This window comes from Gossypium raimondii, chromosome 4 (assembly GCF_025698545.1).
Source record: "Gossypium raimondii isolate GPD5lz chromosome 4, ASM2569854v1, whole genome shotgun sequence".
Lineage (NCBI taxonomy): Eukaryota > Viridiplantae > Streptophyta > Magnoliopsida > Malvales > Malvaceae > Gossypium > Gossypium raimondii.
Genome location: NC_068568.1, coordinates 37,881,400 through 37,953,488, shown reverse-complemented (window position 1 = coordinate 37,953,488; position 72,089 = coordinate 37,881,400). Strand labels below are relative to the sequence as shown.

Genomic DNA, 72,089 nt, shown 5'->3' with positions numbered 1-72,089 from the left:
GCGTGATTGAAATGGTATGTCTATGTAAGTGTTTTTTACCATTTTCTATGCGTTATGAAAGTTGTTTGACGTTTGGTTAATTGGATGTGAATAAAATAGATGTATAGATATGTTTGATTGGTTTATAAGGTAAGAACATGTATATAATAAATGTGAACTGAGATTAGTGTTGATTTGCAGTGCCAATGTGAGCATATTGGTTAGGCATATCGGTTGTATGTCTTTGGTATGTTTTTGGCATGTTTAGATGTATTTTGAATAGGTGAAAAGGGTTGGATATGGTTTGGTTGGTACTTAAGAGATGGTGTATGAAATTGCTTGTTTTGGAAGTCATTTTGGGTGCACATGGCCTGGGATATGGGTTGTCACACGGTCATGCCACACGACCATGTGGCCTATTAAATTTTGGTACAAGTTTGTTCCACACGGTCACAGGTTATTACATAGCTTGGAGACACAGCCGTGTGACCCTATTTCGAATCACACATAGTTTGGCACATAGTTTGGCACACAGTTTGATGACACAACAGTGTGACCATATTTTTGAATTGTGCACGGTTTGGCCACACAGCCATGTCTCTGAGCCACACGGTCATGTGTCCCCTTTTCTTAGTTTTTTTATATTTTTCTATTTTATTTCAGATTAGCCCTTAGTTGTTTACAAACTAATTTTAGGGTCTCGTAAACTCAATTTAAGACTCGTTTTTGTATGAATGTCATGAATAATGATTGGTTATGTATAGTTTATATTTAAATTAATATTTGATCAGTTTTGTGATGTTATGAGATTTATTATTTGTCGTAATACTCTGTAACCCTAATTCGACAACGGAGACAGATTAGGGTGTTACAAGCTTCATGATTAAATGAGTTTATAATTTATAGGAGAAAAGTTGGAACCTAATTAGAAATTATTTGAGCCTCAATCGCATATGTTCAATCGGTCCCTCCGCTAGCTCGTTGAAACCAGAAATGAATTGCATGTTGAAGCAAATGAACAAAATTGAATAGAAATGGTGAAACCGAAGAAATGAGAAATGTAACATCCCAAAATAGGGACTAAGAACTTTAGGGGTAATTTAAGAATTTTAGCCTTAGAGTGTTCGAAATTTCGCGACATGGTTTATTGGCAATGTTTTTTACTATTTTTTTAGAAAATTAAATCAATTTCTAAAACTGAGTTTTAAATACCTTTAATTTTTAAAATATGACTGATTGTATAAGAGTCAAAATTTAAAGTTTTTATGAAGCAATTTAACAAGATTTTAAAATCCAAGCTAAATAACCTCTCTTTACCAAGTTATTTCACGTAAAAACTACCCAAAATTTGTGTTTATCATCCCATGATTCTCTCTTGCTATTCGAATCAATTTTTACTTCTAATTCCTAATCTTCTTTGATTTCTATCACCCTTGAACCTTAAAATCTCTATTTAAACCAAGAAATTCACCCAAAAACTTCATAAACTACATCATATTCTCCAAAACATGGGTTTTCGATATTTGTGTCAAAGCTTTTTTTTCTTCCATTGAAGGTAACCATTCGACTTTCTATGAGTTTTAAATGATATCTAGTCCCTTAAATGGAATTTTTAGCCATTGAAATGCATGTTTTAAATAAAAGTCAAAAAGCAAGTCGTTAATGGTGAAATTCGAGATTTTGAGTAAAAACGCGGTTTCAAAGTGTTTTTCAATTAGTTTTGATATGATTAAGAGGTTTCTAAACTTACTTTGAAGTTTCATTAAAGATTTCTTGAGTTTTAATAAATTTTTGAAAAATAGCCATAAAACATATCGAAAAAGTCAATACCATGAATTGAGTAATTTAGCATAGTTTAAGGGTTGGGAATTAGTCATAGATGAATAATTAGATGAATGAAACTCATTTTAGGTGAAATTATATAGTGTAGATCAAGATATTTGGATTTCAAGTTGGTTATGTTAAAGGTTTCGGTTACGTTAAAGGTTTCAGTTACATGAGAACTTAGTTTATGCTTATGTTTTGTATGCATGTAATGAGTCATTGATTGATTTTTGGATGTATTTTTGTGTGGATTTGTTGTATTTTAGTTCTGGATTCGATAAGACCTACTACGAGTAGAGATAAAGGCAAGGAAAAGCTAGTTTGAACTTTCGGCTTTTCGACGAAAGTGTAATTGGTAAGTGTTTGTAATAATTACTTGTGGACATGATTCACTGCATTATTTGGGGATTTAGTAGTAGCCTAAAACCCTACTCTAAATTTCGAGTGTAAGCTTTCTCATACCTATTCTATCTTGTGAACAATGTGCTTATGTGTTTGTGAATATGTGAATTGAGATGAGATGTTATAACATGTAATATGTGGTTTTGTTAACCGTTGTGAAAGTGAAAATGTGTACATGTTATGTATATGTTAAATGTTAGTAACAATGTTTTGCTAAAGATGCAAATATGTAGTGAAAGTACACGGACAGTCGGTAGGTGATATGTGTTTGATTACAGATATTTTGGCCTTGTGATCTTGAAACTGTTGGATATAGTTGGCATGCCATAGGATTGTGAGTACTCACCTATACATACAGTGATTTTTGGCATTGAGGCCCTGAAAGATGTTGGAGGGATAAGGGAATGTGAGCTAAGCTCCATTTAACTGGACATGTGAAGGGAAATAAGGAGAGTGTTAGCTTTACGCTTCACTTTTGGGACATATTTGACTTTATGAGCCTATGGTTGAGTGCAATGTTATAGCTGAATGTATATCTAACTCTTGGTACATAACATGCTCACCTATAAGCAAGGTAAGTTTTGTAATTTCTATTTCAACTTACTAAGCATTGAATGCTTACCTATGATTATTTTCCTTACATGTAGATCCTTAGAGTGTAAAACTCTCGAAGACAGATCAATTTAGATATCACACTATCATCAAGATGATAGAAACATGTTCATTTTGGTATCTAATGTTGTGGCATGTATATAGGGTCTTTAATACGTAAATGGTCATCCTTAATTATAAATGCCAAGGTTGTATATATGGTTATGGTTATGTTTGTATGTTAAGTTGGCATTATATGATGATTTGATGAATTGGGATGAACTTTTACTATGTGATGTTTGTCGTTATAGGTCCTAAAGTTACCATAGTATGTAAATGATAGGTTGAAACATAAAGGATATGAACTTGTAGTGTTTTGCCCACAAAGACGCGACACCAGCTCTCCACATCACAACATTAACTCACTGTCTTCGATGTCGCAACATTGCACCCCTGATGTCGCGCGTCAACTCGATAAATTTGGAAACTTTATATTTTAGTCCTCTAATGGTCTCAGGTTATCATAAAAGCTTCCGTAAGCTCATATAAACCCTGGACTAGATTATATATGATATTGTAATGATGTAATGATCATGTCAGTGGATATAAAGTGTTTAATAGATGTAAAATATGTTGTAATTCATTGTAATATCTCCAGCAAAGAATACGGCATATTGTAGATTTAACCCAAAGATCACGTTGGGCCAGGGTGTTACATTATGAGCCTTTTTAATGCTTTTTATCGACTCTTATATTTTAGTGCTAATAATTTATTACACTTTACCTCTTTTGAAACCAAATTGATGAAACTATTCCATTAGAGTCTAATAATTGATTTGAGCTTGTATAAGGAGATGAATAAGGCCAAACATCAAGAAGGACCTCAACTTTTGTGGGGGTCGAGACATTGGTGCATGTGTGTTACGAAATTGACGCTCCATCAGTTCAAGTAAGTGAGATTCAATTGAAATCCAACTTGGAGCAACCTGTCATTAAAGTCACGGCACTATGTGTGTGGTGTCACAACACCAAGCCTCAAAATCACAACTACAATTTTTTCTAGGTCGCGACACTAAGCCAATTGTTGAAGTGAAGAAACCCAATGGCCACTTTCGTCAAGGTCACGACACCAGCAAGGCTACGTTGCAACACCAAGTGCCCCTAAGCCAAGCTAGTGCCCCCTGCCATGGGTGTCACGACACCATAGCCTGCATGTCGTGACACCAAAGTCTAACGAGTGAAGAAAACTACAATGGGCAATTTTGTGTCCAAACAAGCTTAAGTCAGTTTTCATTTAAGGGCATAATTGCTATGTTAGGTTTAATGTTAGTAGACTATAAATATTACTTTATAAGCTTTGGGGAGTGGATTTTGGAGGCTGAACATTTTCTTTACTTTCCATGTTTTTAGATTAGGTTTCTTTTCTTTTCCTTTTCTTTTCTTTTTTTCTTATTTTTAGATTAGGTTTTCCTTTTCTTTTTAGACTAGATTTTATTTTTTGTTGTTTTATTTCTTCTTTCTTGTTAAAGACTTTTGTAAATAGAGATGGATCAAACTTTTTGGTACCATTGATTTCGCATCTAAATAAGCATTTCTTACCTTTACCTTAAGTTGTGCATATCAACTGTTCAATGAAATGTCTATTTAGGTGTTAAGCTTTATTATGTATTGATATTGCTTGTTCGTTAATTGATGAATTGATTGTTAGATTAAGTTAATGTCTATGCTTGATTGTTTGGTTGATCTTTTATATTGAAATGCTTCACACGCTAGAACTGACGCCTTTAGTGGAAAAACTAGGTAAATAAGATCAAAAAAAGAGTTTATCATTAAATAGTTCTATATAACTATGCCAAATAGTGAAACTGAGAGGAGATCTATATGCCTAGTTGAAACCAAAAAGAGAGCCTAGGTGGTTGATAAGTCATCATCATAAGATTATTTTGGGCTATATCTTACTTACATTTTCTTGGTTTCTTGAGTATTTTTATATATTTTAGATTCATTTTAGTTGATTTGACTTTTTTTTTATTTGCATTGTAAATATTGTGTTAGTGTTTTTCACGCATTTAGTTTCAATAAAATATTTCATGTGGAAGTTGTAGGTAAAATAGATTTGGGAAGAAGATGTCAATACATGAAACTATGATATTAAATGCACTAAGCCTAAAGTTTATCTAAGATGATAAGTGACAATCCAATTCTCAAAGATTCAAAACTTCCAATCGAAACAATTTTTAGTGTTTTGATCATTTCTCGAGCTCCAGGACTCCATTTTGGGTGTACTTTATATCCTTAGAAAGGGAAGTTGAAGATATGTTTAAATATTGGAACACCAAAAATAAAGAGAAAGTTTAAAGTTTAAAATTTAAAATTTAAAATTTAAAATTTATGGATAATTTGGACACATTTTTGTGTTTGGATCATATCTCCCAACATACTTGGAGTTTGGAGCTGAAATTTCTACAGTGAATGTACAAGATGCAAACCTTCAATAAACTTTCTTCGACTTTTCCCATTGGGAGACGTTAAATTGGAAAAAATAAGTCATCAATCAAAATGTGAAAAATGACTCCAAAAGATGACAAAGAAGTGGGCCTAGCAAGTTATTACTAGCAAGTCTTTTGCATTGTCATTTTTCTCTTTACAAACCTCTCTAAATAGCCTTTGTTTCAAAATAGGAGGCATCTTGAAGTTTTGATTAAAATCATTTTCTTGTTAGTGTTTGTCTGCTTTCTTTATCCTTGTAAAATATCAAGTTTCTTATATCTAATATGTCTTTTTCAAATAATTTTGAGTTGTTTAATTTTGTTATGTTATTCTAAGTTTTCAATGCTAAGGGTGAAACTCTTGGAAAATATTAAGGTAAATTTCAGTACTCATCGTTTAAACTAAAATTAATTATCAATCACTTGTCGAATCATACTTGTAAAGTAAGATCTTTTATTTGTTATAGACAATAAATGGAACAAAGAATGCTTGTATAAATAAACCTTGATTTATTACAAACATATATAAAATTTGCATAATAAATTTTTGAAATCTTTTTTAAGTTTTGAAGTTATTAAGTGATTATAATACCATATGTTATATTTTTGGATTGAACTTAAACAATTGAACATTCATATTGCACCATCCTTTGCTTATGGATTCATATGCTAAACTCTTGGTCTTATTGGACAATCATATTGGACACTCCTTTGACGGGCATACGTTTGCTCATGGATGCATATGCTTAATTTTTGGACGTGCATTGCTAGATTATCCAATTGGGACCTCCATTATGTATGGATTCTAATTGAGTAATAACATTTAGTATTAAAATTTAATATTAATATGACACCAAGAGTTGATCCTCTAACCTCAGCATATTTTCTTCTAGGTATTTGTTCTTTTAGTATAGGATGAGACTAAGAGGAGATTTTTAGCTAAGAGTGACAAACAATATAATCAGTATAGGTTTATTAGCTTAGTTAGTAATTAACGAATCAATCGACCATCGATTTAATTATTCACATTATCTAAAATAGTATGAACAAAGTTTAGCTTAGTTTGTTCAATCCATAATTTAAATTTAGTTTATAAACATTTATATTTGAATTTGAACTAATAATTTCCAATTTGATTATATTAGTAATTCCTAGCTTATAATTAATTTGACAAACACATTTACCAATTTAATGGTCACAGTCCATGTATAGCATCGTCTTATTCAGAACTTTTGTGTTTTGTTTCCTTTTGTGCTCCCATGTATAATTTGTCATTTTACTCAATCTGTTTCTTAGTGAATTTTTTCTCTTGTGATCATTGGTTTTGGTTATGGTAGTCATGGATAACTATGATTGCTAGTTGTGGGTACTTAGGACTATATACGTGTGTAGTGCATTGTAAAAGTTCGCCTGACGAAGACTATATAGAGTCATTGTTTGGTGTTTAAGTCGTTTATGCTAAGGGTAGAAAATGAGTAAGTTAGTGAAATACCTATTTTGGTTGGGTGGCATATTTTGTGGGTTAGCCATTTGGTGGAGTCTAGGACTTGGCGAACTCTAGGATTTGTCAGATTCTTCTGTTAAGCAATCCGTCAACCCCAGATGTTTTGGGCGAACTCGTTAGTTCTTAGCTTAATAAATTTATTTTCGTGTTTTAACGTGAATAAGATGGCTCAATAAGTAATGTTGGAGTTTAGTTGAGACCTAGTTAGAACTGAACTAGGGTACTGTAGATGAGTATAATGTAAAACATTAAGTGAGTTTATTCACGGGAATCAAGGCCGATAGTGGGATTTTGCTTATCCTTCCACTAAACCTTATATCTGTTGCCTGAGTATATATGGATATCAATTGCTTGCATGTATTACTTTTACATCTTCTTCTCTGAATTATCCTCTCAGTTTCTAAAAAATTTTAAGGTAGAAAGCATCAAACGAATAAGGTTCTCAGTAATTAGTCAACACCATTGTTAGTTCCGGCTTACTGGTAATTTTTGGTGAACCCTTGTGTATTCTAGAGGAGATCTTAATCCTATCGAATATACTGGTTCTGACTTTTAAGCGTGTCGAGATTCAAGGAAACCGATATCAGGTTGTTGTTTTTTACCTAGGCAGCGGGTCTATTGTATGGAGACATGTAAAGCAGAGTTGTACTACTGACTCCACTGTGGAGGCTGAAAATGTGGTTGCTTCTGAAGCTACTAAAGAAGCAATATGGCTTCTAAAGTTAGTTACGGATCTTGAAGTCGTTCCTAGTATGGGAAAAGTTATAACACTATATTATGTCAAAAATATGGCAATAGCTAATACTAAGGAGACGAGAAACCACAAAAGGAAAAAACATATTTATCAAAAGTATCATACCATAAGGGAGACAGTTGCAGATGGAATCATAGATGTGGTCAAAGTCGCATCCAAGGACAACCTGGAAGACCTGTTTACCAAGATTCTACTAGCTAGGAGTTTTAAGAAACACGTGGAAAGCATGGGAATGCGTAATATGACTCATCTACTTCATCAGGGCAAGTGGGAGACTATTGGGTCTGGTGCCTTGAGTGTAGTATATTCATTTGTAAACTTGTAATTTTTTTAACATATAGGTTCATAAAAAAAATTCATTGATTACATTAATATACTTTGTATGATTGTCCTCATATAGTTTTTGTACGCGAAGAAAAATGGAAGCAAATGTTGCTAATTGGTTGTCTAATGTTTAGAATAATACTTAGCGGTATTATGTCGTCAGATTATAATATAGAAAGACAGCGTATATTAGTGGATGAACCTAAACATGTCCTTAGTCTAATAAAAAATAAGCAAATAGATTGAAAGACTAATATGCAATCTATCAAGTCCAATTAGGGAGATGTTTTGTCTTGAGCATCAGAACAGATGACTCCCAAAAGATAGAGACAAAGATGTGATTGACTGGACTGACAATACATCGGCTAGAACCAAGAACATTAGATCCTGAATATGTTTATGAATATATTCACTGGTAACGCCCCAGAATTTTTATTTTTGTTCTTGCGAAGGTGTGACACAATTGTGTATCTACTTCTGTGGTTAAGTGTTCGGGGTGCGTGTGAGGTCCCAAGTTCAAGCTAGGACTTGGGAAAATTTTTGGTATATATCTTTGGTCAGTAGGCTTTTAAGTAAAAGTTAGCAAATAATTAACAGAATGGGCCTGCTGGTCTAGTGGATAAGTGGAGTGTTGGTGTGAAGGAGGTCCTGTCTTCAATTTTTTGTGATGGCATAGAGACAGTATTTTTGCTCCAATTTCGGCTAAAAGTTGTGTTGGGGCAAAATTTTGAGTAGTTATGTTTTAGTAAGTTAATAGGGAGTGATTTTAGGATATAATGGGGGAGAGGTCATTAAAAAATAATCTGATTATATTTTTTTTGCAAAAAAAGTAGAGTTTCGGTTTTCTCTCCAATTACCCAAACCTATTCTGACATTTTCTTCTTCCTTTTTCCCTCATCTATCGATTTTTTCCCCTAGTTTTTGCCAAAACTTCCATTAGTTTTTCCCCTTCTGTTTCTTTCTTTATTTTCCAATTGATTTGGTTGTTCATCGTTGGTTGCGTGTATTAGGTAAGTAACGGTTTTGTCTATTGTTAATCGTTCTTGGTTAATCTCTGAAAGGGGGATTCCTTTTTAGTGTTTAGGAGTTAATCAAGGGGCTGGTGGTTTTGAATCGACGTTGTGAGTGTGCGAAATCGTGGTTACACAAGCGAGGTAAGGGTTTTGTTAGGTTTTTAGTCAAGTTCCTTCCAACATTGGTTGATTAAAAACAAATTAAGTGATTAATCTGGAGATTTGTTGGTCGATTTTCAGGTTCCGGAGGCTTAAGAGTGCTTACGCATCAAAAACGATACCAGGTGTGTACCCGAAACGTAGAAAATGGGATTTGGTGAAAAGTTGAAGTTTTTTACTGTCGAGAAAAAAGAGAAATAAGAGAAAATGATGTGAAAAATTGTAGAGAAATGAAATAAGGGTATTATAAACTTGGAAATCAACATTCTACACTAGAATAGTTTTGGACAGCAGCAGTAGACTAACATTGAAAAATCATCAAAAATAGTGGAAATTTAGTTAGAGGTTGAATAAAATACGAAATTAAGTTTTATTGAGTCTAGCTTTTCATGGAAGAAACAATGTAAGAAATGAAATTGTAAGTTATGAGATATAATGAATTTTTTGAGACAATGTCAGAATGGGTTTGGGTTCCCCTGTTCTGGCTTTAGAAAAATCATCGAAAATTGTAAAAAAAAATTAAGCCTAATTCAGTCAATATTTAATGTAACCCATTTTTACCAGAATGTTTCTAAGGTTGCACGGGTCGCCCAAGTCGACTGTGAACCTACTGTAAGGTCAGTAAGTGCTACTTAGACCCCTAAATGTGTGAAGTTGACTAAATGATATCTACACTGAGCATGTTCATATCTGAACCGAATATATGTACTGAAATTGCAGAATAGCATATCATCCATTGTATGTTGCATTGCATTAGGTTAGGGGTTGTTATTCGGAGGAAGTGTACTGAAAGACTTTAAGCCTAATTTACTGGCAGCTCAGCTGCAAACTACTATTTTGCGCATTCGGTACTACTTAGAGTGTAGGGATGGGTGGGTTGATTATATACTCACATTGAGTGTAGGGTTGGACGGAGATGGTGTGTAGAGGCTGGATGGGTAGGATTTTGCTACTGCATAACTGTTACTGCTACTGATGTTGTGATGGGCTAAGGCCCTACTGCATTTTTGACACTATACTGAGATGAGCTAAGGCTCAAACTATCACTGATTCTGAAAAGGGCTTAGGCCCTAGACTATTCAACTGTGCACTGTGAATACTGATTGTTTGTTTGTTTCTGCGGGATTACACACTGAATTTACGTAAACTCGCCCTTTTTGTTTAATGTGCACAGGTAATCCCCAGACTTAGATGGACCGGTGCGACAGAGGACTCAGCGGTGACCATAGAAATTTTTGGACTTCATGGTTTTTAATTTACGTTTTATGATTTAATTATTATTGATTACTTCAGTTGTAATTTAAGGACCCTCTGGGACTTTGGTCTTAAATTTTGGGTTTTTATTTATTTATTTTACTTTATAGATTTATACCTACTGGTCGAAGGAAATTCAGTTTTCAAAAAGTTAAAGTAGTTTCTAAACGCATGATCACTTAGACTGTTTTATCAAAGCTTCCGCAACAAGGGATGTTTCAAAACAAATGTTTTAAATGAATAAAGATGACTTCCTAAGTTCTAACAAAGGTTTACTAAAGATAATAACATGTAATGTTTTCAACGTAACAAAGAGGTTTCAAAATCACTATCGTGTGACATTGCCATATACGGCCATAACGTCTAGGCTGGGTTTTGGGTGTTACATCACTTGTCAAATTTATAGTGTGGCATATCTAAATCTTAAGTGGATGGCAGGCTATGTATGTGTGACTCGAAAACTTTGATATAAGTAAAAGCCTGAGTTTAAATAGATAAAGAATCGAAAGCTGGTGCATTGGGTGTATGACTTTTGTAGTATGTAGTGTCATTCACAATAGTGGAATTCATATCCTGATACATGGGTAAATGATATCATCTCATTGGCATTACATGGTTGATGAAAAGTAAACGTGGCCACGGGTCATTCAACTTTGTAATGGATGACTTGATCAATATTTGATAGTGGTTGACTTTTCATTAAGTAAGATGTAATGGTTACCATGAGATAAAATAGGATCAGACTGGGAGAACGAATATTATCCCAAAGAGATTAAGGATGTCCTATAAGGTTAACACACTTATGACAAGATTATTAGACGGGCACTAATCGAGTTGTTTTCGTAATGGTATGTCATTGGGCAAAGCTCAGTCACGATACTATAGTGGAATAAAATGACTAAATGAATTTATAATTAATAGGAAAAAAGTTAGAAATTAATTACAAATAATTCAAGCCTCAATTGCATATGTCCACTCAGTCCCTCTGCTAGCTCGTTGAAAGTAGAAATGAATTGCATGTTGAATCAAATGAACAGGAATAGAAATGGTGAACTGGTTAAATAGGAAACATTTGGAAATGATTATGGTTTTCTCAAAAATGAACATGAAAATGGAGAAATGAAATCATTCGGAAATGAATGTGGTTTTCTCCAAAATGAAAATGACTTAAAAAAAGAATTTATGTTTTTCAAGTTAAATAAAGTTTAAAAATGGAAATAAACCATTTTTTCATAATGAGTCGTTGAATGCGAAAATATTAAATATATTTTCTCATAGGTTCTTTTACAGTAAAATCATTATGATTTTAACGAATTTAGAATTGGGTTGAGAAAATTATTTAATTGGAAATGTATTGAAGTTTATTTTTGGGAAATAGAAAAAAATATTTGATTGAATCAAATTATAAAGTATTGGGTTAAAAACTCGAAAAGTACTTGTAATTGGACACGATATGAAAGAGAACCAAAAGTCCCTTATGTAACAAAGGGAGATGGCAAACCCTAGTATCATTAACTAGGGTTTCCGCCCCTTACATCCTAGTTGAACTAGGATTTCATTTTTCTAGTTGAAATAAACTTCTACAATTCAACAAGGGTTTTACCCTCTCTCCCTATAAATAGATGTCATCGGTAGAGCTAGTAATACACAACTTTCAGATATTTTTATTCTACCCGAAAATAGAGAGGCTTTTATTCTCTGAGAATTAAATATATTTTCTAGAATAATGATTCTATTAGTTCCTATTTGAGAAGAGAATTTTCGTTTTCATCCCAAAGGAAAAGAAAATTATTTCTAGTTTTGTGTTTTATTTGAATCGTTCAAGCCCACACTCCAAGCAATTCATGGTACGAGAATAAAGGGGAAGATTTTTTGGTTGAAATTTGAGAATGACAAGGATTCGTCTATCTAAAAACATAGGTACGGTTTCGGTCTAGGGCTTATTACTATCAATATCACAAACCGGGTTGGTTTTCAAATTTTTTATTTTTCACTATGTAAGAAAATCGTTTTCAAACAAGATTTTTTCCAACATAAACATGATGTAAATGATAATTATTTGATGTGACATGATATTTTGTGATTAATTCTTTGACTTATACAAATTTTAAATGATGATATATAAATTTTATTCTTTGTGAGTTTAGGTTACGTAGTTTAATTAGTTACATTGTGTAATACAGTAGAGGCAATCACCATATGCTGAAGTTTTAATTTTAGACGATGTGAAAAATAGGTATGTAAATAGATGTACAGACACATGTATTGGAATTTAACATTATTCGTGGAAATACATTAGAAGCATGTTTTGGTTTTATACTCATTGAGATGTTTAGGTATGAACTAAGGCATTGTTTGAATAGCCAAGAGCCTTAAATGACCAACCCATATGCTATGTATCCTTAGTTCCTTTAACTTGAGCCTCTATTAATACTTTCTTGATGAACTTCTATTATTTGAAAACCTGTGCCTAAACTGGGTATTGTTCTCAAATATTCTCCGTCCTACACTTGATTTGCACCATGAAATACACGTCAAGCCATGGACATTGAGAGTTAGGTAGAAACATTTTAGTGGTCCTAAAAATGAATTCGAGTGAATAATGAAGAGATGGTTTGATATAGTGTGTATAGACTCTTGCTAAAATGTGCTTGAAATGAAAATCTTAAGTGAACAAAAGCAATGTGAGGGCTAAAAGCATGAACAAAGTCAAACGCTTTGTAAGTGAAAAGAGTGAAAATTTTTAGAATATGCTCAAACTAAAAACCATTTCCCGAGCTTAAAATAAATCTTTGATTTCTAGCTGGCTATACTCACTAATATTGAACCATATCTTCTGCATATTTGGAGAGAAAAGGGAGGCAAGAGAATGAGAAATAAGGTGGTGAGTTTAATGATTAAATTTGGGGAGAAACAGGGGACAATGCCATGTGTTATACTATTTTTAGTGCTTGCACCATTTCAAGCTATTCTTTTCTTTGAATTCACAGTGTCCTAAGCCTCAGAACGTTACAAGCTAAGAAATCTTATTTGACCTTAACATCTCTGTTTATAAAGTTATATCTTGTAACACTTGGTTGAAAAATGAATGAGTTAAATTCCTTTTTATGTATATACATCATATTTAAATAGTTTATTTTGATGGAATAACATGAAATATGATATTTTTCCATGATTGCCTCTATGTTTGATTTGTCATAATTTGATATGTCAAATTAGGCTCTCTCTCGAATACATAATGACCTTGTTCTTAAATAGTTTACGAGCCTTTTTAATACTTTTTAGTGATTCTTGGATTTTTTTTGTTAATAATAGTTTTTCTAACGTTTTACTTCTTTTTAGGCCCAAATTGGAAACACTATACCATTGGGAGTCTAATGATTGAGTTGACCTTGTGCAAGGAGATAACTAAGGCCAAACATCAAGATGGACCTCAACTATTGTAGGGGTCATGCTGGTGCATGTGTGTCGCGAAATTAAATCCTCATCACCTCAAAAAAGCAAACTTCAATGAAAAATCAACTTGCAGTAATCTTCCACAAAGGTCGTGACACCGAGCCTTAAAGTCTCAACTATAAGCCTTCAAGGTCATGAGTCTAAGCCAATGGTTGAAGTGAAAGAACCCAGAGCCATTGTCATTAAAGTGTGACACCAACAAGATTGTGTCACGACACCAAGAAACCCAAGCTAAGTTTGTGTCCACTGCCAGGGATGTTGCGACACCAAAGCTTAGGTATCACGACACTACAGTTTGATGGGTGTAAAAAACTGCATGGGCAATTTTGTGTCCAAACTCATCTCAAGTGTATCAGCCCGTTTTTAGTGGTGGTAGAAACAATTATTTTGGGACCACAATTCCCTAAGCGAGTAATTATTTTATTATTTATTTAATGTTTATCAAGTTAGTATAGGGTCTTATTAAATTTTGGTTAAGAAATTTTAATGTAAAACTAGGTTTCTATTAGTTAGATATATTAAATGGTTATAGTAATGTGAATTGTTGGACCTAGTTGGTAATTATACCATATACTTAGGAAGTTGACAATTATGGACAAGGTTTGGTTGAAATTTAAGCTAATGTTATAAGGGTAAAATAGTAAATTATTAAATAAAATAACATAAACAAAAACAAGATGATCTTCTTCATTTTTCACCTTTTTTGACCAAACACCATAGCCATGAGATAGCAAACTTTCGGCCAAGCTAGTTTTCCTTGCATGGTGAGTGATTTTGATCTCGTTTTTAATTTTTTTTTATGTTTTTGAAGTCGTTTTAGCTTAACCTAGCTAACCCGGGGTTAAATTATAAAATTTTTAAAAATTTAGGGACCTACCATAAATGAATTGGGTATGTTTGTGAACTTAGTTGATAGATTAATAAGGTTGTTAGTTAAAAATAAGTATTTTGTTAAGTGATTTTTTATAATTTTGATGTTTAAGGACTCGTTTGTGAACTTAGTAAAATTTCATGTAAATATTGTGAAATGATGAAAAATATGGATTGTTTAGAGGTCCCTAGAAATTTGCCTAGTTTGGTTGGTACCTAAAAATGGTAAATTTGTAAGTTTTGAGTTTAGGGACTGAATTGTATAAAGGTTAAAACATTGAGGTAATTTGTAAAATGATTATGGAAGGACTTAATTGTATAAAACTATTTAGTTAAGTGGTAGAATGATTTAATTGAATAAAATATATTATATAGATCAAGAAACATGCCACTCGGATTTGAATCTAGGAAAAGCAAAAGTATTGAAATAGTTTTCGACTCTGTTTTTGCAACTATTTTAGTCTAGGTGAGTTCGTATAAGGATTAAATTCATTAATTGATGTTTTAAATGTAATTTTAATAAATATTATGATATGTATAGTATAGATTGATAGTTGTTCGATATTTTGGTATTATAGATTAAATTATGATGTTAATTAAATTGAAAGTTATATTTGAAATATGTATATTTCATGGAAGCAGGTTTGAAATGGTATAATGCAATGTAAATAAAAGATTTGGATTTGTACAATGGTCTCGTTTGAACCTTGTGAATACTTAGGATATAAGTAACATGTCATTAGGGGTTATACGGTTTCCGGTGCTAGTCTTAGATGTACTACCCATGGATGAGGTCCTTTATTTATTGTGGATTCTCCACAACTCGTGTGAGTAGCATCGTGTAGTTTAACATCATGACCCACAGCTCGTGTGAGCATTTCCTGAGTATCTGATGATATTCCATTTGGTTCAACGGGTGATTAAGCTTTAATCTGAATATGTATGTATATGAAATGGTCTATTTTATTAAAAGATAAAATGGAAAATGTTGATATATGTACTTGAAATGAAAAGGGTATTATTTGAATACATGATGGATGAAATATATATTGAATGCTTATTGAGATATGTTCCAATGAATTGGTTGGATTTATATGCTCAAATATACACCTCCTAACCTTGTGAAGTGGTGTGTTTAGGAAAGGAAATTTTGCTCATGATTTAATGAAATTATGCTTGGCTTAATCGTATTATGTTCGGTAAGGTTAAGTTTCCTTTATATGAGCTTACTAAGCACTAGTTGCTTATGTAGTTGTTTTATTTTGTTTTGTAGATCATTGGAAAGCTCGATCGATTGGAATCTCGTCGGAGCACAATCACACTATCCATCCATCATTTTGGTAGTTTTTGGCTATTTTGGTTCATGGTTATAAATGGCATGTAATAGGGTTATAATGCTATCTTGGCATCTTGAAATGTCATGAGTTGTGCCAAGCTTACTTGTGTTTAAATGTCCTTAGTTGTTGTTTTGCAAATGTTGGTGTAAATATGTAATGTTGGACATTTATGTCCCTTTTGAAAATAGGCAACTTATGGTAGAATGGTATGCTTTTGAAATCATCATTTAGCATATTTGGTAAATGTTTAAGGTGTGAACTAGTATCATTCAATTTGAATTATTTTGGTATATGGAATGTGGTACCAATAAGGACACATTGGTTAGAAAATTAGGTTGAATGATTTGTTATGTTCTAAGTTGGTTTGAGTCTGTTTTGAAGGTTTGTAAATAAGTGATATTATTGTTTCTTAGTGTTAGGTGAATGTGGAAAGAAATCAACTCTTAAATATGAGATTTTGTAACACCCCTTAGGCAAGACAGTTGTCGGATTCGAGCACGAGGCGTTATCTGACTTAACTTAGTAGTTCGAAGCATAAAAACTTGCTTTTAGAATTAATTTCACTGTTCACAAAAAAATTATCCACCTGCGTGACTTTCACTAATTTAATTATAACTCAAGTTACAAAACTCAAAATTTAAATATGTAAATTTTCCCTAAAACTAGGCTCATATACCTTCTTTCCATAAAGTTTTTAGAATTTTTGACTTAGCCAATTAGTACAGTTTATTCATTAAATTCTCCCCTGTTTCACAGCTCGACAATTCTGACCTCTTGGCAGTAAAAATCAATTATCTCTTTATACAGAATTCATATAATGTTATCGTTTGTTTCTTTTGAAACTAGACTCACTAGGGAATCTAGAAATATAAATTATGACCCATAATTATTTTTTTACAATTTATAATTATTTTCTAAAGTCGGAACGGGGGACTTTAAAAACCATTCTGACCCTGTCTCAATAAAATTCAAATATCTCAAAATATAAAATTCCTTTGCCTACACCATTTCTTTTATGTGAAAATAGACTTGATAATATTTAATTATATATCTCATTCACACTCTAATTATATTTCTATTATTTTTAGTGATTTTTCAAATTCACAGCACTGCTGCTATCCAAAAACTGCTTATTTGTATTAGTTACCATTTAAACATACATAACACCAAAACATATTCTTTACTAACCATTTCAATAGCTAATATTAGCCATATCATTTGAACATACTCAAAATGATTAAGACTCTATACATACCATAACTTTAAAGATTTTGAAAACACATAATACCGAGATGGCTGTGATAGTGTGATACGAGCTCCGACGATCCCCAATTCGAGCAAGCTCAAAACACTATAAAACAAAGGAAAGGAAAAATGGTGTAAGCTACTAATAGCTTAGTAAGTTACATGTAAACTATAAATACTCATTTAACAATTAACATTTCTCTCATATAACTAATTAAACATTTCTTAGCAATTTCAATCACTTACACATACATAATCTTACCAATTCACTTGCACATGCATTTATACACTTAACTTTAATCACATATGCTCATTCTTTCAATTGTACCTGCACATACACTTCATTTCATATTCACTTTAACTCGTTATTAATCCCTTTGAACACTCGGAATATACACGGATACGTAGAGAATTAGCACATAAGTGCCACACTGATATGTAGCCGAAGCTACCACTGATATGTAGCCGTAGCTACCACTGAAATGTAGCCGAAGCGACCACTGATATGTAGCCGTAGCTACCACTGAATTGTAGCCGAAGCTACCACTGATCAATAACACTGAAAATGTCCACGGGCCTGCTCATACTAGCTGTCAGGTGTCTACAACAAATGCTAGATCACCCAGCACCCAGGACTCACGTAACACTGTAACACTGGTCTCTAGTGACATGTCACTTGTATCCACTTCTATTCCTAAGTTCAACCGGGAATTTACACTTAACACTTTATTTTAAACACTTTATCACTTGAATAATTCATGAATAATTTTCCTTCTACATTCAATATTAATTCACATATCAAATATAATTCACAATTTATAAAAATATAACTATTATTTACAAATAACTTACCTCGGATGCAAAACGACTATTTTCGTAAATTAGTCGATAACCTTCTCTTTTCCCCGATCACTTCCACTATTTCTTCTTTCTTAATCTATATTAACATAATTTAATATATTTTATCAAAATTCCATTCAAATACAATTCATACACAACATTTTGACAAATTTACATTTTTTTCCATAACTTTTCAAAAATTCCACTTTTGTCCCAAAGCTCGTAAAAATAAAATTCACTAAATTCTTAAATTTCAAACCTCACTAAATCATATTTCATGCTCATAACAGCCCTCAATTTCACAAAATCACAACTTTATGCATGCTTTACTATCTTTCACAATTTTGTCCTTTTTCAACATTTTTATCGAAATTCATCTAGTAAAACTCGTAATTAGCACTTCAAACATTCATTATCTATCATCACTCATCAAATTACAACTATATCATGAATGGGTAAATTTTTTAAACTTTAATTTTATTTAAAATAAATGGTGGAAACATGAAATTCAAGCTTCAATAAGCATAAAAATACGAAAATAATTAAAAATGGGGCAACAAATCACTTACAATTGAGCTTAGAAAAATCAAGAACCCTAGCTTATGGTAACATGAACTTTTTGGCAGCAAGCATCTCCTTTGAAGAAAATGAACACTTATTTTCATCTTATTTTGTCTTTTTTTTCAATTTTGACAAAAATGTCCTTGACCCATTTACTTAGATATTTTTCTAGAATTACCCTCATGTGTCCATAACACTAATTTATGGTCTATTTGCCACATAAACACTTCCAATTTTGTGCAATAATTCAATTAAGTCATTTAATCACTAATTAAACACACTTTGCATTTTTCTCAATTTAGTCCTAAAAATTCAATTAGGCACGAAATCATTAAAATTTCCTATCTATATTTTCACACAATATTCAATCAATCATTAATTAATAAAAATTTATAAAATTAAAATATTTCACTTCAGATTTGTGGTTACGAAACCACTATTCCGATTAGGCCCTATTTCGGGCTATCACAATTCTCCCCCTTAGGGATTTTCGTCCCCAAAAATCTTACCAGTGAATAAGTTGGGATACTGTTTTCTCATAGCCTCCTCGGTTTCCCATGTTGCCTCTTCCATTCCATGTCATTGCCATAACACTTTCACTAAAGCAATTTCTTTGTTTCTCAACTGTTTTACTTCTCGTGCTAAGATTTGAATTGGCTCTTCTTCGTATGCCATATCCGATCGAATTTTCACTTCAGTCGGTGAAATCACATGTGATGGGTCCAATCGATATCGCCTCAACATAGAAACATGAAACACATTTTGAATTCTTTCCAATTCCGGTGGTAAAGACAATCGATAAGCCATTGGACCAATTCTTTCCATCACTTCATACGGACCAATAAATCTTGGACTTAATTTACCTTTACGGCCAAATCTCAAAATTTTCTTCCATGGAGACACTTTCAAAAATACTTCATCACCCACTTGAAACTCAGTCTCTTTTCTTTTCAAGTTCGCATATGACTTCTGTCGATCTGATGCAGCTTTCAAACAATCACGGATTATCTTCACCTTTTTTTCCATTTCTTTTACCAAATCGACTCCATGTAACTGATTTTCATTAAGTTCAATCCAAAATAAAGGATTCCGACACTTTCGTCCATACAACACTTCATAAAGTGCCATTTTTATGCTCGATTGATAACTATTATTATATACAAAATTCCACCAAAGGTAGATATCTTTCCCAATTACCTTCAAATTCCAATACACAACATCTCAACATGTCTTCGAGTATTTGAATTACTCTTTCAGACTGTCTATCGGTTTGGGGATGGAATGCTGTACTAAAATTCAATTTAGTACCCAATGCCTCTTGTAATTTCTTCCAAAACCTTAAAGTAAACCGTGGATCTCTATCAGATATAATAGACATAGGCATACCATGTAATCGGACTATCTCAGCAATATGCAATTCAGCTAACTTGTCAAGTGAAAAACTCATTCGTACAGATATGAAATGAGCCAACTTAGTCAATCGATCAACTATCACCCAAATTGAGTCTTTCTTTTTCGGTGACATTGGCAATCTGGAAACAAAATCCATAGTAATTCTATCCCACTTCCACTCGAGCACCACAATAGGTTGAAGTAACCCTAAAAGTACTTGCTGTTCAGCTTTTACTCGTTGGCACACTAAACACTTTGTCACATACTCGGAGATATCCCTTTTCATACCCGATCACCAGTATAATTTCTTTAAATCATTGTACATTTTTACACTACCAAGGTGAACTGCCGAACGACTATCATACGCTTCTTGCAAAATTTTCTGAATTAAATCAACATTTTTCGGCACACATATTCTATCACAAAACATTAAACATCCATCTGAATCAATCCGAAAATCAGAATTATCATCCACTGCACACTGAGTCTTTCTTCTTTGCAATTCATTATCCACTTTTTGAGCCTCACAAATTTCTTGAAGAAACAATGGTCTAGCTTTTAACTCTGCAAACAATGATCCATCCTCAGACAATGTTAATCTCATATTCAAAGCTCTCAAAGCAAAGAGAGACTTTCTGCTCAAAGCATTAGCAACTATATTAGCTTTTCCTGGATGATAATCTATTACAAGTTCATAATCTTTCAACAATTCCAACCATCTTCGTTGCCGCAAATTCAGATATTTCAAACTTTTATGATTCGTATAAACACGACATTTCTCACCATATAAATAATGACGCCACATCTTCAAAGCAAAGACAATAGCAGCCAACTCTAAATCATGAGTAGGATAATTTCGTTTATGCGGTTTCAATTGTTGAGAAGCATACGCTATCACTTTTCCTTCTTGCATCAATACACATCCAAGCCCACTTAACGACGCATCACTATAAACAACAAATTCCTTTCCTGACTCGGTTTGCACTAACACTGGTGCCTCAGTTAAACACTTCTTTAATTTCTCAAAACTTTGTTGACACTTCTCGGTCCATTCGAACTTAACATCTTTTTGCAACAATTTTGTTATCGGTGAAGCTATCATCGAAAAACCTTCTACGAATCGATGATAATATCCGGCTAAGCTTAGAAAACTCTTAACTTCAGATACATTTCTTGGAGGCTTCCATTCAACTATTACCGATATCTTATTCGGATCCACTCGGATGCCATCTCCCGAGACAATATGTCCCAAAAATCCAACTTCACTGAGCCAAAATTCACTCTTGCTAAATTTAGCAAACAATTTCTTTTCTCGCAAAGTCTCTAGCACAATTCTTAAATGTTCAGCATGCTCAGCTTCATTTCAGGAATAAATAAGAATATCATCTATAAACACCAAAAAAAATTTATCCGAATAGGGCCGAAAAATTCGATTCATCAAATCCATAAAAATAGCTGGAGTATTAGTCAGACCAAAAGGCATTACAAGAAACTCATAGTGGCCATATCGGGTTCTGAAAGTAGTCTTTGGTACATCTGTCTCTTTAACTCTCAATTGGTAATATCCGGATCTCAAATCAATTTTGGAAAACACTGTGGCATCCTTTAACTGATCAAACAAGTCATCTATTCGGGGCAATGGATACTTATTCTTCACTGTCACTTTGTTAAGTTGACGATAATCAATACACAATCTCAATGTTCCATCCTTTTTCTTCACAAATAGCAGAGGAGCACCCCACAGAGAATAACTTGGTCTTACGAATCTTTTATCCGTCAACTCTTGTAATTGCACTTTTAACTCTTTCAGTTCAGTTGGTGCCATTCAGTAGGGAGCAATCGATATTGGAGCGGTACCTGGCATTACTTCAATACCAAACTCTACTTCTCTAATCGGAGGCAAACCTGGCAACTCTTCTGGGAACACATCTAAATATTCACATACCATTAGCACTGATTCGATCTTTATTTCAGACACTTTTGTATTCAACACATAAGCAAGATATGCTTCACAACCATTTTTCAAACATTTCTTAGTAGACATGGTAGAAATCACAATTGGCATCACATTTGACTTATCTGTTTCAACCCGAAGAACTTTACCACTACTACACTTCAACTCAAGAATTTTATGACTACAATCTATCTTGGCCTTATGTAATGTCAACCAATCCATTCCCAAAATAACATCAAATTCATCAAATGGCAACAACATCAAGTTGGCAGGGAAACACTGACCTTGTATCATCAAAGGAGAATTTTTGCATATTTTATCAACTATCACATGCTTGCTTAAAGGATTCGACACTTTAACCACATACTCAGTCAATTCAACACACAAATTCTTATCAGACACTAAATTTATGCATACATACGAGTGAGTAAAACCAGGATCAATCAATGCAAGAACATTAGTATTGTAAAGAGAAAATATACCAGTGATCACATCAGGGGAAGATGCTTCCTCTTTAGCTCGGATGGCATAAGCTCTCGCTGGAGCGCTCGCTTCGGATCTTACAGTAGTATCTTTTGTTACACCTTTACCACTAGTTCCAATCCCTACATTTCTCGGTGGTCTTCCTCTAGTAGTCACACTGCTCGATCTCACATTCTGAAACTTTTCTATCTTTTCTCTTTCTGGACAATCTTTCACAAAATGATCTTGAGATCCACATTTAAAACATGCTCAGCTGATTAAATAACATTCCCCCAAATGTCGTTTTCCACAATGTTGACATTCCGGTCTAGTAGGTTTAACACTACTTACACTTGCCATAGAGGTCGCTTGAGCTTTAGAACTTGAATATCGTCTTCCTCGATCTCTTTGAAAATTTACACTAGAAGAATTCGATCGAGTATTTATTTCTCTAGACTTCTTTGCTTGAGACTGAAATGACTTGCCCATTGATATTTTTCTTGCATCTCTTACTTCACTTTCCACTTTTCTTTTCTTTTTGCTCAATTCTTCAGCCTTGATAGCTCTTTCAACTAGTACCACTAACTCTTTAATTTCAAGAATTCCCACTAACAATTGGATTTCCTCATTTAATCAATCTTCAAAGCTCTTGTACAATGTAGCTTCATTAGATACATACTCTTGGGCATACTTTCTTAATTTGACAAATTCTCGTTCATATTCGGCTACCGTCATGTGACCTTGTTTCAATTCAAGAAACTCTTTTCTCTTTTGATCAATGAAACGTTGACTTACATACTTCTTCCGAAATTCATCTTAAAAGAAACCTCATGTAACTTTCTCTTTAGGCACCACTGACACTAAAGTTTTCCACCAATTATAAGCCGAATCCCTCAACAATGAGATAGCACATTTGAGACTTTCTTCTGGAGTACAAGATAATTCATCCAACACTCTGATAGTATTTTCAAGCCAGAACTCTGCTCTTTTAGGATCATCATTTACATTAGCTCGGAACTCTTCGGCTCCATACTTTCGAATTTTGTCCACTAGAGGCTTTGACAATCTTAACACTTCAGTTTGTTGAGAAGCTATGGGAACAGCTTGGGGAATAGGAAGGGGCGGAGGAGGTTGAGCATTAGAATTAGTTCTAACAAACTCAGTATACCAATTGCTCATCATATGGAGAAAGGCTTCCCAAGCCTCATCTCTTTAACCCTGAGTCTCAGGTCGACTTTCAATTAGTGCCATCTCTTGCGCGAGAGCAGGCGTATTACTTTGAGCATCATCAGTTGTATCTCGATTAGGATCCATTACTATAAAAAATATTTTAAAATATCAGGAATCGTCACACTATCATTATTTAATTATGGCATGTATAGATAGTCTATTACACCCGCTACGTTAGTTTGAGAATTGACTAAATCGTAGCTCTGATACCACTAAATGTAACACCCCTTACCCAAGACCGTTACCGGAGTCGGTCGCGAGGCGTTATCTAACTTAACTTAGTAGTTCGGACCATAAAAACTTGCTTTTAGAATTAATTTCACTGTTTACAACAAAACTATCCACCTACGCGACTTTCACTAATTTAATTATAACTCGAGTTAAAAAACTCAAAATTTAAATCCATAAATTTTCCCTGAAAGTAGACTCATATACATTTTTTCCATAAAACTTTCATAAATTTTGGCTTAGTCAATTAGTACAGTTTATTCATTAAACTCTCCCCTATTTCACAGCTCGATAGTTCTGACCTCTTGGCACTAAAAATCAATTATCTCATTGTAAAGAATTCATATAATGTTATTGTTTGTTTATTTTAAAAATATACTCACTAAGGAATCTAGACATATAAATTATGACCCATAAATCTTTCTGTACAATTTATAATGATTTTCTAAAGTCGAACAGGGACTTTAAAAACCATTCTGACCCTATCTCACTAAAATTCAAATATCTCAAAATATAAAATTCTTTTTTCTACACTGTTTCTTTTATGTAAAAATAGACTTGATAAGCTTTAATTCTATATCTCATTCACTCTCTAATTCTATTTCTACTATTTTTGGTAATTTTTCAAATTCACATCACTGCTATTGTCCAAAAACTACTTCTTTGTATTAGTTACCATTTAAACATACATAACACCAAAACATATTCTTTACGAACCATTTCAGTAGCTAATCTTAGCCATATCATTTGAATATACTCAAAATGATTAAGACTCTATTCAGGACATCAGTACATATAACCAGTTCAGTATACCAGCATACTATCATCATGCTCAACACATATATAAATCAAACAGTCAGTTCGTACAATTAGGGGGTCTAAGTGACGCTTACAGACCCTACAGTAGGTTCACAATCGATTTGGGTGACCCATGCAACCTTAGAAATCAATTCAGTGAAAATGGGCTCACATGCTCATGTGGTATGCTCGTGTGTGGCCCACTCGGCCCAAATTGGCCTTGGCCGCGTGGTCTATTTTTAATGTAACCCGTGCTAGCTAAATATTCATATATGCTTTCACTATTTACTTATATGTTCCTTCAAAGCTATCTACTTGAGTCACTATTACTAAATTATTTATATCTTAAGCTAAAGAATTTCAAATTAAGGTCTTCTTGATGTCTTTGAAACTATACTCAAATACCTTTCTACCATAAAATTTTCAGAATTTTTGGTTTAGCCAATAAGTACAGTAAAATCTTCAATCTTACCCCTATTCTGTTGTCTAATAGCTTCGACCTTTCTTTGCTAAAAATTAATTATCTCTTAGTACAAAATTTGGATGATGTTACCATTTGTTTCTATTGAAAATAGACTCATTAATAATTTAAACATGTGAATTTTAACTCCTAATTATTTTTCTCCAATTTTTGATGATTTTCCAAAGTCAGAATAGGGGAACCCGAATTCATTCAGACGTTGTCTCGCAAAACTTATTATATCTAACAATTTACTATTCCATTACTTACATTGTTTCTTCTATGAGAAACTAGACACCATAAGCTTTAATTCGATTTTTTTTCATCCTCTAATTTGATTTCCACAATTTATGGTGATTTTTCAAAGTTAGCCTACTGCTGCTGTCCAAACAGCAAGCAATTTTGGCTTTTCACTGAATATCATTTTTTGCGTTTTGGGTACACAGCTGTTTTTTTATGCTAAAATAGTCCTCGAGCACTCCAAAGCCTATAATTGAACAAATAACACTAATTTAATCTCACATAACGTGATCCCAAATCAAACTCGTATCGAGGTTTTAACCCATAAGCGACTAAACATTACCTTCAATCGATGAACAATAATTCCCACACAAACTAAGACTTTGATTGGTGATTACGAGCCCTTGAACCCTCCCCTAATTGGCATAAACAAAACACTTCAGAAGAAAGTTAACAAACAGAGACAAATCACTTATCTAAAACTTACTGAACAATCGCAGACAAACGTGGAGCGACACGAGGCAGAGTGGGAAAAGAAAAATCAAGAAGATGAAGGGTGAAATAGAGCAGAAATTCGGCAACAATGAAGAGAAAAATGGCAAGAGGGTGGAGGGATTTTGGGGAAAGTAAAAAAAAAAGGGAAAAAATGAACAAAATATTTGATGACCACCCCAATCCCTTATTTCTCTCCATCAATCTCCCCACTAAATCCACTACTCAGATTTTTAGTCCTTCTCAAACTCTCCTAGACGCATGAGCAAAAATAATGCCCACGCCAAGATTCGAACATAAGACCTCCTTCACACCAACACTCCACTTATTCACCAAACCAGCAAGCCCATTCTGTTAATTATTTTCCAACTTTTACTTAAAATCCTACTGACCAAAGATAGGGCTTATTCATAAAAATACCAAAATTTGCTCAAGTCCTGGCTTAAACTTGAGACCTCCCAAACACACCCAGAACACATAACCACTAAAGCAGACAAATATTTTGTCACACATTCACAATACCCAAAAATAAAATTTTGGGGTTTTACAAATAGAGGTATAGCCATGATGTTCTTAGCTTTTAACTAAATTTTCCAATGAATTTATAAGTCACATACTAATATTTGATGTCTTTGGAAGACAACACAGGCTAATCTTAGATTATTGGTATTAATTTTATTTTTTCAGTTGTAGTTTATCATGAAAAAGAAAATGCTAAAATTTATATTATGGATAACAACACCAAGATTATAAAATTGCTTATTTTTTAGTGAAGAGAAAATAAACATAAATAACATAAATATATATTAAGAATATCACAAATTCTAAAATTATAATATGTTGAAATTTCTTGAAAAAAATGCTAAAATTTCATTGAGACATTTCAACAAACACGAAATAAACATATTATTCTATTACATTAAAATATAATCATTTAGACTCATGCTAACCCCTGCAAAATTTACATATAAGCACAGTTGCGATCAACGATTTTTCCAAACAAATACTTCAGTAAAAGCCGTTTAACTACAAATTACAATAACAAGAATTTTTTAAACATTGACTTGAATCATGATCTACATATGCAAGTTTTAAAGTAACGAAAAAAAATGGAAACAAAAAAGTTCTTGAAGGGTTTTCTTTAGTATATAGGAAATTCACAATTCAATCCATCCATCCCTTTTTAATTGTAAGTTCATTTAGTGGCTATTTTTAGTGTGCTATTATGTTCTAATTCTAAACTCTTTCATCACTTGATTATTAGAAGATATGGGAGAGTTAGATTTGAGAAAATGATATTTTAGTATTAGAATGTTTTTTCTTCCATTGATTTTTCTGCTACTTTTAGGGTTTAATTTTGTTATAATTTTACTTCTGTTATTTTAATAATCTATGTGTCATTCATCTATCATAGTATTGGATATAAATGGAGAAATGAGTTTTAGATTGGAGCCAAATTCGAATGCGATTGTTAATTTGGATAAGAAAGAATTGAGTATTCTAAGGTCCTTGTTTGAAGGCCCTACTAAACCTAAATGGAAGCATACTCAGGATGGAATATTCTTGGTTAGATCAGCCTATTTTCAAGTTCTTGATAGTATGCAATCAAAAAGCGCTAGCACACGCAGCTCGAATGTCCCAAAGAAAATATGGCAATTTCTATGGTCACTAAAGTTACCATAAATGGTGATCATTTTTCATTGAAAAATTCTTAACAGGCTTTACCTTGCAAATCTGAGATACAAAAGAGAAACAAGAGGTATGATCTGATAATCCTACTAATTATTCTAATTTAAAGATATTTGGGTGTCCTACATATGCTCATGTTGATAACGAAAAATTGGAACCAAGATCCATTAAATGTGTTTTTCTTGGTTATAAAGCTAGTGTAAAAAGGTATAAGTTATCGTGTCCTGAAAATAGAAAAGTTGTGATTAGTAGAGATGTTTTTTTTATGAAACTGTTATACTACCTAACTTATCTCTTAAAGACTCTTCCAGTAAAGAACAGCAAAAGCAGGTGGAGCATCAGATTAATCCAAAACCTACAACAGAGTCGACTCCACAAGCCAGTACAGAAATTCAGAATAGAGTTGTTTCTTCACCACAATACTCTATCACCAAAAATAGAACTAGAAGAGAGATTAAACCTCCAAAGAAGTATGCCAAGGCTGATCTAATTGATTATGCTTTAAATATGTCTGAAGATATAGATGCAAACCAAGAGCCATCAAATTATTTTGAGGCGGATAGCTGTGAAGACTCGGAAAAATGGATGTTTGCTATGCAAGAGGAGATGGATCACTCTACAAAAGTAGAACATGAGATCTTGTGAAACTTCCTAAAGGAAAAAAGGTTGTTTATTGTAAATTGGTGTTTAAAAAGAAATAAGGGACTCTAAGAGTTGAAGAACCCAAATATAAAACAATGCTTGTTGCAAAAGGTTACAGTCAAATTCCAAGAGTGGACTTTCCAGATGTACTCTTCCCAGTTGTGAAGCATAGTTCGATTCGAGCTTGGCTTGGTATTGTGGAAGTGCATGATTTAGAGTTTGAGTAGTTAGATGTAAAAACTGCATTTTTGCATGGAGAACTTGAGGAGGATATTTACATGCAACAACCAAAGGGTTTTACAATCTCAAAAAAAAAAAGGACTATGTTTGCTTGCTGAAAAAGTCCCTTTACAGTTTGAAACAGTCACCAAGACAATGGTACAAAAGGTTTGATTCCTTTATGACTTTTCATGATTTTAACAGAAATAGCTTTGACAGTTGTGTTTACTTTAAGAAAAACAGTGATGGTTCTTTTATGTATCTACTCCTCTATGTTGATGACATGTTGATAGCAACGAAAGATAAATGAGAGATAAGAAAAGTCAAAGCCCAGCTTAGTGAAGAATTTGAGATGAAAGATTTGGGACCAGCAAAGAAAATACTTGGTATGGAGATTCTCAGAGATAGAAAAACAAGTAAATTGTACCTAAGTCAAAAGGGGTACATTGAGAAAGTTCTTTGCAGGTTCAGTATGTAGAGTGCTAAGCCTGTTAGTACTCCTTTAGCAGCCCATTTCAGACTTTCATCAGCTTTGTCTCTACAATCAAATGATGAGATTGAGTACATGTCACATGTTCCATATTCTAGTACAGTGGGATCTCTCATGTATGCTATGGTTTGTTCACGTCCAGATTTATCATATGTAGTTAGTGCAATTAGCAAATACATGGTGAATTCCGGTAAAGAACACTGGAAAGAAGTTCAGTGGATTTTAAGATACTTACGAGGTAATATTGATCTTTGCTTACAGCTTGGAAGAACTACAGATTGAGCCATTAGGTATGTTGATGTTGATTTTGCTGGAGACCTTGATAGAAGATCTCTCACAGTTTATGTCTTTATAATTAGAGGTTGTGCAATCAAATGGAAAGCCACTTTACAAACTACAATCGCTTTGTCTACCACTGAAGCTGAGTACATGGCAATTACTGAGGTTTGTAAAGAAGTCATTTGGTTGAAGGGGTTCTTTAGTGAACTCAATGAAGACTTGAAAATCAATACAGTATTTTGTGATAGTCAAAGTGTCATCTTCCTTACAAAAGATCAAATGTTTAATGAGAGAACAAAGCACATTGATGCTTGGTATCATTTTGTTCGTGATATTATTGCTCGTGGTGATATTGTTGTAAGCAAAATTAGTACTCGTGAAAATCCTGCAGATATGATGACTAAGTCATTTCCCATAACCAAGTTTAAGCAATGCTTAGACTTGGTTGGTGTTCATTGTTGAAAAATACCCCTTAAGGAGTTTCATGGAAGAGGTGGAGAACTTGTTCATTGAAAGTTCATGGTGAAGAACTTATTCATTGAAAATTCGTGTCAAGGTGGAGATTGTTAGATTTGAGTGACCCGAATCCTTTTTAAAATAAAATACTGTGGTAAAATAAAATTAAAATAAAATCCATATAGAACTACACTTATTTTATTTTATTTTAGAATAAGGTTTTTTAACCATATTACATTTCATCTATTTGATATTGATTAGAATAAGGTTTTTTAACCATATTACACTTTACTACACTCTTTCTATTAGAATGTGATTTTACAAGCCTATAAACAGATATAGTCTACTCCTCTTGTAAATATTCGAATTCGTCATAGTGAATTATCTTTTCCTCTACCCGTGGTTTTTTTCCCAAAAGGGTTTCCACGTAAAAATTTTTGTATTCTTTATTTTTCTTTCTCTTTTCTTTACGATATATTATCATTATCGACGTTCTATTTTTTCACAGAACTCTTGTATCCGAATTTCACTTTACAATCTCATTAAATTCAACGTGTTAAACAATTAAATATATTAAGAGAGGTTCTCAAAAGTAACTGGCCTTTTTTTTAATAGGAAGTTTTTGATTCTTGCCTTTTCAAATTGCCTTCTTATTTCCATTGTCTACCATCCACGTCATTGCCAACATCTTTGTATATCTACTTGATGTAATCCAAGTGAATTAAACGCTATACTTTAGAAACAAAACAAAAGATTTCAAGTAGTCCATATTATTGTCACATTGGGCTATATATTATCTTCCTTTTAAGTTGATCAATTCACTATTCAAATGAATATCTCATCACATTTGTTTCAAGTTTAATAATTAAAAGAAAATGTCATTGTAATTCTTAAGATAACCCTTGATAAAAGGCATGGCATGATATATTTCACTAATGTTGATTAATTCTCAATCCCTAATCTTAATGAATATCATAATCATGTCACTTCATAATTTGGATATCGCCTTAAATGATTTTATATGCTTTATATAAAGGGTTTAATATGCAATTGTATACATGAATTTGATTTAGTGTAATTTTACACATAGAGTTTTAATTTGATCCAATTCTCACAAATTATTAACATAACTATGGATATAACATCGCTTTATGTTTATATATTGCATAAGAAATAATTTTATTTATCCAATATAAAAAAATTCATGTATTTATTTCTTTAAATATGTATGATTGAATTAAAATTAAAGCTTCATGCATTTGAACCATAATTAAAGTTTAATGTGTATAATTGCATCAAATTAAAGTTCATGTATACAATTGCACATTAAACTAAAATTCATGTATAATTTTGAGATTTATCTTTATATATTTTAATCATATAAATGCACTATCACAATTTCTAAAAAAATTGTACTTAATAAAATCTCAAAGTAGTTTTAGATACACTAATTCAAATGCAAGTCAACATTACTATCATATACATATATACAATAGTATTTCTTGATCATTCGCATACGGAGGGAAAATAATTATTCTTAAGATAGTTTCCTGGAAATGTTTTGCCTTTACAAAATATCGATTTCAGATTCAACAAAATATTTTTTATACAATAATTAAGAATAGTTATTTCCCCTCTGTGTTGAGAACGATCAAGAAATACTATTCCTAGGATACAATACCTTTACTCAAACAGAACAATTCATACTGCACTCCGAATTATTTTAAATCAAAATGAAATCCAGAGGCACACTCAATAGAAAAAAAGAAAGATTCACCCAAAATTTATGAACTCAATTCCATTTTTAATTCTTATATTTAGCACCTAGAGGCCACTTTGAAAAGGCGCAACCTTTCCTTTAGAAAAGTTTATGAATAGTTATGTCTATTTACACAAAGACACCTCTCTTCAATTACATTTCTTTCTTTCTTTTCCATTACATACATACATATTATATATGTATATATATGATTGTTTTAATATTATAAATAATATAAAACTTTAGTAGTATATATGTTTTATTTTAAAATACTTTTTATATATTATATATTATATACAATATATTGGATATCAAGAGTGGGTTGGCAAGTATCTCAATCAATCAAGTAGATTTTAGCCCAAATATAATTGTTGTCAAAATTTGTCAATTCAAAATACAATTTTTAGAATTATCAATGTTACAAGCAATTGGCATTAGTCCAAGCATCGAATGAAAAATGTCTTAAAAATTTTAAAATTTTAAAATTTTAAATCTTTTTCAATTGAGTTGGTGTCCAATTAACCCATAACACTAATTTATGAAAAACTTTATAAGTTATATAGATAATCATATTTGAAAAAAAAAATGAAATTGGCTCACCTAAAGGCAAACGAAACCATTTTAAGTTTGATTTCCAATATGGAGTCAGACAATTTTTTTTTGCTTCCCGAAAACCAACAGGTTACCTCATCATGGCATCAAATTGATTTTGGTCTTAATGGTTTTCCTTTCCATCCTCCACCACTAATGCCATAGCCAGGAAAGGATTTAATGCAAGGCATTTACATGGTTAGTCTTTAACCACTTACTGCCTAACACAATTAAAGCCATACTAATAAATTCTAATTTTGTATCGTACTTTATCCATTATGAGAGATTGAAATCCAATTCAACTTTTAGATAAAATTTAAATTTATCTTTTAAGATTTTTTTTTTACAAAGATTTTAGAATATAAAATAAAAAAATAGGATATTATCTAGAAGATTAGATATTTTAGATAAACATTCTAACCATGAGATATTTGTAAAATCAATGGAAATGATGTTGATATATGTCAACAATTCAACTGCGACTAAACTCTATAAATAGGGGTGGGAGTCTATAAACAAGAGAGTGTGAGAGGTAGCGGTAGAGGAAGAGAAGTGTAGTGTGGTAAGTGTGTGTCATATTGTAATTATAGTGTATTAATAAAAATGTCATCTTCTCTTGTAATTGTAAGTCTTGGTTAAGCCTTAGGTTTCTAAGTACTTAGTGCACTTGGGTTGATTTTAATATATGGTTGGCTCTTTTACCTAAATGATAAATGGTCAGCTCTACCGCTTGAGTATTATAGCGCACTAAGAAATTAGAAAATAAAAAGTTAACCGACTTCAGAGAGTTGGTATAGTATTAGTTGTAGATCCTAAGTCCTCCGTAGTGGGTGTGTTGGGCTTGTCGAGTTTTCAACATGAGATATTATCAATTTCCTAAAAATTTTAACTAAATTTATGTTCACAAATGGAGGTATTTAAATTTTGGTTAAAATTGATTTCTTTTAATTAAATAAAAAATTTTCAAATAATTGATCAATTATTTATTAAAATTTAATTGGTGATAAAAATGAAATTTTGTATCTTTAATTTATTTGTTTTAGTTAAAGTTAGTTAATCAAATTAATCAATTATTATTAACAAGTGATTGAGTGAAATGGTAAGGCACATATTGCACTCCAAAGGGGAAAACCTAAGCTCAAACATTGGAGACAATATTGTTGAGAGGGGCAGCCACGAAGCGCAGAACGTAGGTTCGAACCTTGAATACAATATTGTTGAGAGGAGCAATCACGAACCCCTAATATGATCTAGAAAACAGACATATATAATATCAAAAATTAATCGAGAGGTTCAACAATGCTAGGTGTTTTAATGATTATTAAAGATTTTAAATTTTGATTAGTTTGATTATCGGTAAATTTAGTTCCAAACTAATCGTTCGTTTCCTAAAACTAGTAATATATTAGGTAAAGCTTATGACAACACTAATTCAATACGATAACTATATTCACAAAGAAATCCATAGTAAATTTAGAATTATGATTTGATGAACACAAATCTTCTGCCTTTAAAGTTGTGAATCTCTTTGGCACTTTAATAAAATTACGAGAAGTATTAAATTATAACTATTTTTTTATTTTAATTATAGAAATTTTAAAATTAATAAGAAATAAAAATAAATTGTAATAATAAAATACAAATAAAAATTAAATCATTTATTATAAATATTTAAATGGAAAATATAAATAATTTAATAGATTGAATTTTGGCAACATAATTTTTAAATCTATAACATTAAACTAAAAATTTACTTGTTTTAGTAATTCAAAACTCGAATCAATTGAAAAGATTGCTTTTGGGATATAATGAGTTTATTACGCTCAAAATAAAATAAAAAGCAATATAATGAGTTTTTTTAAATAAAATATTTATAATTTATAAACATTAAAACCATTTGATTCTATCTGAGTTCAAAGAAAATATGAGCTTAAAATATTGAAGCTCGAGCTAATCCGAGCTACAAATAGTCCAAATTTGGAGATAACTAAATTCAGACCTACAATTGGAGATAACTAAATTCAGACCTACAAGGAAAAAAATTTTTAGCTTACTCAAATTTTTCAAAATAATAATAATAATAATTAAGCGTCTTTTTTTTTTACACTCAAGTAAGTATTTGAACTTTAAAAATGTATCAAAAAGGCCCTCAAATTTTAAAAAAAGAAAAAAAGAAATTAAGCTCCTGCTTTTTTTTTCACTCAATTGTGTATTTGAATTGTCAAAATGCATTAAAAAGACCCTTTGATTGTTAACTTTAATAACTGACCGTTAAAGTTAACTGCCCCTAATTTTTTTCAATTAAAGTCACCCCATGTCACAACCACGACATGATATTTGACAAAGAAATTATAAAAAAATCAATAAAATTTATAATTTTTAATAAAATTATAATAATTTATAAATTATAAAAATAATTATAAAAACAATAAAAAATTGTAAAATTTTATAAAAATTATAAAATGCATCAAAAATACCTTTAACCATTAACTTTAATCATTGACCGTTAAAGTTAATGACCCTAGTTTTTTTTTTCAGTTAAAGTCATTACATGTCACAACGTCACGTGACGAAAAATGATAAAAGTTATAGAAAAATTATAAAATGCTTCTTTTGGTACGATGATTTCTATAATTTTTTCAAATTTTATAATATTTTCTATTTTTATACTTTTCTATTTTTCTATTTTTATATTTTATATTTTTATTAATATTTAATATTTTTATAACTTTTATTTATTTTTATTTTTATCTTTTTTGTCACATGTCACGTTGTGAGTGTAACACGTGGTGGCTTTAACTAAAAAATTTAGGGGTGGTTAATTTTAATAGTCAACCGTAAAAGTTAACCGTCAAAGGGCCTTTTTTATTTTGGCAGTTCAAGTATCCAATTGAGTGCAAAAAAAAAAAAAGCAAGGGTTTAATTGTTTGTTTTGAAAAAGTTTGAGGGTCTTTTTCATGCATTTTGAAAGTTTAAGTACTCAATTGAGTGCAGAAAAAAAAACAAGGGCTTAATTACTTTTTTTGAAAAAATTTGAAGACTTTTTACAACCTTAACTCTTGATACTAAATTGTTAGCTTGATAATTCAACTCGAAATCACAAAGAGGGGGTGAATTGGCCTCTTAAAAATTTATGGTTGCTAAGAAAATGATAGAGACAATAAACAGTTCGATTTATAGTGGTTCGGCCCCAATTGCCTACTCAACTACTTTAGCTTTCCACAACTAAGTACTTTTTTTTTTCTAAATTCACTAATTTGATAACCTTTGAGGATAATATTTAACCTTACAAACTCCCTTAAGGTTTCTACCCCAAACCTTAAGACACAAACCCTTTCAAAGAGATACAAAGAAGCAAACAAAAAAAAATAATCCTTAGAAGATCAATGTGTTTGCAAATTAAGCTCAATTACAAATAAGAACATTTGAGCTGATAGAATAACAATGAAACTCACAAGTGTATGAAAGAAAACTATAGAAAATTTTGGCACAAAGGTTGTTTAATTGATCTTTAAGCTTGAGTATTCTCTCTTGTTGTTGTAAGATCTTTGGAAGCTAGTAACACCTAGAAGTTGGAGCTATTTAGCCATGAGTAGCGCTAGTTACGATAGCTTTCAGTTTATATCCCTAATTGAATAGAGCTGTTGGGGATGTGAAAATCAATGCATTTAATTCACCTGCAATAGCGAGTATCAATACCAGATAAAATGGTATTGATGATTTTTGCATTAAATGCAAAATTCAGTGACCACTGGAGTTGAAATATCGATATCAGACAAATTTTATCGATACCATATGAAAGGTATCGATATCGGATCTATACTTGGTTGAATTTGTGAAAAACAGAATGTCAATTTGGTGTCATTTTTCAAAGGGGTATGGGTACTTTTAGGCTTGGAGCTATTTTGACTTGTTTTAAAAATAGTTTAACAAATTGAAAGAGTTATTACTTGATTAAAATTATTTTAACTTGATTTTAACGTTGATTCAAAAATTTTCTAAGAGTTTTAAAGTAAAGATTGAAAATTTTATCTCTTAGATTTCATTTGAGAAATTATTTTGTCAATTTTGTTCAACTTTAATTTTTATTCAAAACATTTTAATTTGTTATATCAAAATTTATTATTAAATAAAGCTTAGTTTAACATAAATGAGCATATAACTCTTTTCAACAAAAATCAGTTTCAATATTGCTTGTTTTAACTTTTTAAATATTTACTAGTATTTTCCTCCATCTATTCAAGGTGACAAATTGAAAGTTTTGGGTAGACCCCGATCTAACTATCTTTAGACTTGAATTATTTAAGTTTAAATTATCACAGGCTTGAATCAATTCGTCTTAAGTATTCTTGGGCTCGGGTTTTCTTTGAAACAAATTTTTATTGAAATCAAAATTTCATGTAATTAGATTTTTAGAGAATCTATTTAGGTAAGATTTAAATTATTTTGATATTTTATAAATTATAAATATTTTATTTCAAACTTAATATACTCATTATATTCCAAAAAAAACCAATCTTTTCCATTGATGTGAGTTTTGTATTAATAAAAAATTAGTTTTAATTTAATTTTGTAGATTTAATCTTATCAAAATTCAATACATTAGATTATTTATATTTTTATAAATTAAAATATATAAGATGAGTTGATTTAAATTTTTTATTTCTTATTACAATTTATAATTTTTATTGCTTATCAAATTGAATTCTTTTACAATTAATATAAAATTGAAAAGATAAATTCAAATTTAATCAAAGTTTAGAAGATATAAAATGAAAAAAAGAAAGTATACAAAGGGCACGGGAAGGGGGGGGGGGGCGCTTGGGGCAAAGGATTTGTATTCTGATTTGATGAAGTAAATCACCCCATTGAAGCCATCCATACCAAGTCCACCTAGGTGCCCACCATGCATCTACATTTCAGCTTTTATTTCATTTTCTTCGAAGAAGCAATCAATTTTAATACCAACCATTAGAAAGTAGATTATGGTAATGGTGGGTGAAAATAAATAGGTTATAAATCTAATTATTTTAACTTTAATTTTTTTAACTAGCTCATCATTATATATCTTTTCGTGTTATCTAACTCAACACATCAATTTTCACACACCATTACCATAATCTTCAAATAAAACAACTGAAAAATATTATTTAAAAATTATTAAATACTCTTATTTTAAAATGTAATTAATATTTTCATCTTACAGTATTTTTTATAATTTTAAATAAAATAACTAAAATATTATTTAAAAATCAAATAGAAGATTAACAAATTTATATAATAAAAAATGATTGCCACACTACTAATAATTTTATTAATATATTTTTAATATAAAATATTTTCTTTCATCTTTGTGATAAAATCTAATTTATATATATATATATATATATATTCTTTTCGTATAAAGAAAGCACTCAAAATAATTTAAAATAAGAGAGAGATTTATTTCAAATATTCAAAAAAAGAGGCAGTTATAACTTCTTTTCCACTTCCAAACCAACTCTACGTCTGTATCCATGAAAACAACCAACTCAACTGAATGAACTGAATTATTAACTCCTTTTAGAAAACCAATTTATTTATTATTTTAAATACAAGAGAGAAACTGAAACAAACGCGCTTAAACCAAGCCCCAAAGTCGTTATTTCAACGGAGCGGTTTTACGGCTCACACCACCAATAACCTCTCCAAAACCGTTTAAAATTAAAACCCCTATATCTTTTTTTTCCCCCGGAAAGATCACAATTCGATTTTATTTTTTTATATTAACTTGATTTGATTTTAGATTTTAGATTTTGGGTTTTGGGGTTTTCTTTTTTCTTTTCATCGCTGAAGATGATCAATGGTGGTGATCGTGTGAAAGGTTCATGGAGCCCACAAGAGGATGCTAACCTGATCAAGCTAGTGGAACAGCATGGTCCCAGGAACTGGTCCATGATAAGCTCCTCGATCCCTGGAAGATCCGGCAAGTCTTGCCGGCTGCGGTGGTGCAACCAACTCAGTCCCGCCGTGCAACACCGTCCTTTCACGGCTGCGGAGGATGCTGTTATTATACAAGCGCATGCGGTTCATGGGAATAAATGGGCTACAATTGCTAGGTTGTTGCCTGGACGTACTGATAACGCTATAAAAAATCATTGGAACTCGACTTTGCGTCGGAAACGAGAAACCGAGTTGTCGTCCGGGTCTTCGGAGTCCAACTCTGGGGATAAACGGCCCAGCCAGGATGCATCCGAGTCTGAGTCGGGGAATAAAAAGCAGTGCTTAGGATTGGTGTTGCATGAGCAGGAGCAGGAGCATGAGAATGTAGGGATGTTGGAACCTAAGACGTTGCTGACGCTGTCCCCACCGGGAGAGAACATGGAGGAGGAGGCAGTGGTGGTGGTGGTGAAAAGTGAGGAAAGCGGAGAGGAGAAACAGAGAGCGGTGGTGGATGAAACAGCTTGCTTGCTGAGCATCATGCAACGTATGATTAAAGAGGAGGTTAGGAGTTACATTGATAAAATAATAGCTGATCAAAATCCATTAAAATGAATGTTACAAAACCACCCATCTCTCGCTCTCTCTTAATTTGCTTTCCCGTTTTCTCTTAAGTTTATATTTTTTTAGTTTGTAATGCAATAACTTAGAACACCTATGGAAATCATTAGTTTTGGGCCGTTTAACTATTTCTCTCATTTTGTTAGCCAAAACATCAGAAATTGAAGAGGTTCGAAATTAGTTTTATCTCAAATTAAGCATTATTAGCTACAACAGGGTAAGATGGGTAAGAAGATGAACACGAAAACCCCATGTTTATGACACGTTTGACATGACTAGAACAATGGTCATTTCCCGTAATTAAGCTGATGGAGTTTATTATTGGATTGCCTTTGGATCTGATTGATGCCAACTTTGGAGCTAAATAATCAGTGTCTCAAGCAGCGCATGCATTGTTGCAAAATCTCTCAGGCACTCATGATTTCCAATTACCACAAATTTCAAACCCTGGAGGAGCTTACCATCTTAAACTATACAAAAAGGGAGGGCTCTTTTTTGTTCAAATCTATTTAACAAGTAATTGCAACCCCCACAATATAAAATATGACACAAATACACGAATATAGTTCGTTGTGGCTTCTGGCAGAGCCAAACATATCAACAAAAATGAACTCTAGCTCTCTCAAGAGTCAAGATCCTCTTTATGCTACAGGTCTTAAATTCGAGCTTGCGTTTCACAAGCGCTCAGCAGAATGTATCAAAATCCACATTAATAAAAGCTTCACCAATAGTCAAATCTAAGCAAAAGACTAGCACCCATTAAAAATTAAGTTAACATCGGAAGATGAAAATGGTTCAACAAAAATACAAAACTAAACCACTAATACTTCAAACCAAAAAGTATTCATCAAACAACAGAAAATTCTAAGAGCTCTAAATACGATTAAACTACTTAGATCTTTGTCTCATCTTTCTTCTTTTCCTCTTCAACCTCCTCGTACGCTTCTTCTTCCACTGAAATAACCCAAATCAACATTTCAATCTAGCACAATAAGAAAATAACAGCTCAAAATTTTGAAGCATATACCTTGGCTCTCATGGTTAAAAGGCTTCCGAATTCGTATCCTTGTGCATTCAATCTCTCAGGTTTGATGTTCTTCTACAGAGACTGCGGCGAGGCCGGGTGTAGGCCAAAATTCTTGCTTTCAGCTTTTATATAATAAGCGCACATTGCTAAAAGGCCTCTAAGCTTGTATAATTGGGTTTAGCTACGTTCTGGTCCAATTTAAACCCAGATGAATAAACTAGGAGCATGCTTGGTTGGCTGTAATACCAATGTATTACAGTTCAATTCAGTGGGCCCATCACTAAATCATTGTTGGTTGTAATAAGCTATTACGGCCGTATTCTATACGGGCTTATTCAGGGCAAAAATATTGTTTATCATTCGGTGGTCTCCCCTAGATTGATGATTCAGGGAATGGGTGGGTAGGAAATTAACTGAAGCTTTCAATTTTACCTTCACTATTATCCTTTCTTTTTCACGTTTAAAATAGAGGTGTTAATGGGTCGGGCTGGGCTGGGTTCATAAAAAATTTCGGCTCGCGTCCTAGCCCGGGCCTAGCCCGAAATATGGGCCTGAAATTTTGTCTAGACCCGGCCCAGGAAAAAATCCTAAGCCCGAGCCTGACCCTGGCTTATTTTTTTAATAAACACCAAAAATTTATTTTAAAAATAAAAAAAATAAAAAATGTATTTTAAAAATATTTTAAAATTAAAATTAAAAAATAAAAATATTTATTATATTTGGGCCGGGCCAAAAAAGTGGTGCCCTGAGGCTCGGCCCATTTTCTAAACGGGCCTCTTTTTTTTCCCAAACCCATATTTCGGGCCTATATTTTTATTCAAACCATCCCATATTTCAGACTGATCGTCGGGTCGAGCCGGGCCGGGCCGCCCGGCCCATGAACACCTCTAGTTTAAAATCTTTTCCTTTCTTTTTCATGCTTCTTCCTTCCACTGTAATATCAACAAATTCCCAACTTATCAATTTAAACCTTTTTTTAATCCCATTTCCTCCGAACCCAATCTGCATTTTCTCTTCTTCTTCAACTCTTTTTCTCTTCAATATATTGACAAAATTGAAATTCTTAATAGCTTAACCCACTGAAAAAAAAGAAGTGAAGCGTTTTTCGGGTCGTCTCGCTGGATCTAAGAACTGGTAAGTTTTAATTCGGACCCAAATTTCAAATGCCCTAGACCTGTACAGGTTTTAAGAGGAAAATGAAAGGGGGATTTCAGATAAAACTCTCTTTCGCCTTCTATACGTTCACTATCTAATTAATTTCCAGGAAGGGTTTCTATTTTGCATTTTCGGGTTTGCTTCTTTTGCTGGGTATTTTATTTTTTTTGTCTTGGTTCTGGTTTTAATGCCCTTTGGCTTGCTTAGAAACTCCGTTTGGTGTCTGCTAACTTAAACTTACTATCATTTTGGATTCACATGATCTTCGTTTTAGTTTAGTGTATGGTATGGCGTCGAACTATGTAATTTTAGCTGAAGTTGTTAATGCTTTAATGGGCTTTGTGTGCTTAAAACAGTAATTTGTTCGCTGTAAACTATTGATTCTAAACTCTGTTGATCTTTCTAAGGTTTGATATGTATAATACTTTTTTACTATATGTTTCATTTATACCATTGATTGCATCTACAGAATTGATGTTTCATAGTATACATGTTTCCTGGTGTTGGAATCTTGAGTGTTCATTTATACCATTGATTGCATCTGATTTTTTTTTTTTAATTTCCACTGGTTCAGCTAATTTCTTCTAAGAATGGCTGTAGCCAAAATGCAGAGAACAGAATAGTAAAACAAGGGTATTTAGTTGCTTTTATTTTACCACTAACTCTACTTAATTTCATAATATCTAACCAAGGGCATTTAGTTACTTTTATTTTAGTTTGTGCAATCCATAGGTCTGATGTAGAGTTTTAACTTCATTTTTCCAAGGGTATTTAGTTACTATCCTTGTCGGAAAGGGTGCGACTTGTGGAGTTTCTACATAATGTGCTTAATCTAAAGACCCTTATTCTAGATCTGGTATGAATAATTCTCTAAGTGTTCTTATTCATTTATCAATAATTACATCAAAAATTGCAGCATACAAACCAACTAACATTACTTTTTAATTTTGTATGGGAGTTTAGGCTGATGGTGAAGAAGGATTGAGGTCACCACTTACTTTTTTGTTTATCACTTCATGTCAAGGAGACCAAAATTTCTGGAGTTGATGAAAGCAAATATGCGTTTGAAATGATTTGTTATTTCTTGAACCATGCAATGGTTTTAGAGAAGCTCATATTAAGAATGATTAACCTGCTTGAAAAAGATGAATTGTGTATCTTGAAAAAAACTATTGAGGTTACCAATGAATTCAAAGAAATGTGAAGTTGTCGTACACTAGTATTTCTTATGTTATGGTTGGAACTGTTCAATATCTCTATAGGTTTGGTTTTGTGTAGCACTTTTGAGAAATTAAATGCCATATGGTGTTATGGTTAGAATTGTTCATTGTCTGCTATTTGTGTATTTGGTTTATGTAACAGGTTAAAACAGTTTGTTGAATGTAGTGGGTTTGATTTTCAGTATCCCGTTTTGTTGGGTTCAGATACAAGCAGCTGCTTTGCATGATAATAGGATCATTATTGTGGTTTTGATTTTTCCTCTGTCATTGATATTCAACGTTTCACTCGATCATAAAAACATCATATTATGTTTGGTTTTTTGATCATTTTGTAATCATGGAACACCATTGATGTATAATGAGCCACATTGGAATGGTATCCCAAATCATAGAGCAACAGCGCTTACTTTTGGATTCTTTGGTACATTGTTTATCAGCAGATTGAACATTCACATCTTACCCTACAATGGTGTAATCAAATCCATTCAAATGAATGTCAATGATGCTAAAATCATTGTAATTCAGTGGAAGTTCATAACAAAGATTAATTTCTTGTCGGCTGTGTTTGCTCTTCTTAGATTTTTTTCACCCGTAATAATCATTGATTCCAGGGATGTTTGTATCATTTAGTATAATTTTTTTTTTTTGGTGATAAGAAAACATAACATAGAATCACATAATACTAAACCAAAACCCTTCTTGGAGGTTGTTCAAGCAATTGTAAAGCGTATTCATTGCTACGAGCCATTTTCGTAAGATAATTCGCAACTGGATGTAAAATATTATGTTTGCATAATCTACAAGATAATTCGCAAGTAAATGTATGGACATTATATTTGGATGTAAAATATAATTTTCAAGTTATTTATTATTTTTAATCTTTGACTTTTTAGTTTAGAAGATAATTCAATTGTTTGTTTCGCAAATGATATTTTAGCACATTAAATATGCATTGCGTTTAAAAATCATAAAGTAGGTTATATATTATTTTTAATATTATATATTATGATTTTTATTAATTCATATTTTAAAAATAATTATATTAAGAATGTTATTAAATTATATATTATTTTATTAAATTATATTTAATAATAATTATGTTAAAATATTATTAAATTATATCATTATTTTTAGTAAATTATATTTAGTAATAATCTTATTAAAATTTAATAAAATAACAATAATCATCTAACTAAAAAATTCTACTAAGGGTAATTTGGTCATTTAAGTCCTTTTCCTTATGCTATTACAACATTCATTCCATTTAACCAAACACAAGAACACTATTACAGTTTTATTCCATTCCATTGAATCAAACAATTGAATTATTGATTACAGTTCTATTCCATTGCAGCTATATTCCATTACAGCCCTATTCCATTCACCCCAACCAAGTGTGCCCTAGATTTCCGAATTCATCACTATTGTGGGTGAGATTTTTCATTTTTGTATTATTATATATTAGAATAAATAATAAACTAAAAATCTTGTGAACCTTTTAAGTGAAACTGCCTAATATATGGACTAAATTGATTTATGTAATAGGAAATGGACTAACTTGATACAATCTCTATAATAAAGGGATTTCACAAGTACTTCCACCCAAACTTTTATGTAGTGATTTTATCTATAATATATAATCTATATTATATATATATATATATATATACGAGTTTAGTAAAACTTTTGAATGGATGAGAATATCTTTTATTTTCACCATATTATTAATTTACATTTAAAATAATTATAATATTTAATTTAGAATTATTAGTTAAAAATCACGTAAAATAAAAGTGATAATTATACATTTAAAAAATTATAATTTACATTTAAAAATAATTATAATTTAATATAAAAGTATGGTAATTACATATATAAAAATAATATAATTTAATTTGCAATTATTATTTAAAAATTTGATATAAAAACTTTTACTAATTTTAAAATAGAATTAATAGATTCAAAATAAAATGAGATAACAAAACAAATAGGTAATATGTTATGAATTGAAAGTGAATGAGAATTGTTATTTGAAAGCTTGGTAACATATGCTCATGTAGATTGTCAATTGAAATTGTGCATGAACGTGATATATGAGACATGATTGATGAAATGAATTGGTCGAATTTAGATCATGTATTGATTGTGTTCATATATGTTATACATGTATTCATATGAATTTGTCAATTAAGATATGCCATGAAAATTGGTACTTGAGACATGAATGATGCAATTGAAATTGTTGGTAATTAGAACATGTTTGAATGCAATCTTAGTATATTATATTTATCGTATTATTGTCTTGAATCATGAAAGTACTACTGAGCTTTATCGCTCAGCGTACAATTTATTTATTCCATGTGTAGATATTAGTAGATCTCGAAGACTCGAACAACATCTAATTCTCAACTCTCGACTTAACAATATTTGTATAGTTCCATTATGATTTCAATATATGGCATGTACTAAAGGTTGAGTTGATTTTATAATGTAAATGGTCATTTGGGAACCTTGAATTGGTAAATGTCATTTTGAAGCTTAAGCATATGAATAGTTAAATATTTATATTGATAGTATAATGTTAAAATGGTTATAATATGTATATGGTCATATATGTGTTAATTGTGTTGAATTGTCAATTGGTACGTTTGATGGCTATAGGTGTTAATTTGGTTGACAATTGGGTTAATGCTTAAATAATTTGTCAAATCAGTAGGTGCCGTCGCGACACTAGCCTTCAACATCGCAAAAGTGAAATTGACAGAGAGTGGCGTCGCAACCTTAGACCTCCGATGTCACAATGACACTCATTGTTTGTCAAAGTCATGACATGATACCCTCGACATCACGACGCCAACCCGATAAATTTTAAAGTGTTACATTTTAGTCTTCAACCAACCTCGGGTTATCGAAAGAGTTTTCGTAAGCTCGTTTAAATCCCAGATATGATTATATAACATATTGTAATTGTATATTGAACTTAATAACATGTATAAATTGTTTAATTGATTTCCAAATAAGATCATAGTTGCTCCGACAATGAATGTGGCATCTTGTAACTCAAATCCAATGATCGGATCAGGTAAGGGTGTTACAATAAAACTCCTAGCTTTATTTCGTGATATGAGTCAACTTGATATTAACTCTATCAAGAAAATTACTCGATAGAATTTTTTTTAAAAGTAATACTGTAACACCCCTTACCCGTATTCGACACCAGAATAGGGTACGAGGCATTACCAGAACACATACACTTGTAAATGTATTTAATCGAGCTATAAAACTTCATCTAAATTAAAACTTTCAAATTTTATAATTCTTCATAATATATCCTCAAAATATTATATTAATAATAAATAGGACCTACGAGACCCGATACATATTCATGCAATTTACAAGTTTTAATAATTCAATGCTTCATTTCCATTTCATTCAATTCCCAAATTTCTCATTTTCACAATTCAAATCATTAAGTTCAATACTAATACATATTTATCATTTAACTCAACGTTTATTGATTATACCATTTGTAATAGGCCAATTTGCCCGGCCCATTTTATTAAACTAAATAAAATAAATTAACAGTCCATCAGTCTTTACAAACCCAAAATCAACAGGCCCAAATACCCACTAAACCCAATTGCATCAAGCCCAAACAGCCCAGGTTTTCTACAGTTTTAGAAACCCTAACGGTTTCTAGAACCTCCAGCGCCGCAGCCACTCTCCACGCATGCAGCGCCTCCACGCGCCTCCAGCTGGCAACACCTGCAACAAAAACAAACAACAAACAACGAGCAACGACAAAGAAAACAAAAAAAAAAACAAAATAGCATGGAAAGAAGAGATTTTGTGATTTATTTTTTATTTTCTTTTCAATTCGGTTATATAAGACCGATTCCAACACTGTAAAGGGCCCTTCTTTTTTTTTTACGCATTCAATATACAAAGAAATTGAAGGTGAAATCGTGTTTCTGTCTTTTTGATATCTTGTTTGTTTCTGTTTGCTGCAAACGACAATAAAAGAGGGAAGAAAATTCTAAAAACTAAAGAAAATCTTGAAAAGTTTTATTTTTTTATCGATTTCTTTTTTCGTTTTGCTTCTTGTTGTTTTCCTTTTTGAAAAAGAGGATCTTACCTGGTGTCGTTGCGGTGTACCCTTCTCCGTCGTGATCGGAGACTAGGACGACCGAGGGCGGGGGATGGCCTTGATTGGCGGCGGCGCAAAGAATGGGGTTGAAAAACCCTAGCAGAGAGCCATTGTTTTTATTTTTTTCCTTTATGCTGCAAATTTTTTTTTAAGAAATAAAACTGTTTTAAATAACAGAGCAAAACGACGCCGTTTGGATGGCCATGACCCACGCGGTGACCCAACCCGGAGGGGAGGATCCGCGCGTTCTGGCTTTAGGTGGGAGAATTGCGTTTCAACCCTCCCTCCTTTGCTCCATGTTTTATTAAGCCAGCTATTTCTTTTTAATTTGGCCCAAATGTTTCAACCTTTGTTCATTTTAGCCCACGTCGCTGCGCACCGCTTGGGGGGAAGCGGATTATTTCCATTTGGGCCCCCTCATATATTGAGTGCGTTGCAAATTGGTCCCCGTTCTATTTTAATTCCATTTTTTGGCTATCTTGTTTTTTTTTTTTTGCAATTCGTTTTTTAATTTTTTATTTTTAAAATTACTACTATATTATTTATTATCATTTATTATTTCTATACTTATACAAGCGTTTTTTTATATAGTATTTATATACATATTTCTTTATATAATATATATATTCTTAAACTTTTATAAATGCATGCATTTTACATACGTTTTTTATTTTTTTATCATTTTATCATTTTAACTTTTATATACTTTATATTATATATATATACTTATACATTTCTTTTATTTTGTAAATATATACATATCCACATACTTTTATATCTGCTTTTTTATATATTATTTTATTCCTATAATTTTTGCATTCATATATGTACATATATATATATACATATTTTAATACATGCATAATTCATATATTTGCATATATTTTATGCTTTCATAGTTTTCATAAATAAGTGTATATATGTATATATGTATGTACACTTATATTTTACAATACATATGCATTTTCCTTGTTTTTGTACATATACATTTTTATGAAATATACATGCATACTTTTGGAGATCATTATAAGTTTTTGCTATACATGTTTTTTACATATGTATACTTGTATATGTGTGTTAAATATATGCAAACACATATTTTCAAATTTACTTGTATTTTGTGCTTGTATTTATATATTTTGTAAACACATATACATATACATTTTAAAATAAAATATTTGTATTATATTGATTCTTTGTTGCTCATTAGCTTATATTTAGCTTACGATTTTTTCTTTCGCGATATACATTGTCGTCCCATTTCGTTTTATTCATCAAAAAGTTTATATTCAATTTAAATATTAAAGTTGTTTTACTCAAAAATTTTCAAAATAACGCGACACTCGGAATTTGGGGATCCTCGAAAAGATTGTGTCCTAACTTACTAGATTCCAATCTTCCTCGGGATCTTAGAGACCGAATATTCCATTTAATTAACACACAAATAAAAAGCTCATTCTCGGGAATTCGACACGTTGTGTCCTAACGCATTGGATGTGATGTGTCGTTTTCTTGAGATGAGGATTTTTCTAACAAATGCGAATAAAGGCAATATTCGATATTTAGGAATTTTGTGAAATTGAACCCTAACTTACTGGGTTTTGATTTTCTCATTTGACCCGAATAATCAAATATCCTTCTCAAATGCATGGGTTTTAAAAGTTAAAAGATAAACTTAATTTTGAAGATTAAAAATGTGGCATCCTAACTCACTGGGTGTGACATTTTATTTCTTTGAAATAAGAGTGTTTTATCATTCAATTTATTCAAGTTAAAAGGATCGTATTTTAAAATCTTTTCAAAATTTTGACATTAAGACATTAAACAATCAATTCGGTACCAATTTTGGGCGTCACGAGGGTGCTAACCCTTCCTTGTGCGTAACCGACTCCCGAACCTGTTTTCTCAAAATTCGCAGACCTAAAATTATTTTCAAGGTGATCCGATCACACCTCAATAAAAGATCGATGGCGACTCCCGTTTTCATTTTCAAAATCCAAGTCGACCCCGTTTTCATCAAAAAAGTGGTTTCGACACCATTCATTAACACATTTATGAAATTCTCAATTTTTGCAATGAAAATATCATGTTAGCTTATATAACAACATCAATTCAACTCATCATCTTGGTATAAATTCACTACCACTTATCCATTTACTATAACTCTTTTGGTCTCATTTGTCACTTACCATCCTTAATCAAATTATGGAACAGTTACGGAAAATTGAGTACTTCACTTCCACTTTGCCATAGTATAACTATTGTCTTACGTATGATCACTTATCACTTGTCCCTGATCAAATAAGTGTAGCTAAGCTACCACTTATCACTTGCCACTTGTCACTGATCAGATAAGTGTAGCTAAAGCTACCACTTATCACTTGTCACTTGTCACTGATCAGATAAGTGTAGCTAAAGCTACCACTTATCACTTGTCACTGATCAGATAAGTGTAGTTGAAGCTATCACTTATCACTTGCCACTTGTCACTGATCAGATAAGTGTAGCTAAAGCTACTACTTATCACTTGTCACTGATCAGAAGTATTCAAATCCGACGTTCCGCTCAATTTGATAATTTATTCGTTTTTCGTATTGTTATTTTATTCTCAATTCATTAACAAATATATCTCATCACACATTATATAATTCATGAAACATTAAATTTCAGCCATATGAACTTACTATTTCATTATCTTTCCACACTTGTTTCCTATGCACATCACACAAGGTATAAACATATCATTCAACCATAGTCACAAGTTAGTGTATTTAAACATAACTCTTTTTGGAACTAACCACATGATAAACCATTTCACTAGAGATTACATGATCACAATTAAATATGTTGCCATTTCAACCACTACTTGGCCAAAGCCTGAGCATGTATTTCAAATATGTTAGCCAAATACACATATAGCATAAACAATATAAGCATGGATGAGCACAACATTTATTCATGTATCACACTTACCAACATGTGTTAATTCATAAACTATTCATGACATTACTTCATGTCAAATCATATACCGAATATACCATACACACATTCTATGAAACTTTATTTTCACACATGAGCTTAGACCATGACCAATAATGCACAAATATAAGCATCATTTCTATTTCATCGTTTATCAATTATAATCAAGCATATGACCAATTATACACAAATCATTCATATATTTCCCAATTTTCCTCCTCCTCCTCTCCATTTCACATCCTTAATGTGTATAACACATTTAAACAACATTATCCATACTATCACTATTTTTCCTGTATGTAAATTCAAGTTGTATGTCTGAGTCAGAGTCACTAATTTATTTATATATCGAGCTACAGAGCTCCAAATTAAGATCCGTTAATTTTCCTTGAACCTTGATTCACATATCTTATTACCATAAAATTTTCAGAATTTTTGGTTCAGCCAATAAGTACAGTTTATTCTTTAAAGTTTTCCCTATTTCACTGTTCAACAGTTCCAACCCCTCTTCACTAAAAATTAATTATCTCTTTGTATAGAATTCGGATAATGTCCCCATTTGTTTCTATTGAAAATATACTCATTAAATATTTTAAATACCCATAATTATTTTTATAGAATGATTTTTTCAAGTCAGAATAGAGGAACCCGAATTCATTCTGACCTTATCTAACAAAATTCATTATATCTCATTATTTACAATTTATTACTTACACCGTTTCTTTTATGAGAAACTAGACTCAATAAGCTTTAATTCCATAATTTTTCATCCTCTAATTAAATTTCCATGATTTATGGTGATTTTTCAAAGTTAACCTATCGCTATCGTCTAAAACTATTTTAATGCAAGATGTTGATAATCAAATTTATAACACCTTCCTTTCCTTTCTACAATATTTTCTATCAATTCCTCTTGTTTCCCTTCACTAACATATCAAGAACATAGAACCTTATATAATAAAACCCTACATTAACATCAATTTCATACTTTTCAATAATATCAAACTTAAAAATATATTGAAATCTTGATGTTCTTACCTTGCTCTATTGATTTCAATCTTTAACTTGATTTTCTCTCTCCTCCAGCTTCTATTTCTCGAATCTAACTTGATATTCTAGCTCTCCATAGTCTCTTTAACATTTTTCTCTCTTGGTAGCTATGGAAATTCTTTTGATTTCTAGGTGAAAATGGTAAATTTTTGGTGGAAGGACCAAATTGTAAATAAAGCAAAACTTTATTTCTTCCTTTCTCTTCTAACGTGAAATGCATGAGAAAGGAAGATGATTCTTCATCTTTTATTCCACATATATATATACTAAATAAAATAATAATAAAATGATAAAATGTCATTAGTTTATTAATTTAATCTAAAATATCTCCAACATCATCATTATTTTCTAGATTTATCTTTCTTCTAATTGACCATTTTGCCCTTTAGAACTTTTAAAATTCCATCCTTGAGTCATCACTTAATTTGGTAAAATTACGATTTAGTCCCTCATAATTCTTCATCTGTTCAATTTGGTCCCAATTCATCCATTTTCCTTAGTTTCTAGATTATTCCACCCTTAAAATATTTACACTATTGGTCCTTCAACTTTTTCATATTTATACTTTAACCCCTCAAATTTTGAGTATTTACTCTTGGATAACAAAACTTTTCTCACTTTTGCAATTTAATCCTTTCTTTAATTAATATGTCATAATATACTTCCCAATGTTGTCATAACTCAAAATTCTCCTTTTATCACTTTACTTCCTTACTATATCAAAGATAATATCTTCTGTAAAAATTTTTAGGGTATTACAAATCACAGATTATAATGGGGTTTTGTTTTTTTACCCGTAATTTTATATAAAATCTTTAAATAAAACAACAAAAAATAAACTAAATGTCCAAGGATTGAACTCGATATTAATGAAAATTTATACATAAATATTTACCACTTCACATATGATTTAATTGATAAATAAGTATTTTTTATATAAGTTTTCTTTCACCCACGTTATGAATGTGACATGATATAATACGATTATAGTGGCCAGCTGAGTTTGGTGTCACTTGATTCAGTAATACCAACTCAATAAAGAAATTACCAAAAGGTTAAACTTTGATTACAACGTGTATATCCAATAAGATTAGACATGTCATTTACTTCTTAAAAACTAACAACTAAGATTTTTTTCCTTTTTTTCTTTAATAATTAATAACTCCCTTTAAAACTACTATGTAATTTACTATTACGTAGCTTATGATAGGATGAAAATAGATACTTTCTTGAGAATTTAATACTTCAATTAAAATTAATGGCTTTTATAGTTAAAATAATAGAATAGGGACTTATTTAACTAAAAGAATGTAAAGATTTGTTTAAACGACATATAATAGTTTAAGACTTTTTAATATATTAGATTAAAGCACTATAATTTTTCCTTTTATCTCTAATAATAAATAATTACTATTAAAAATACCTATTTTCTTTGAAACAATGACTAAAAATTAGGCATAATTCCTTTTTAATTCTTAAATAGAATTAAACGCGTTCAAAATCGCATCCTTCTGCATTGAGAATAATATTGATATCAACTGAGTCAAGACTCAGTCGACGTATAATTATTTATACTAAATAAAAATTATTATTAAAAAAAAAAGCTATTCTCTTATAGTAAATACTTGTTTTGCTAAAGCAAGATTAGAGGCTAACCTTACAGGTTCTGATGGTAGGAGTTATGATATTTCATATTATAATAAATAGAATCCAAGGGGCCATATTGTAGGTTGGAGGCTGTTTCGTAAGGGAGGTATTGGGGGTTTGGTAGATGTGCTTAAGCTTCTATATCTTGCTTTCACATCGACATTCAACCCAAGAATATTTAGGTGAAATCATGTTAAAGACCCCCTTTTTTTTTTTTTTTAATTGGGGAGCAATTTAGGGAAATATCACATTTATTTTATTGAATTGAATACCAAGAAAAGAAAGGATCCATTTTTTTATTATCCTTACATTAATCCATTTTAATGAATATGACTTACTATAGCAGTTCAAAGAAATGTTTATTATTCCAAACTTAAAACGTTATTCTAAAATATGATTTTATTATCAATCGGTTGAAATACACAATTTATAATGTTGTTGGTTTAAAAGAAAAGGAGATAGAGACGAATCATTTAATAAAATATTTTAATAACTGAATTCATCAAATTATCAATTTTTAGTTTAATCGGTTTGTTTAATTTGTCTGCTGCTCTAACAATAATTAAGTAGATAATTAAATATTCATAAAAGTTAGAAAATTTTAAAATATATATATATATTAAAATTGATAAAATCGATTTAATCAAGTGAGGAAACCTCATATTTCGGCTAAGCTTTAGTTTTAAAGTAATTTCTAACTCATTTTGATTTAATTAAAATATATTTGATCATAATTTAACAAATCCTTAATGAATTTAAGCAAATTGAATGTTTTCCCCTTTTAAAAGATCACATAAGCTTGATTTTTCCGGAAAAATTAGATCGGTGAAATTGGATGAAATTGATGGTTTGGATATGTAATTAGATGATATTTAAGATGTATGAAGTTGAAATCTAAGCTTAGAAGTGAGATTTGAGTGGTTAAACACCTATTTCGGAAAAACTAATTAAGTTTTCTGTATAGAGGTTAAGAGGCTTTGATCTATGATTTTGAAATGATTTAATGGTGTTTTTTAACATTTTACTACATTACGATTTAGATCTAATCATTTGTTTTTAAATAAAATAGTTTCGAAAGTCTATCACCTTCATGAATGTTCAATTGAAACTTTTAGAATACTTACTTGTTAAAAAATCAAATTACGAATTGTGCTGATGACTTGATACGTAAGCGTAAATTTAAGATTTTGCATATTTAAATGAAAAACTGTGTGAAGTGTGATTTGTGGTGGTTTAAATGGAAAGTCACTTCAGTGACTAATTTAACGTTCGAAATTCTGACCGAACCGTTTAATTTTTCTCTCGATGTTCTATCTTTTATCAATATTCAACCGTTTACTCGGAGGTAGGTTCAACCCTTATATTTAAACCAATATACCAATTGAATTTCAAACCATCCGATCTTAATTATCAACTTACACGTATACTTATAAAAGAAATATATGTATACAATTGTAATCGCAATTCACAATAAAATTAATAATCGATATATTATGATAAAATAAGAGCCAAAAAGGTTGAATTGTCCTATTCAGGAGCTAGAAATTTAAAATTATTAAAGTTTTTTGGTTTTGAAGAAATTGAATTTAGATTAATTTGGTTGACAAGTGTTGCACATGGCAAATCCAAAGAGATAATGATGTCTCTATTGTTCAACTTTGGTGTTTCTTCCAAAATATTCTCCCCTTTGCCCTGTGTTAAAGGTTAGGAAATAAAACAAATCACATTGAAAAATGTTCCAACATTCAAATGCAACCACCTTCGAGTTACGAATATAATAATAAATGCATATGAAAAGACAAAAAACAATGCTTTGTGATTTTTATTTGTTAAAAATAATATTATAAATGTCTTATTTATAAACAGCAAAACAACCCTAATAATCCTTTTATTTTTTATATTTACGTTTTGTAAATGAGATTAGAGTCGACATCGGTGAATTAAGTCGGTTGAAAGAAGGCAAGGAAATTTTTTTGAAAAAAGTCAAAAGTTAATAGTTACACAAAAAGTCAATGAATGGGCCAAGATCCAGTGCGGTCCTCAAGAGCTGAAACTCCTGAGCAGATCTTCATATCTCTGGGCGGCAGTTGTGGGGACCGCCACCATCGCTTTCACGGCATCCGTCTGATTAAAAACCGGCAAAAGCAGACAATACCGATCACAGCAAATGGGTCCCACATGAATTGGCTTCCCCATCCCTCCCAGCTCAACCTTCTCGAGTCCCAGCCTTGACCATTGCGACAGTACCAATACCCCTACCGAGTCCGGGCTCGCCCCCTCCTGACTCACTGATTCCACCACCGATTTAACGTACTCCCCATCCACTCGCTCTTTCGCTCTCTTCACCAGCATTGCCGCGTACCCTAACCCCTTCTCTGTCAAGTCTTTCACGCTGGTTTGCGCGCACCCTAATACGAACGCGTTTCCGTAATACCCACTGGGCAGACTCGGCTTCACTCGCTCCCTAACGTTGATGCTGAATAGAAGCTTTAAAATTTGATTTGAAGGCAAGTTTAAAGCTCTAGCCCAACTCCTCCATATATGCGCTGAGAGAACTTCGAATGACGTATAATTTGACTCCCCGACTCTGCTTGTGGAAAAAACTATCTTTTTCAACTCGTTGAGACTCGTTTTATCGAAAATGAATGAGGTGGGGACGAGTCTTTCGTTGGAGAAACGAGACATGAACCCACAAAGGTCTGGAACTCGGTTGAATTCGGGGTGACTCGATGAGTTGTTATTGTTATCTGTTGATGGCTTAAAAGGTGGTGGGTTTAGCAGGTGGCGATCCCAAATGGGGTTGGGAGGGAACTTGGATTGACTCGTGGAAGCAAAGTCAGCGAAGGAGTTGAGAAACTCAGCACTGCCTATACCGTCGCAAAGACAATGATTAAAGCCAACACCAAGGGCAGCATTGCCGTCTTTTAGCCAGGTCAGCTGGACGACAAGTGGTGGGGCCCCTTTCAAGACATCGGCGACGTGGAAGGACAAGAGCTTCCTCCATTGCGTGACGAAGCGTGGAGCGTTGTCGAATTCGTGAACGTTAAGATCGGAGACAGCTTCGATGAACAAAGCACCCTGGGCTCGGCAAACAACCTCGAGACCGGTGGAAGCATCAGCAGAGCTGGCCCTGACTCGACCCGCCAGTGGGTAATAGGGAACCAGGGCTTTGGCTAGAGCAGCCTTGAGGCGAGCGGTGGTGGCGCGTGGGTCAGAAGCAGGGTGAGGCTTATAGACGAGAAGGTATTCAATGGTGAAACGTAGAAAAAGCTGAGAGTCAAGAGCTGAGAGAGAGAGAACTCCAGTAGGTGTTGGCTCAGATGGAGTTACAATTGTAGCTTCATTTACATGAACCGATGATGATCCCATTTTCTTTTTCTGTTTGGTCACAAGGGAGATTGAGAGCTCTAAGGGGTTTATTTAATAGAAAGAGAGAAAATAAATAAAATATTTGAAAATTAAATTATGGAATAATAAACATGGGTATTAATTATAAAATGGACTAAGTTTGCAAAAATGAAGAGGGATAGAGTGATAAAGATTATTATTAACAATGATGAGGATTGGGGAGTAAGGCATGTGGGATATTTGGTTGTCTAACTGTGAAAGATTTGGGGCAAGATTCTCCAGGCATGACTTTATGGATAAATTATTAATCAAAACAAATGTTAACAGCTTGGCCTTCCTTTCTGTCTGCTACGCCCCCGGTCTTATCATCATATATCATCTCTAAACATATGGAATATTTACCAACCTATCCAAGGATCCCCGGTTATTCTATTGATGTAATAAATTCAGAAATCACTTGGTCCAAATTATTATTATTATTATTATTATTATTTTATAAAAAAAGAATACCGGACATCATTGTTGCATTTGAATGGACAAAATAAATATTTTCATACGGTGAGATAAAGCCGTGAATCACATTTGAACACCTACTTTTTGGTAATTATAAAAGTTGTAAAACGTGAGATAGGGACAATTTCAACAAGAAGACAAATTGAAGATTATAGCCACAATCTCGCAACAAATCATGATCAAATCTTGGGACACCAATAATAACATTTCAATTCATATGAATAGTCAATCTTCAAATGATTAATACCTCAGTTTCACAACGTTAATTGAAATTACTACTTCTTAACCTCGCCACTTGGTTTCTTTTCTTTTTTTACTTCCTCTTCTTTTGGTGTTTGCATAGGTAATCAACCTAACCAGTTTGGAATTGCTTGCTTCTTCCTAAAAGTAAAACAAGTGAAAGCAGTTGCTTTATTTAACAAGTTTTACTCTTTCCTGTCGGCCATTGAAATTAGGAACCTACTGTCATGGGGATAAGGTTTGTAAAGGTGATATACATGCCCAAGCCAGCCAGCTAGCTACTTCAATTCAATCTTTGGATATATATATATATAGGTAGGTAGGTTCATAGATATATCATCTGCTAAATATTATCTTATATTTTATTTATTTGAAGTTGTAGTATTAATTAATTGCACTAACTAAGAAAATGCTTTGTTAGGGTTAGAAGAATCATCAAGAATGGGTTGTTGGATGGTTCACAAACTTTTATATCTACCCAGTTTTCTGTGGGGGCCTCAACTACTCGCCCATGTCTATTCCCATTGTTGATTAATTAAACTTGATAGACATTTACATGCATACATATAAAAATGCTCAAATTCATTTCAATCCCCATGGTCTCAGTTTCACACAATTTATTGAAAGAAAGAAAAGAATAATAATAATAATAATAATAATAATAATAAAGGCAGTAAAATGTAAGAGAGAGGGTAAGATGATGCATGGGATTCATGTGTCTAATCAAGACAAGACCAAGACATGAAAGAAGTTTGAGAAAAAAAATAGTAAGAGATTAGTTGTTTATGTTATGTCCCCAATGGTAGGCGCAGAGGAATATTAAATTTTGGAGACCTGTCTTTTGTGTAAATAAATTCCAGAGGAAAAAAGGGTGGGGGCTATTCCCTATTTCTGGATATTTGCTTAGCTGTGTGTATCGACTGGACTCGACGTGGAAACTATATTTGTTTTGGATGATCGACATACCTATATATCTTTATATGTAATCCAATTTATTATAATTCACACACTTTTAATTATATGGATATGCATGTATGCTTATATGCCCACTATGTATAATTTTTTCCCACCTGGGGATTACCAACGCATTTTCAAGTTATAAGATAATTAAGGTTTAGGGAGAGTTGATTCCACCAACACTGTCGTTTTAAGTTTTATTTATAAACCTTAATCTTAATGTTCTTTTTATCATGAAAAATTTAAGTGAAAGAAAGCTACGTGTTAGAAGGTCGAGATATATCAGTTGATAGAAAAGAAAATTTGTATTAAGAGTTGTATTACAATTTATCTCTTCTATTGAGAAAATAGATAAATTACTTCTTATACGTTAGATCAAAAAGTAAACTTGTCCTTTTTGTTAAAAATTTCATCCACATGTACTGTTAAAAACTAGCATATCTGACAGAATAACCAGATAGTGACATGTGGCATGCCATGTTTACCTCATATATTGATTTAAAGGGACTATTTTTTAACAGTAGAAATGGATAAAATTTTTAACATAAAGGTCGATTTGCTCTTTGATCTAACGTATAGAGAATAATTTATCTATTTTTTGAGTAGAGGAATGAATGCAATCCTATTCTTAAACAAAAGCCTTCTATGGAACTTTTACCAGAATTAAAAGTGGTATTTACATATTACTCCAGTAATACTTATCAAAATGCTAATGAATAGTGAACTAAACCATATTCAAATCTTAATTTTATACTGCAAAAATGGCAACAGTTGGGTTTTGATGACAAAAAGGAAGCGTAATAATATACAGCAAAAGACAAGAAGCATGACGAGGAACAGTCTTTTCTTTGACTCAGCTATTTATCAAACATCCTCATCATTCATTTTTCTTTTTTTATTAATACTTTAAAGAATATTTTTGAGATTAACCCCTTTCTGTATAGACGAAATCTTGATTCTTCCATATAAAAACATGCAAATCTTCCACCTTTTTATCATTAGATCATGTACAATGCATAAAGCGAAACACTGAAATATTTGAAGTGCAGCATTTTTTATCTATGATTTATTAGGACTTTTAAATGGATATTAAAATATTTAAGAAAAATCCCATTTCTTTTGGGAATTTCTCTCATCCATTTTAAACTGAAATTCGAAGCAGATTTATTCTAATGGAATTATCTTTAACCCTTTCCAACGGTTTTCTTTCCCTTGTAGTTTTGATGGTTTGATGTTGAAAAAATGGCAGTAGCAGCTTATACGATATAGGTAATGTTGAATTCAATAATAGTTTCAGCCATCTCACACTTCATATCAACCTGCAAATATCGTTTACTTTTATTAATAAATCTCATGGCTGCAAATAAAAAGATTAAATATATAGTTGCCACGACTAGTTTCGTTATATGTTATTTTATGCAGTCAAATTTTCAAATATTTGTTTAAATAATATGTTTTTAATTATTGTAATTAGCATTACACAATATGAATGGTTGCTCAACGTAAAATATAATTTTATTTCAATTAGTTAATCCAAAGCAACATTATCTTAAATAATAACTAATAAACATAATAAATATACATCAATCATTTTGATAATTCAAACAGAGAACTAGTAAATAAATTCCTAAACATTATTAAAACATTTGTACAAGTTATAAAAATCCATATATTTTAAATTAAATTTTACTATTCAATTTTTTCTTTTTTAATAGTTAAAAAATTATTTAGAATTAAAGTAATACGATTTTTTTATTTTTTGCTTAATGGAAATTTAATAATTTAAATATAAATATAATTTTATTACAACATAAACCTTACTATCCCTTAGGGTTGTCGTCGCTCCTTGTATTCCACATGATATTGTATTTTTCTATTAAAAGATTATTATTTAACTATCCCTTGTTTAAATAAAACTTTTGTACTAGTTTTCATATAAATAAAAACTATGGGATGACTTAATCACACAATGATAAAGTGTTGCTATTCTTCTAGAAAATAATGGTAATTTGTTTACAAGAATAAATTCTATTTTCTGAAAAACTCATGGTTTTCTAGTTTCTATAGAGAAATTAACTTTCCTACTAAAAGTTAATAAAAGATTTCATGTTGTGCTTTCGGTTCGTTTTGTTTAAGCTCACACTTAAAGCAATTCGGAATTCGAGGATAACAAAGAAGATTGTTTGGTAAAAATTCTGGAAACAACTTAGATCGTCTAGCCCAAAGCACAAGTAATAATTCGATCTAGGGTTTATTACTATAAATATCACATGGCTCGACTTTAAGAAAAAAATTTTAAATCCGCAATGCCTAAAAATAGGGGTGCTCAAAAGGTTAACCGTTCGATTAACCGAACCGAACTAGTATTAACTGAATTAACTGAACTTTTTAATCCTTTAATAGTTAACCGAATTAAATTTTTTTTCAACAGAATTAACTGAACCGAATTAATCAATATTTATATATTTTTTTGTTAAAACAAGTATAAAACATATCAAAAAAATTGATAATATTCATTTGATCGAATTAATCGATAACCAAACTTCCAAAAAAATCATTAATCGACCTCCGACTGAATTAGATCGCTTAACCGATTGATTAGCTTAATTAGATCGATTCAGTTAGTTAATTTGGTTTTAACGAAATATAAACACCCCTACCTAAAAACAATGTTTTCTAAATAGAAAAAGCTACAAGAGTGATCGGCTGTTTAACGTCACAGCAATAATGTGCAAGCGTACACTATCGATGCAAGTATAGTAGACAGATGTGAGTCTGTCGGATATCGATCCCACAGGGATGGTTGTCTTTTGTCTATTAATGTCAGTGCAATAATTAGATAGAAACTAGATAAATTATGAGGATAGTTGTCGGAGCAACAACTTGAAAACAATAAAATAAAATATGATAATGATAAACTGCGATCCTCAAAATGAATCTTCAATAGAATACTAAGTGCTCACAATGTATAAAAGGATAGGTGATTGCCGAGAAAATAAATTTCAATGTATATCTTTTCAAGCGTCACTCCTTTATTTAATCTGAGACTTAAACATGCGCATTAACCCCACCTTCCAATGATGGCAATATGGCACTATTAAGAACAAGTGGACTAAATTCTTCTAATCCTCACTCAACTTCCGTTGTAATTCTTGTTGGCTCGAACTATCACTGAACTTTTCAATCTCAGTGACTGCAATAACACTTCCATGTTAAGAAACATTCAAACCCTAAAATTAAATAATAAAAGCAAGCTTGAATAAGATAACATTTAACCAAGAATTCATGTGTACTTCTATACAAATAGAAGACAGAGAGTAATCACCAGCATTTAGAAAGAAATAAAAAAGAATCGAGTGGAGAATACCATTCCTAGACAACTCGACTGAATCTATTTATTCCCTATTGTCTCGCACTTAGGTCTCCTTGTCAAAAGCTTATCTGCATCAATTTTCACGTTGGCTCACCTATGAGAGGCTTAAGCTGCCATAGCTGCAAGCTTCAAGGTAGGATGAAGAAGATGATGGTCAAGAAAAGGCTACAGAAATTTTACTAAGGTAAAAGATCATTCTAGCAACTTGAACCCTCTAAATTCTCAATGAATGAATCACATTCAATGAAAGAATATTGCATCGACAATACATAAGCATGAATGAATAACGTTGCAACTTCATCAATGCTAGAATCATTCTTCAAACCCTAAGTTATATCTACCAATACAACATATATTGTACAATACTAAGTATTTATATATTTTATATAATTTTTTCGAAATAAAGGATATCGTGGCATTATTATACCCTTGTTCCTGAGAAGTAACGATGGAGTACAAAAAACCCCTAGGGAGTACGTAATTGCACCGACACACACTCATGCAGCGACAGCCTTTGGCCAGATTGATTTTTCTAACGCTTGTATTGGAGTGTTCCCTCTTTAACGTTCCATACTATACCCACTTTGAAGTGTCTCTAATTTATAACTCTATATATAAGTAGCTGTAAAATGTAGATTTATTCAAGATTTAAGGAATGATAGCCGTCATCCATTACTAACGCAACCTAATCCATTCATCAAATAATTGAAGCTACAACCTTCTGTCAAATTTATCCAACTCATTCATTGATAATTCACATGATTCAAGAATTAAGCATCGAATGTAAAAAAAAATTTCAAACAATTTTCATTACTATAAATAAACATTGCATGCTTCATTACCGAAAAAAATTTGAAATGTGGGTGCATTTCCAAGCCCCATGTGCATTCCCCCATGTTTAAAGTTTGCATTGTCCCCATTGCACTAACATGAAAATGTAATGACAATAAAAATGGAATGACAATGTGTACTTATCAAAATAAAACTTACAGCTACATGCAATGCATGAATACTATAGCTAAAGCTTAAAATAAACTAACTTAAATTATCCTCAGCCATCGATGTGGCTGCATGATGTTTCTTCCTTCTCCTTTTCTTCTCCTCATTCATTCGTTTTTTTATCCTTAGAGCACTTTCTCCTCTTTTCTTTAAGCTTCGCACGATCCTCGGGTTGCTCTTCAGTTTTCGGCTCTGCTCCGACATCATTGGCTGTTTCTTGTGAAGGAGAGGCCACCTAGAGTGGTCCAATGTAGACCACTATTACAAATGAATTGCACGCTCCATTTTGCTCCAAATTATCAATATTTTCACCCACAAACTCAGGTGTCGTGACAATGTTCACAACAGAATATTACTCTTTTTTTTTTCTTTTTCATCTTCAGCAACTTCTTTTTCTTCAGCAACAACTTCCTCTTCTGCAGCAGCAACTTCCTTCTTAACAATAGTATCCTATTGATTAGCAAAAATACTATCCTCGAACAAGCTATCAATCTTTTACAGACATTCTTCATTGTCCATGGATTGCTCTTTTTTGTCATTATTAGAGACTTGCACAATGGGAGGGGATGCCACCGATCTGTCTCGATCTTCTATGTCGTCATTCGCGAATGAGAGTTCACAATTTCGAATGATTGGTGGAAACACTGGGAATTTCGATATTGGGGATGGGATCAATTGGCTTAATGTGGCTATAATAAAATTGTTCCAGGCTTCGGTATAAGCATAAAACAAATTCTGAGATTTCTCCATATCTTCTATTATAGCGACAAGCTTGATCTGCCTATTGTTAATGGAATTGATCATTTTTTTGACATCTTTCATTTTGCGCCATAATGATGTCCCTGCATTTAGGTTTGTTGTCGGCTTTTGTTTTACCCTTCTTTATTTTGCTTATTTCTGCCTCCTTAAGTATCAGCGTATCTTGGCCACGAGTCATTCTTTTTATAGGGGCTTCATTAATCAGACCCTTATTTTCTAAGACTTCCTCACCATTATGAGGCACGATTCCTCCTTGCTAGTACAATAACATCACCAATGATAGGAAAACCAAGATTATAGTTTTCCTTGCAGTGCATTCAGTAATTTTCTGGTGGGGTATTGCACCGACATCAATTTTTTTACCCTTGATGATGGAATGTATCAGACACATTCTATCAAAAGTGATTGTAGTGTTGTGCATAGAGGGATTTAGCCTGCAGTTGACAAAATGAAACCAAATTTTGCTTTGTAGCATCAGGAAGCGGCGGTGTATCGTATAATTCTTTTAATGGGAACCCGTCCATAATGCTCCTTCTATACACAAGTCTTTCACCAACATGTCTCATTTTTCATCTGTGATATCTTCAATGAACTCAAAGTGTTCGTCTACATCCACTTTAGTGTTGTACAGCTCGTTGATTTTTTTAGCGTCCCATGGTATTAAGCTTTCTCGAACAAAAATGAACTATAACTCATGATCATAAAGGTTAGCATAAAAGTCACGTACCAGTGAAGGAGAATAGCTTCCAAGATGGGTGCAAAAAGTTTCCCACTTCAACTTCGAGATGGTTTTGTAGACTTGCTTACCCAAGTCTTATTGTTGCGAAAGGGAAATGCCCTGTTCGGGGTAGAAGTTTCGCTTCAACATGTAGTCTTGAAATTGTTCCTTTGCCGCTTTATTCCAAAAGGTTACTGGCTCATTTTTCTGCACTGGCCTCGGTGATTCCAATTCACAAATTGCGATGGCAGATGACACATGTTATTCAGCAGATTTGGTGGTTGTTTTGACCGAGCCTTTCATTTTTTCCATCTTTTGTTGAGGAAAAACGGTTTAAAGTTGAAAAAATATGATCTTAAGAAGAAAAAAGAAATAAAAATGGTTGCTTGAATGCGTTATAGTCGGTACAGTGGGGAGGATTTATAGTGAGTGAAAGAGGAAAATAGAGAGACGTGTTGTTTTGTAGAGAGATATAAAACTGATGGGGATAGTTGTGTCCAATAGAAATTGTGCCCGCTGAGTAATTTTTGATCCAACGATGGAATCTGAATTTCCCTGAATTGTGATGAGTTATAAATGGTAGTACAGAATTACGGAATGCGTTAACAACAAAATTTCAATGCGTCAACAATAGTAACTAATTATTCTGCAAAAAGGAAGGAAAATAAACTTTAACAAAACATAACTAAAATAAACTAAAATCATGGAGTAATAATTAAAAATTAAAACTTTTCGACCAATTTAATGGTCTCTGTTTGCTTTTGATCACTATTGCCAAAATAGTGTTTCAACTTCTGTCCATTTACTTTGAACTGGTGTCCATCACGTAAATCTCGAATTGTGACTTCTCCATGAGGAAATACGTCGAAAACTTCAAAAGGTCCAGACCAACGTGAATGCAATTTACATGGGTACAATTTAAGTCGAGAATTGAATAATAAAACCTGTTAACTTGCGATAAATTGTAGCTGTAAAATAATCTTGTAATGCCATCGTTTGATCTTTTCCTTATAAATCACAGCGATTTCATAGGCATTTCTCCTAATCTCCTCTAATTTAGTGATATCCATCAACCTTTTCTTTCCAGTCGCTTCATAGTTTGTGTTCACTTGCTTAATTGCCCACATTACTTTGTGTTCCAGTTCAACTGGCAAGTGACATGTTTTCTCGAAAACCAATTGGTACGGCGACATCCCTAATAGAGTTTTTTATGCTGTCCGCAATGCCTATAAAGCGTCATCCAATCAGAAAGACAAATCTTTCCTCGAAGTGTTTACAACCTTCTCAAGAATGTTCTTAATTTGTCGATTCGATACTTCAGCTTGTCCATTTTTTTTGCGGATGATAAGTAGTACCCATTCTATGATTAACTCCATATCTTTTCAGTGCGGTTATCACTTGGTTGCAATGAAAGTGTGTACCCTGATCACTAATCAATGCCTTTGGTGTGTCGAAGCGGGTGAGTATATGCTTGTGAAAAAAATTTAGCACTGTCTTTGCATTATCCTTTGGGACTGCAATAGCTTCAACCTACTTCAAGACGTTTTTAATAGCTACTAATGCATAAAGATTTCCAAATAAACTCGAAAATGGTCCCATAAAATCCATACCCCAAACATCGAATAATTCAAACTCCATAATTGGTTGCTGGAACATTTCATTTCGTCGGGATATAGAACCGGTGCGCTGACACCTATCGCATTGATTCACAAAATTGTGGGTGTCTTTGAATAATGACAACCAGTAGAATCCTAATTGGAGAACTTTAGCAGCAGTTCTCATACCACCGAAATGACCTCCAAAAGGAGCATCATGACAATGCTTTAGGATTGAAAGCATTTCTTTTTCCAAAATACAACGTCGAATGATGTTGTCATTGCATACCTTGAATAAATACGACTCGCTCTAATGATACTTCACTACGTCACGAAAATTTTTTTTATGGCCTGTGATACCCAATGGGAGTTTTCCACACTAGATAAATAACAAAATCCGCATACTAAGGAGTTACATTTACAACAAATAACTTCTCATCTGGGAATGCGTCGATAATTTGAAGTATGTTTCCGTCTTCGCTACCTACTTTCAATCGAGACAGATGGTCTGCAACTTAATTCTCTGAACCCTTACGGTCTTTTATCTAAATGTCAAATTCTTGCAACAATAATATCCAATGTATCAGTCTTAGTTTGACATCCTTTTTTGTAAAGAGATATCTCAATGCCGAGTGATCAGTGAATACAGTAACCTTTGCACTGAAAAGATAGGAACGAAACTTGTCGAAAGCAAAGACTACAGCCAACAATTCTTTTTCTGTAGTGGTATAATTGAATTGGGCCTCTGTAAGAGTTTTGCTAGCATAATAGATAGCGTGAAATGTTTTTCCCTTTCGTTGCGCTAGAACCATACCCACAGCAAAGTCGCTTGCATCAGACATAACTTCAAAAGGTTGAGACCAATCTGGTGCAACGACAATGGGTGCATTCATTGGCTATTTTTTTAACTGAATAAAGGCATACAGACATGCATAGTCAAAGAAGAGTTTTCGATTTTGTTCTAGCAATAAGTATAAGGGCTTTCCAATTTTTGTAAAATCTCTAATAAACATTCGGTAAAACCTAGCATGTCCAAGAAAACTGCGAATACCTTTCATGTTTGTTGGTAGAGGTAATTTCTCAATGATTTCCACCTTAGCTTTGTCTACTTGAATGCCTTGACTAGAGATGCGATGTCCTAACACAATGGCTTCAGTTGCCATGAAATGACATTTTTCCCAATTCAGGACAAGATGCTTCAATACTTTATCCAAATTGTTAGCGCAATGATCAAAATCATTCTCATAGACTGAGAAATTATCCATAAAAACCTCAAAAGAGTCTTCAATCATATCTAAGAATATTGCCATTATGCACATTTGAAATGTGGCTGGTACGTTGCAAAGACTGAAAGGCATACGATGAAAAGTGAAAGTACCAAAAGGGTAAGTGAATGTTGTTTTCTCTTGTTCCTCCGGTGCAATAGCAATTTGATTGTACCCAGAATAGCTGTCTAAAAAGCAATAATAGGCCTTTCTAGCAAGTCGATCCAGTCTTTGGTCAATGAAAGGAAGTGGGAAGTGATCCTTCTTTGTGGCTGCATTTAATTTGCGATAATCCATACAAACTCGCCATCCCGTGGGAATGCATGTAGGAATTAATTCGTCCTTATCGTTGTGAACTACAGTGATGCCACTCTTTTTAGGTACGCATTGTACTGAACTTACCCAATTGCTATCAGAAATTGGGTAAATAATTCCAACATCAAGCCATTTTATGATTTCCTTCTTGACAACTTCTTTCATCATCTCGTTTAATCTTCTTTACTATTCAAACAATTGTTTGCCTTCATCTTCCAACTTGATCTTGTGCATGCAAAAAGAAGGATTAATACCTTAAATATCGGCAATACTCCAAGCAATAGCTTGTTTATGTTACTTGAGAATATAAACCAATTTCTCTTTTTGAGTTACATCTAGTATTGCGGAGACAATAACTGGGAGAGTATTGTGATCACCCAGAAAGACAGATTTAATTTGAGGAGATAGTGGTTTCAATTCCAGAGTAGGAGCTTCTTCAATAGATGGTTTAAAAATTGGGGTTGTTCTGTTGGCTAGGTCTAAGGATTCAATCTGCCATCTATGCTTGAGGTCAAGATTATTAGTTTCAGCCATGCTGTCACAATCGTCTAAGGACTTAGCATCAGATGTCACTGCAAACTCTTCAGAAAGTATTATGCTTTGGTCATTGAATTATTCCTCAATTAAATCATTTAGCATATCGATAGTATGACATTTTTCTTTGTTATTGCATTGAATAGATTCAAAAACACTAAAGGTAACTTTCTCATTATTAAGTCGCATGGTTAGTTCACCTTTGTAAACATCAATAAGAGTTCGACTGGTGGCTAAATATGGTCGTCCCAAGATTATGGGAACCTCTTTGTCTGCCTCGTAGTCAAGTATGATAAAATCAGCCGAAAGAATGAATTTATCCACAAGAAATAAGACATCTTTGATTTACCCTTCAGGTTGAGCCAATAATCGATTGGCTAGTTGTAATGTCACTGTAGTAGATTTCATGTGACCAATTCCTAACTTTCTAAAAGTAGATAATGGCATTAGGTTAATGCTAGCTCCCAAATCGTATAAAGCCTTGCCTAAATAATGATTTCCAATTGAACATGGGATGGTAAAGCTCCTAGGATATTTCAATTTAAGGGGCAACTTGTTTTTCAAAACAACACTACAGCTTTTTGTGAGTGCAATAGTTTCAAAATCAGTGAGCTTCTTCTTCTTGGAAAAAAAGGTCTTTCATAAATTTCCCATAACTCGAAATTTGTACTAGAGCGTCTACTAAAGGAATGATGATCTGTAGTTGCTTCAGTGTGTCCAAGAACTGCGATACTTCTTGTCATGCTCATTCTTCCTGATTCTTTGTGGGAAAGGTAAAGGTAGAGATATATCTACTTGAGTCGACACTTTTGATTGCGTCAAAAATTTTGAAGGTCAGATTTAGGCATATAAGTGACAATTTGTGGAACTTCTTTGTCTGATGCATCGACAATCTCTTCAGATTCAACCTTCTCACCAGTTATCACTTCATCCGATTCTCATAGTACTTATAATGATTATCAATACCCGGTTACATCCAATTCAATAAATCCACGCATTAGCTTGGATTGCTGGCCTAACAACTCCCGGTTGTAAATCATCCAAGACAGGTACTACAAAATCTCGTATAGTCCTATTTTTTATATGAGCATCTTGTGGCAACAATGGGTTATTAACATTTTATTGTTGCGTCGGGGGTATGGCTGCATTGTCCCCTGGTAGAGCCATATTTCTTTGTTCTTGAAGTCTACTCTGACCAGTCTTTTCAATTGTTGGATCAAAATCAACAAGAAAATCTGACTTGCTTTGGGTCATAAAACACCTAACATGAAGTTGAAGAAATAGCAACAAAGAAAAACCAGTTAGTGAATACTAAATATTATATAAGGAAAATAAAGTGCAAAAACACACACACACAAAATAAACATCAAACAAATGCCGTCCCCAGCAACGATGCCAAAAACTTGATCGGCTATTTAACGTCACAACAATAATGTGCAAGCGTACACTATCGATGCAAGTATAGTGGACAGATGTGAGTCTGTCGGGTATCGATCCCACAGGGATGGTTGTCTTTTGTCTATTAATGTCAGTGTAATAACTAGATAGAAACAAGATAAATTGTGAGGATAGTTGTCGGAGAAACAACTTGAAAAAAATAAAATAAAATATGATAATGGTAAACTGGGATCCCCAACATGAATCTTCAGTAGAATACTAAGGTCACGTTTGGTTCGCTTATTGGATTAGAGGCATAATGGAATAGAGGTGTAATGGAATAGATGTGTAATAGCAAATCAACTGTTTGGTTGAATGTAATGGAATAGAGGCGTAATAGTAATCTTGTGTTTGGTTGAATGGAATAGAGGTGTAATAGCATAATGGAAAAAACTAAAATGACTAGAATACCCTTACACTATGTTTGGTTGGGTGTATTGGCTATGCCAATACACCCCTAATCGGTGGCCCCACCCAATCCCCCCTCATTCCTATGTTTGGTTCATGGTATTGCTAATACCATTGTAATCGGTTACTGATTTAATCGGTGGATTTCACCGATTTGTAATCCTTCCATTTTGCCCAGATTAGGCGCCGCATAGGTTTACCATCCCTGTTATACCCTCCCATCTGCTTCCCCTTTGTTTCTCTTCTGTTCCTTCTAGCCTCTGCCGATTTCCTTGTTGGTAAGTTAATCCCCTCCAGATTTCCTTGTTGCTGTAGCCTGAGCTGCAGCTTCTTCAAGCTTTCGAACTGTACTTTCTGATTTCCTTGTTGGTAAGTTAATAGGTTCTTCAAGTTTTCTTCTTTTATGACATTATTGGCATAACTGAGTAGTTTTTCCTTGTTGGTAAGTTAATCCCCTTCAGATTTGTTTCACTCTGCTGATTCTGCATGTAATCGGTTTCCCCTTTTCTGATTACAGCTTCTTCTTCATCGCACTGTGCTCGGATTTGGTCATTTACAGGTTAGTTTTCCATAGTTATTTTGTTTTTGGGTGAGGAATTGTTTCTTTTAATCAAGTTGAGAAAATTGATAGTCTCCTTCCTGCATCTACATATCTCTTTGATCGTTTAGTTCTTATCTGGTTGATAATTGTGTCCCGTATTTTATTTTATTACATTACTTGTAAGCCCATTCTTATCTCCCTTATGAAATCACATTCTCAAGGTGTCATCCTAAAATGCACTGCACATAGCTTCCTTGAGCGAATTCCTTGTGTAATAACTTGATTTCCATTAGAACTTCAGAAATTGGAATTTAGATTCATATTGAATGAAAATGGGATCCGTTACATGATTTCAGAATCTTGGTCTTATTAGGAACCTGAAAACTTTAATTAATTGTTGAAAATGTAGCTTGCGCTAATTGTTGAATCCGGTCAGTAAGGAGTGAGCTTGAAGTTCTTTGAGAAGAGTTAGACTACGGGTTAGCTTTTGTTGGGATTGTTTGATATTCTAATCCGTATTTGATAGGTTGATCATTGATGTCATAAGCCTATAAATTTGTTCATATTCTGAAGTTGATGAAATTTTTTATCCACCAAGTAATTAGAGTTCTTTCTGATATCTATGGCAATGTTTGTTTCCAAAGATGTGACCTAATTTATACTTGGATTTCCTTTACTTGACATTATTTTGATTGTTAGTTTTGTCTTCAAGTTCAAATTTTTGGCCGAATTTCTGGCATTTAGAGGTTGGATTGTCTTAGTGATGTTATTTTTCATTGAATGTGTTGCATCCTATTCGTAGTTGCTAGTTTAGAACAAGATAGATCGATCTGAACATTTAAGCTGAAGTTTTATATGGTATTAGATTCTTATTTGTACTTTTACCTCTCCAATTTCCTTATTAGTGCAGAGATTACTGCTTTCAGTGACTGTAATGAAGAATTTGTGAAGTTAAACACGGAAATATTATTGTTCCTATTAACAATATGGTAAGTTCCTTGTCACTGAAAAGCGTTGCATCAATGAGTTATTAGTGATCCACAATCAATTGAAGATTTGTTTACTTTATCAACTTGAAAGTTGCATGATCTCTAGTAAACACTGCATTCTAGTAAGGGCTACGTTGGTGCTCAGCATTTTAGTTTTCTCTTAAAGTCTTTGTAATTGTGTTTATAATAGCTTAGATTATAGTTATTTTGTAGCAGCATCCGCATTTGTAATTTTCTAATGATGTTTGTGCATTATAGTTTAGCATGTGTTATTGCATCTGAGTTATATAAAACTTAACCTCAGGTTATTCTTTATGCAGTTCTCTCTCCTTTTCTGGGTTCAAATAGATAGAAATTCGGGTGGCTTTGGTGATTTGAAGTGTCCAATTATATCTGATGTCACTCATCTCTCTCTCACACGCCATGCAAGACACACTCCCTTTCCTCCCCAAAAACAACCCTTTTCCTCCCTTACTTTCCCCCCACCACCATGATTTCCCCCTACTTTCTCACTTTATCACTTTCTCACTTATATCTGAAAATTTATTTCTTTTTCACTTTTTCTTTTTGGCGCAGAAAATCAAAACGTTCATATTCTAGAGAATTTCTCTTTTCCTTTGCTAAACTTGATACATGTAAAAAGTTACCTACTGGATTTGATAGTTCAACACTAAGGTAATATATCATTTTTTATCTTTTCCATTTTGTTGCATCAATGTTCTTAAGATAATTTTTATGTTTTTGTGTTTTTTAACAGAGAACTTAATGATCAATCAACTAGTGTGTTGCACTCGTATCATGATTCAGGTTAGAAGTTTCTCCTTGTTTTCCCCCACTCGTACTTCAATTTAAAGATGATTAGAAATTCCTAGTCCTATGGTAAAAATGGTATTGATTGATTGTTTTCCCCCACTCGTACTTCAATTTAAAGATGGTTCCTAGCCTTCTTTACCATTATTATAATTTTAGTCTTTATATTAGCATCATTTTTGACACTTGGAAATCGCTGCATGCCTTGCTTTGTTATATTAGGTGCAATGCCGAGGGATGTTTTCAACACACTACCACCGTTTAGCTATGGACTATAGGAACAATTCCAAGGTGTGTCTGCTTTCTGTTGGATAATATATTTTTTAAACTGAAGTTGATAGCATTTATAATTGGCAAATTATATTAGGTGCGAGAGAGTGAATGAGATATTTTGAGTTGTACAAAGATCGGTTTGAAGTCTTATCGCCAATTTGTTTAGTGAAAATTTGTAAAATGCAGGGGCTCATTGCTATTTTAGTGTTGATTTTTCCTTGAATTTAGTTCATATTCTCGATTATTGAAATGTGCATTAATCAATACCTTACATTATTAAGAACCTTTAGGACAAAAAGATGTAGATGTATTTTGTTGTATTTATCTACATCTTTGTTTATAGAGAATCGATTGAATTGCAAAATTTTAGCATCTGCTATGATGAATGTCACCGACTAGTAATCATTTCGGGCTTCCGACTCGATACTACTTAACAACCGCCATAAGTCTAGAGAATTTGAGGTCAGATCACGGAAACATCGAGCAAGGGATCTCAAGACAAGTTGCCAATGCAAAGTAGTCTTGTAGTTTTTATTCGGGAACTAATCAGCCTTACACGTTTAAAGACATGCGAGGAGGGCACTTGTATTAGGTCATTGACTCAACTTCAACAGAGGGCAAGGATGCTTCTACATCAACATTGATTGAATGAAATCCATGTAATATTTGTAATTTTCCCGGGTCATTCATTTTCGGATATAGTTAGTGATGTGAATATGATTGTGACTAATATGCTATCTAGCATTTTGTAAAGTTTATGGGCTAGAAAATTGGAAAACATATTAGTTGGTAGTGGAAGGTTGAAATGATCGTAGGCATTTTGTACAATGCAGTTTGAATTAAGTAATTAGCAGATATTTGTGAAAATTTGGGTGATCAAGTTCAAGATTGCTTAAAGGTCATAATGCTTGGCACTTGGTTAAATGTATAAATTATATATCATTATTAAATTATATTTAATATTAATTATTTTAAATTATATAAATTCATATAAGAAAATTTATTATCAATAATTTTATGAAATTATATATCATTATTAAATTATATTTAATATTAATTATTTTAAATTATATAAATTCATATAAGAAAATTTATTATCAAGAATTTTATGAAATTATATATTATTATTAAATTATATTTAATAATAATTATTTTAAATTATACAAATTCATATAAGAAAATTTATTAGGTATAATTATTTTAAATTTTATTAAATCATATATTTTAATTAAAATATATTTAATATTAATTATTTCAAATTATATTT

At 32.2% G+C, this 72,089-nt stretch overlaps 3 protein-coding genes and 2 long non-coding RNA genes across 5 annotated transcripts; 2 read left to right on the top strand and 3 right to left on the bottom strand.

The window, feature by feature from the left end:
- Positions 1 to 20,286: 20,286 nt before the first annotated feature.
- LOC128040488 (uncharacterized) lies at positions 20,287 to 21,942 on the bottom strand. The gene is made up of 3 exons (XM_052629254.1): positions 21,852 to 21,942; positions 21,105 to 21,350; positions 20,287 to 20,675 (listed from the first exon to the last, which is right to left on the bottom strand). Exons 1-3 carry the CDS (start codon positions 21,940 to 21,942, stop codon positions 20,287 to 20,289), a joined length of 726 nt encoding a protein of 241 aa, XP_052485214.1.
- A 15,677-nt stretch (positions 21,943 to 37,619) lies between these two features.
- LOC105780690 (transcription factor MYB73) lies at positions 37,620 to 38,716 on the top strand. Its single transcript, XM_012605170.2, has one exon. The coding sequence runs from the start codon at positions 37,819 to 37,821 to the stop codon at positions 38,515 to 38,517; it is 699 nt and encodes a 232-aa protein (XP_012460624.1). The 5' UTR covers positions 37,620 to 37,818; the 3' UTR covers positions 38,518 to 38,716.
- Positions 38,717 to 39,216: 500 nt separating this feature from the next.
- On the bottom strand, positions 39,217 to 39,741 carry LOC105780692 (uncharacterized). Its single transcript, XR_001129336.2, has 2 exons — positions 39,551 to 39,741; positions 39,217 to 39,477 (listed from the first exon to the last, which is right to left on the bottom strand). It is a non-coding gene; the product is annotated as an uncharacterized LOC105780692 (long non-coding RNA).
- Positions 39,742 to 40,472: 731 nt separating this feature from the next.
- LOC105780691 (uncharacterized) lies at positions 40,473 to 42,109 on the top strand. The gene is made up of 3 exons (XR_001129335.2): positions 40,473 to 40,684; positions 41,472 to 41,561; positions 41,669 to 42,109. It is a non-coding gene; the product is annotated as an uncharacterized LOC105780691 (long non-coding RNA).
- Positions 42,110 to 53,697: 11,588 nt separating this feature from the next.
- LOC105781010 (alcohol acyltransferase 9) lies at positions 53,698 to 55,212 on the bottom strand. Its single transcript, XM_012605577.2, has one exon. It carries the CDS (start codon positions 55,115 to 55,117, stop codon positions 53,789 to 53,791), a length of 1,329 nt encoding a protein of 442 aa, XP_012461031.1. The 5' UTR covers positions 55,118 to 55,212; the 3' UTR covers positions 53,698 to 53,788.
- Positions 55,213 to 72,089: the final 16,877 nt, after the last annotated feature.

Bases quoted from the DNA above. Each gene is read 5' to 3' on its own strand.
- LOC105780690 (XM_012605170.2), top strand. From the start codon at position 37,819: ATGATCAATGGTGGTGATCGTGTGAAAGGTTCATGGAGCCCACAAGAG.
- LOC105781010 (XM_012605577.2), bottom strand. From the start codon at position 55,117: ATGGGATCATCATCGGTTCATGTAAATGAAGCTACAATTGTAACTCCA.
- LOC128040488 (XM_052629254.1), bottom strand. From the start codon at position 21,942: ATGGTATGTGAATATTTAGATGTGTTCCCAGAAGAGTTGCCAGGTTTG. The intron at 21,351-21,851 runs GTACCGCTCCAA...CCTGAAATGAAG, and splicing joins TGGTATTGAAGTAATGCCAG to CTGAGCATGCTGAACATTTA. The intron at 20,676-21,104 runs GTTTTTCGATGA...AACTTGTAATAG, and splicing joins TTATCATCGATTCGTAGAAG to ATTATCATCCAGGAAAAGCT.